At 38.3% G+C, this 70,817-nt stretch overlaps 7 protein-coding genes across 10 annotated transcripts; 2 read left to right on the top strand and 5 right to left on the bottom strand.

The window, feature by feature from the left end:
- Positions 1–13,080: 13,080 nt before the first annotated feature.
- LOC117633964 (uncharacterized mitochondrial protein AtMg00810-like) lies at positions 13,081–14,060 on the bottom strand. The gene is made up of 2 exons (XM_034367837.1): positions 13,673–14,060; positions 13,081–13,574 (listed from the first exon to the last, which is right to left on the bottom strand). Exons 1-2 carry the CDS (start codon positions 14,058–14,060, stop codon positions 13,081–13,083), a joined length of 882 nt encoding a protein of 293 aa, XP_034223728.1.
- A 15,898-nt stretch (positions 14,061–29,958) lies between these two features.
- On the top strand, positions 29,959–33,962 carry LOC117633698 (J domain-containing protein DDB_G0295729). Its single transcript, XM_034367409.1, has 3 exons — positions 29,959–30,346; positions 32,227–32,295; positions 33,204–33,962. Exons 1-3 carry the CDS (start codon positions 30,065–30,067, stop codon positions 33,816–33,818), a joined length of 966 nt encoding a protein of 321 aa, XP_034223300.1. The 5' UTR covers positions 29,959–30,064; the 3' UTR covers positions 33,819–33,962.
- A 233-nt stretch (positions 33,963–34,195) lies between these two features.
- Positions 34,196–50,812, bottom strand: LOC117633700. Its single transcript, XM_034367411.1, has 3 exons — positions 50,795–50,812; positions 34,584–34,794; positions 34,196–34,512 (listed from the first exon to the last, which is right to left on the bottom strand). The coding sequence occupies exons 2-3, from the start codon at positions 34,740–34,742 to the stop codon at positions 34,420–34,422; spliced, it is 252 nt and encodes an 83-aa protein (XP_034223302.1). The 5' UTR covers positions 34,743–34,794; positions 50,795–50,812; the 3' UTR covers positions 34,196–34,419.
- Positions 43,020–47,503, top strand: LOC117633697 (glutamate dehydrogenase 1). Its single transcript, XM_034367408.1, has 10 exons — positions 43,020–43,086; positions 45,275–45,423; positions 45,591–45,704; positions 45,846–46,067; positions 46,191–46,265; positions 46,358–46,474; positions 46,572–46,822; positions 46,929–47,004; positions 47,105–47,191; positions 47,292–47,503. The coding sequence occupies exons 2-10, from the start codon at positions 45,316–45,318 to the stop codon at positions 47,475–47,477; spliced, it is 1,236 nt and encodes a 411-aa protein (XP_034223299.1). The 5' UTR covers positions 43,020–43,086; positions 45,275–45,315; the 3' UTR covers positions 47,478–47,503.
- Positions 47,108–50,823, bottom strand: LOC117633699 (chromatin-remodeling complex subunit ies6). 4 transcript variants are annotated; one of them, XR_004586697.1, is made up of 6 exons: positions 50,509–50,823; positions 48,944–49,137; positions 48,614–48,681; positions 48,095–48,311; positions 47,765–47,914; positions 47,108–47,501 (listed from the first exon to the last, which is right to left on the bottom strand). XR_004586697.1 is itself a non-coding variant. In XM_034367410.1 (4 exons), the coding sequence occupies exons 2-4, from the start codon at positions 49,116–49,118 to the stop codon at positions 48,180–48,182; spliced, it is 375 nt and encodes a 124-aa protein (XP_034223301.1). In that variant the 5' UTR covers positions 49,119–49,137; positions 50,509–50,823; the 3' UTR covers positions 47,956–48,179. The 4 variants fall into 4 exon arrangements, 1 of the variants encoding a protein (XP_034223301.1); XR_004586696.1 differs by having other exon boundaries at positions 47,108–47,495; XR_004586695.1 differs by having other exon boundaries at positions 47,108–47,914.
- Positions 50,824–53,335: 2,512 nt separating this feature from the next.
- On the bottom strand, positions 53,336–56,100 carry LOC117634748 (receptor-like protein 46). Its single transcript, XM_034368961.1, has one exon. The coding sequence runs from the start codon at positions 55,888–55,890 to the stop codon at positions 53,509–53,511; it is 2,382 nt and encodes a 793-aa protein (XP_034224852.1). The 5' UTR covers positions 55,891–56,100; the 3' UTR covers positions 53,336–53,508.
- Positions 56,101–57,699: 1,599 nt separating this feature from the next.
- LOC117634172 (casein kinase 1-like protein HD16) lies at positions 57,700–65,448 on the bottom strand. The gene is made up of 17 exons (XM_034368129.1): positions 64,961–65,448; positions 63,769–64,230; positions 63,250–63,375; positions 63,102–63,175; positions 62,906–62,975; positions 62,767–62,822; positions 62,529–62,600; positions 62,362–62,456; positions 62,124–62,187; positions 61,907–62,036; positions 61,592–61,810; positions 61,369–61,499; positions 59,980–60,154; positions 59,797–59,887; positions 58,483–58,640; positions 58,178–58,366; positions 57,700–57,977 (listed from the first exon to the last, which is right to left on the bottom strand). The coding sequence occupies exons 2-17, from the start codon at positions 64,180–64,182 to the stop codon at positions 57,918–57,920; spliced, it is 2,124 nt and encodes a 707-aa protein (XP_034224020.1). The 5' UTR covers positions 64,183–64,230; positions 64,961–65,448; the 3' UTR covers positions 57,700–57,917.
- Between the last annotated feature and the right edge of the window lie 5,369 nt (positions 65,449–70,817).

Raw genomic sequence — 70,817 nt, 5'->3', positions numbered from 1 at the left:
TTTTGAAAAAATAGCTACGTGAAATCCGTAAAGCAAGATCGGCTTTGACGAAAATAATATTTGAAAACGCCGAAAGTGCCGACAGGCATTATCAGAGGCCACGTGAAGTTTTGGACTCTGGGAAATAAAAAGATAATATGGGGATTCGAGAAGATATTGGGATCCTGGAAATGTTGCCACATTTTCGTCTATAGATATTGCCTTTGCAAAACTTGATTGGAGCAACTGCGTTTCAACTCAACTTCCTTCATTTTCTAAAACTTTAGTTTTTGTAAGACTTTCTTCGAAACCTTCTTAAAATGGCTTCCTCTTCTTCCTGCCCAAATTATTTCAATTTAAATGATGCTCCCCCAACAACCAGTGACGCCAAAGTTTGGCGTCCATCCTTTGTATCCCAAAATCGTCATCTCACAGTTAATGATTATGTGATGATGAATGATGCTACTGCTATCATAGTAGCTAGGAATTTCATTATTCCAATGGATGAAATGTTGTTGGCAGGGAGGTCTGAGAAAGAGGCTATTGATGACTCAATGGCTTTTAGCATTCAGAGTGCTGCTTCTGTTTCTAACATGGCTGATCGTTTGCGTGCTAGAGCAAACGAGGTTGAGAGGCTAACAACTGAAAATTCGTCTCTTCAAAGAATGCTTCATGAGTCTCAACAGGAGGTTGAGAAACTTAAAGGAGAGAATAATTCCTTGTTGAAACTGGTGAGTTCGTACTCTGTTGATACACTGAGAAGGCTAGACATGCTGCAGGTCTCCAACGAAAGAATTTTGGGAGACCACGAGAGGCTCATGGCTAGGCTTAAGAGGCGCCGTCCTCTTCCTTCATAGGCTTCCAGAACATAATGTAATTTTATAGATTTTACAGGGCCTTCACCTTCATTGCAGGTGGAAAAAAATCTATCTGTTATATTCCCCTTTCCTGTTATAATAATTGCGCACTTTCTTAAACTTGCACCTGTGGTTTTTACGTCTTTTCAAGATGGTCATGAAATATGAATTGAGTAAAGACCACGGTAATATTGCAATAAAGTAGTGAAGAACATTAACTACTATATACCCACAACTTCAAGTTTTAGGATCTCTCATATATTTAGATCCATGGGCTTCCGGCCCAGATATAGCAAAATATGTGGTGAGCCTCAATTTGCAATAATACCTCAAGGGTTGTTCATTTAACTGTTGGAACTTTAGGTTCTCAACACTGTTAGATTTTGAACTTCAGGCCAAAATCACATATTCTCATGGTATGGACATTCTTACAATTTTATGTACATATTTCGGGACTTCAAACCCTTACATAATTGTCCATATTTTGAGGAACTTCTGGCATATCATTTAATTGCTCATCCATGAGTTTAAGGAACTGCAGGTTCCCTTTTGTATATAGTGACGGTTTACCCAAAATGGTTAATATTTATGTATACGTCACTATATATATATCCGGTACTATTCATCAAGTCATGAATACGTATCTATTCATGTGTACAGTACATTTGCCAGTACAGTTATCATCCATGTGTATGGCACTATGAACCAATATGGTACTGTTACATCATTAAGGAACTCAAGGTCCTTATTTACATGTCAAGGATCAAGGATCTTCAAGTCCGATCTCTTGTTTACAAGTATAGTACCGGAGAGACTGCCAGCTCTCATATCAATATCATCATCAAGGATCTTCAAGTCCTGATGTAATTGTATGATGAGGATCAAGGAACTTCTGGTCCTGATCTGCATATTGTAAAAACTCATCATACAGCACAATTAATCCATAAAATAAATTGCTGGTAAATAAATTACTGGTATGGACGATAAACCCGCACCATACTTTAAATAAATGTAAATGTGCGGTAAAATAAATTCATAAAGTATGAGGGTCAATTCTACATCATACTTTAAATAAATGTAAATTTGCGATAAAGTAAATGTGCTTGTATGGGCACTAATTCTGCTCCATACATTTAAATGACAGTAAAGGCGTGGACGATAAACCCGCACCACCCTTTTAAATAAATATTGTTGTATGGGTAATAAACCTACACCATACAGTTAATAATGTACAGTAAAGTAATTTCTTAAAGTATGAGGGTCAATTCCACATCATACTTTAAGTAAAAGTAAATTTACGATAAAGTAAAGGCAATTATTGGTGGGTTCTTATCAACACCACGATCAAATAATATAGTAGATAATATTATTATCGTTTGTGGAAGGCATCATGATTGTCTCTCAAATCAAATGCTTTCCAACGTAGTTTTGTACAGGTTTGAATCCATGCCCCTCCTTTTCCACTGCAGCCACTGTACCTGCACCAATTGGCTTATTAAATACTATAGAGAAATAATAAAGTAATAGAAAGCGTAAGTGGGTTTGCTGTTCTCAAAACAGGCGTTAGCACTTCTCCTTTCTGAAAAGGACTTTAAAGTCAATGGTTCAACACTCATTATGTTCCTTTTGTTGGGTGTTGCCGACATAGGCAAAAGCACAGCTACCGGATTTATTCCTCTAGTTCCGGATCCTCACGGCCCATAGAGCATGTAACTTCATACCAGGTGCATGGATTCCTGCCAAGCTGCCAATCTCTCATACAATCCTATTACTTGGTCAGCCACAGTCCACACAATGGCCTGCCGAGGTGGTATCCTCATGAGCCGAGGCAGCAGTCCTTTCCACAAGGCAAGAAGCCCTTCCTCTGCATATCCCTCTCTCTCTCTCTCTCTCTCTTGTTCTTGAACCGGCTGAGGGCGGTCCGGTTCTTCTTTTACTATAGAGTGAGAGATGGATGAAGGGTTTGACTGCACCACAGTTCCTTGGTGATGATCTTCGGTGGTTCCAATAACTTGAGTAAGAGCAGAAACCATGGCAGACATATCAGCTTCTGTCCAGTTTGATTCATAATTAGGAGGGAAGTCATGGTGCTGCTGAGGATCTCTCTCTTTCTCCTCCGATGCTTGTGAGTTTCTTTGATGGATCACAACCTGTTGCAGTAGCCTCAGAGCTCGCTGCAAGAATCTAGTAGCAGCTGGCCGCTGCTGTTGAAGATCATCATCAAAATTGTCAGCTGCTGCAATCTCATTGAGCTGGAAGAAGAAGAGCCTCGACTGATGGATCAAGTCAGAGTAGGTTTGATGAACAAGGCTGAAGCTGAAAAAGAGCTTGAGCACAAAAGGGCAGATCAAGCCAGTGAGCAGTGGGGTTATTAGGGTGCTGTGAGAGGTGGAGAGCACGGTAAGACCGTCGGATACGCCGATGATGATGTCACGGACGATCTCTCCAGCGGTGAAGTGTTTCTCTGTGTGCTAACTCAGGAGTGTTTGCTTCTCTGGGTCCAAGGTCCTTGCTTTTTCTATTGCTGGAAATTTGAGAAAGAAAGGTATTGAAGCAGATGGAATTCATCCGAGAATTCAGCTAGTATTTTTGAAAGCAAATTCGTGCTGATAACGTGTTATAAATCTAGAGAAATTGGAGAGAGAGAATTAGGAAACTGAAGGGAGAGAATTGATATATGGAAAGTAGAGAAACTAATCTCATTATTGAAGGTTTTGTTATCTGTATATTACAATGAGGGATGTGTTCTATTTGTAGGCAAAGCCTTCCAACATGTGGGCTCCATCTTCTATAATTTACAACACATCCCAACTTTTTCAATGAATTATTTGACCCCCACCAAAACCTTCCTAATTCATTATTGATTTTCTTGGAAATGCCTTTTGGGAATTGAAACAAGACATTGGGTAACAAGGGGCAACTATAGCCATAGACTTGATAAGAACTTCTCTACCTGCCTTGAGAGGAGACTAGCTTTCCAACCTTGTATCTTTTTTGTAATCATTTCCTCAATATAGTTTAGTGCTTGTTGTTTTGACTTTCCTCAATTTGAGGGTAGTCTCAAATAGATCAATAGATTGTCCAAAATTGGAACCCTCAAGACTTTTCTCATCTCCAAAGCATGCTGAGTAGGATAATTTGCACTCAAAAAGATGGAAGATTTATGTATATTTAACTACCTGATATGACGTTTCACAATAGGCATAAAGTAATTTCATAAAATTCATGCAATTATGTCTGGTAGCTCTTAAGAAAAATAAAACATCATCAGCAAATAACATATGCAAGATACCAGGGCCCCCTCTACAAATTTGGATACTGTGAAGCCTGCCCTGATCCACTACCCCAGTGATGTTGCGAGATAAAACCTCGTTGGCCAAGAGAAATAGATAGGGGATAAAGGGTCTCCTTGTCTCAAACCATGGGAGGGGAATAAAAAAAGTCATAGGTTTACTATTTAGGAGCAAGGAGAAACAAACATGTTGAATCCAACACATGACAAACTCAACCCAGTGATAATCGAAGCCCATTTGGACTATCGTGGTATTAGAAAAATCCCATTCAACCTTATCGTAAGCCTTATTCATGTCGAGTTTAAGCCCAAGCTCACATTGTCTACCCTCTTTTTTAGGCAAACATGATATGAATGAAAAGGTCCAAATGTTCTCTCAAGGTCTCTCGCCTTATCTTTCTCTTTTCATATTCATCTTTCTATCCTTCCACTTCACCTTGTTCCACCCCCATTACCTCTGCCCCATTATTACTTCCACTCATTATTTCCTCATTCCCTTGTTTTCTTCGTCCTACTTTTCTTTTCCTTCCTCTTTTTGGTCCTTATTTTCCGATAAAACACTTTGGAAACTCTTTTTTGAAGTATACTAACACATTCTCCCCCTTTTTTTTTTGGTTCTTCATTTTTTTTCTATGATAGGGAGATATATGTCTTCATGAATTAATTTGTTTATTTTATTAGTGCCTGTTTGGAATTGCTTATTTGGGACTATAGGTGATTATTTTGAAATTTTTTAAAGCTCACCATGTTTGGTAAGAGATTAAAAAAAAAAAATTCATTTATTGTGAATAATTGTTGTGAGAGAAAGCAATTAGAGAAAGCAACTCATTAGGTGCTTTCATTTTCTGATTATGCCAAAATCAAATTTAAGGACACGCTAGACTTTAATGAAACTTCCATAATTTCAAAAAGGACAATGCTTGGCTCTTGATATATCAAGAGCCATTCCTCCTCAACAACTAACGTGGCTTCTTTACAAAGCAACACGTGTTTGTTTTTCTTTCAACTCCTTTAACTCAAGTCTCTTTGCTAGTTTTCTTTAATTTGGGTAAGTTAAGGAGGAAGAGATGAAGGGGAGGGTGACTTGCAGGTAATATATATATATATTTTTTGAATTTTTTTGAATTTTTTTTTCATGGTTGTTGAAGAAAGGAGGAGGAGAGGTTGAACAACATTTTGTTTTTTGCTCAATTGAACCTTGTCTTTGACACTAGGCAGCAACCTACAGTTCAATGGAGTATTTTTATTTTTATTTTAATAATAAGAATACCCAATATCTATTCGTTTCTTGTCTCAAAGAAAAGAATACCCAGAAAGGACCCATTTGAATGAATTGTAAAAAACAAAAGGTTTAATTGAGCAAAAAACAAAACGTTGTTTAGCCTCTCCTCCGCCTCCCTCTCCCTCTCCTCCTCCTTTCTTCAACAAGCATGAAAAATCTTTCTTCTTTTTTTTCCAAACGATGCTTAGTGTTATTTTTTATGTGCAGGGTTAGCATACCGCTACGATTCTTGTCCTTTTAGGGAATTTGAGAAGCATTATCTGCTGGTGCATCGACTTGATGACGAACCACACTATCTACATGAGGCTTTTTGTATCAATAATCTTGATTTGCCTTTTCCTAACTATGATGTTATTTATGTTTTCCCAATGACTTGCAAACTAGGCCTCCATGCTCACACTTCTTCTCATCATCCATCTGAGCTTATCTCTTTGGGAGGTGCTTCTAGCTCAACTAATAAGTTTGCTTAGCCTAAGGAAATCATTCACATTACTGATTTTAATTTTGAGGAAGAGGTTAAACTTTTGCATGAAAAGTTCTTTCCTCAATCTAGGTCTTCTCTTGACGTGATGAAGATGAAATATGATATGGGTAATACTTATGATGGATTTGTATGGCTAACTAGTTCTTCTGCTAATTTCTAAGGATTCCATTGTTTGCATAATGATATGTACTATTTGGCTCATATTTCTTATGATAATTTATTATTTACTATTATCTACAATGGCACTATAAATGTAACCAAATATTTATTTTTCATGGACTTTCATGGAAATATTTATGCAAAAGAAGAGCCTCGGTTTAATATTCATTCCCTAAGAAAAGAACTTGGACAAATTGTGTGGAAAATCTTGAGATATCTCCCTATATATGTTTCCTCTTTTGGATTCTATAGGAATGACGATGGAATTAGTGTAGGAGCGAATATTCAGGGACCTCATTATGGAATATGGCCATATGCTTTTGTATCTAAATTTCCTTAATTTCAACTGATGAAATCTCAGGAAATCCCTACTTATGTAAACATATAGCCACAAAAAGCTATCTTTTATTCGGACATGGAGGACAGGAGACGAGTATGGACTTGAGCTTGGCCGGATTATACCCAGATTCAATATTTCCTAGACAAGAATTTCAATTCTAGTCTTCTGTAGATGCTAGTAACAATAAGCCCTTATGTGGTAGGGAAAATCAAGACCAGTGATGGAATGAATGGTAAATTCCATATCCACCTGTGCTTGTAGTGTTTCAGGGGTCTTGGGTGCTAGTGGACAGTCATGCAACTCCAAAGGTTCCTTATGTGGTTCAACGACGTCAATCAAGGCCATAATGTACCTTTCGTTGCAGTTAAAACAAAGGCCTTTCGCTCATTAATCTTAGGCCTCGGCTTGTATCAGGCGTCATGGTGCTGATGGTTGGGGTAGAGTGGGTGAGAGTAAGGGTGAAGGGATGGGGGCTTGGGTTGTGGTGGAGGAGGAAGGGCATTTAAAAGAAGGAACGATTAAAATCAGGATTGTGATGCACTCGTCATATTTGATTTTTAGTATTGAACCAAGGCTAGGCATTTTGCCTTAGAAAGGTTATGGGCTGCAAGGCTTGAACATCAAAGCGGAATTCTTTTAGCCCCCAATCAAAAACATGTTTGAGCTGGGACTCGGTCAAATCTAGGGCTTGACATGCTGGTTTGGTGAATAAGGCAAAATACTCCTCCAGAGTTCCCATTTGCTGAATGTGAGAAAAGGTGGATTTGAAAGCATTCATGTATGCTGAGCCAAAATGTTGAAACAACAAAGTGAAAATAATGGTCCAATCCTTGGGCAATCGTTGCTCAAACCAGCATATCCATAAGGAGGCGTCACTGCTAAAATGAACACCAGCGAATGTCACTTTATAGTCCTCAAGAACTTTATAGTCCTCAAGAACTTTATAATAGATAAGAAAATGCTCAGAGAGGCAAGCTAGTCATATGGGTCCTCGCTGGAAAAACATTGTACATCCAATTTAAGGGGTTTCATGTGCATTGTGTAGGCAGAGGTGGATGAGATGTGGGTTAGGATAACTGTATACTTGGGGGGTGGTGTATGGACGAATGAAGGATGGTTAAGGTGGGGATGGAATGGGGGTGTGCATTGTGCCGAAGAATACAAATGCAAGATGAAGGTGGTTGTGGGCTAATGGTGGGGACTTGGGTATTGTGTTCTTGCGATGGGGGTGGACTTCGCAAATGCCAAAGTTCCTCGACTATTGTTTGCTATAGGTGGGTTAGTTGAGATGACAGGACCCGACCGAAATTCCACTTTGGAATCCGAGCCGGACCCTGTGGTGTCCGACACCTGGCGAATGTCGGGCACGAATGACCTAATTGTCCTTCCCTACAAAGCATGAAAAAATAACAAGGTTGACTCCTACCGAAAAATCGACAGAGTCTCCCTTTTAACTAGATCAATACCCAAAAATTTACACATGCCAAACAAGCATATATACACACAACCAACTGCCAGCATACGTATATACATTCCAACAACAGTTCAATTCTAATTCTAGGGCAATGTGACTACTAAGAATTTACAAAAGGAGTCAATTCTTTTACAGAAAAGTCCTACATCAGAAAGGAAAGCACAGAAGGTGGAAAACGGCCCGGTGGTGGATCACTGTGCACGCTTACTGCCTGGGGGTGCAAAACATTAAAAAGGTGAGTGAACCCAAAAACAAAGTTTAGAACAATACATATGAACATACTAACCCCACTGTAAAAACAGTTATACAAACTAAATCATTCTCTTTATTATATTCGTACTGAAATCAATGCACTCATATATTTATACATATATATATGCCAATCATACTCATGGTCAACATTAATTTCTTAAAAGCATTGAAAACAGTTTAAAACTATCACCTAGGTGTACCTTTTATTTCCGTCAATTCCTCGCATCACCATGGGTGACACGTACTCGCAGGTCTCAGTGACACAAGGTCGTTCCGAGCCGCAACTCATAGGATTCAGGGGACCGTAGTCAGCCTGATCCGCATTACTTGCTCCACACAAGTTCGGGTACCATAGAACTCGTGGGGCAACTGTCAAGCATGCTGACTAAACCGAAGGCAACCAATAAAATCAGAAGGCAACATTTGATCTGAAGGCAACTTATTTACCAAAGGCAACATCTGTATATCTAGGTATCTAAGGTGGTTAAGGAAAATATAAAGTTTCTGAAGAAAATCTGCTGAATAACTGAATTTCTGTAAACGCTAAAACTCTGCTGCCATTTATCTGATAATTAACTAGAATTTCTTTTCCTATATCCTTTAAAGGATATTCCACTTGACAGCATGCAAAACAAAATATTTAAAAGCATATAACAGCTTATAAAACACTAATTTTTGAATAAAACTTATTCAAGATCAAATACTGTAACTGAACTACTTAAATTCATTTATAAAAACAAAGAGTCCACTCACTAGTGGTCCGTGCTCGCTGGACCTCTTGAAGGTCTCTCATGCGGGTCAACTGGTGCCCGGGTGCCTAATTCAATTACCATAATATTCTATTAATACAATACTCAATATAGTATTAATTTAAAAATCCTGACCCCCGGCTCCTAGAAGTGCGTGCATCAAATTAAAGATGTTCCTATGCCCATAAAAGCTTTCCTTCCACTTGGAATAGTTTAGAAGTATCTTGGGACTCAAAAAGCGCTAAAGTCCCAAAAAGTTAACCCGGGACCCCGCAGGTCCACGACCTCAAAATTATGATATGGAAGCCTCTAGAAGTTCCAATATACCCAGGACACATGTCCTGAGGGTTTGATCTCAATCGGACAGTCGAATTGATCACGATCGTACAATCGCATGATTTCTAAAACCCTAGTCCTAGGGTTCGCGATTTCGGAGTATCCGGGACTCCGATTCACGATCCGTTGAATCCTAAACGATCCTGGAATTGTCTAGAGTAACATATCTGAAAAAGATTACGATCCAATGGCTCAACAGTATTCAACCAGAAAATCGCACAATATGCAAAATCTGTTTGAGGCTCAAACGGTATCCAAATTGAGATCCGCGAATTCCTACGCGCTCGTGACAATACCAGGATTATTCTACCACTAAAAATGATCTCCACTATAGTGCCCACGAGCAGCCACAAGCGCCCGCAGTGCGTGGGTGGCTTGATAAATTTCTGGCGGTCGGAAAATCTCTAAACCGCTGGCCCAAACTCCTATCCTAGGTAAAACACCCTATTTGGAACCACTTTTGTTCTTGGCCTTACCCCAAAAACTGGCCGGAAGTGGCCAAAATTTCAAACTCAAAACCAACGAAACTTTAGATCGTGGTTTGATCTACCTAGGCTAGAAATAATTCCAATCCTACCTAACCAGCAGCTAAGTCGTGAAAAATAGGTAAGGATCCATACCTTAATCGTCCGATTTGGTGGCCGGATGATGGAGATCGAATGGTAGGGAGTTCTGTCAAAACCGACGACTTTCCTTCGAGTTTTCCGGCGGTTTACGGCGGCTGGATGTGGAGAGTGGTCGGGGGTTGAAGACGGAACCGAGCTGGTCCTTTTGGCACCGACGATAGGGGCTGGGGTTGTCGGTGACGGAAGCTATGAAGGTTTGAAGGTGACGTTGGAGCAAAATTTCGAAGGGGAGGAGGGTTCTGCGCAGCAGGAGAGAGAAAGGAGGGTTTTAAAATCCTGATTTCCCAAATTACCATTTTACCCTTCTACATATTTTGACTGTATTTTCTTCGTTAAAGCTCCGATTCAAGCCCTCTTTGCGTCTACGGACTCGTTTCGTCGTGCTCTACGCAACGGTATGTGTGGAATTATCAAATTCCTTCTCGGTCAAAAAGTCAACTTTTCTTTAATAAATTATTCAAATGGCAAAATTGTCTTTTCATCTTAATAAATTAATAATTAAATATTAATTAAGGTTTGGGTTATTACATGAGAGGTAAGGGTAGATTCAAGGGTGTGTGGGTTAGGGTCTCGACGAATTTTTGGAGGGTGTTAATGGAGGATTGTTTGACTAATTGGTTGGCTAAGAGAGTAGTGATGGTGTCTAAACTGTCTTGGAGCTAATCATCTAATTGGTCATGTCAAATGCCATGTGAAATGGTGACGGCCCTAGGTTCGAGTGCAGTGGCCTTCCCGAAGTCTATGATGGGACTCTAATAATACATAATGACAGGTACATAAGAATTTGCCAAAACATAAGAAATAACATATAGCTGAAATATGATGTTTATTCCTTTATGCCCACCACTGTGGACTGTAGTTCCTTTCTAATACAATAAGAATGAAAATTGTAGATAAGGACAAATTGTGTGCCACGTCCTGGTTTACATAACGGCTAATTAGAATGTATCCACCAAGGTGAGTGGTTCTAGAGCAACATAAATTTAAGTATGGGTTCGAATGAAGGTGTGTGGGTTCGTTGTATCGGATTTTCCTAGAGAGACATAATAAGAGAAACTTTCATCTTAACTTTGAACCTAATTTTCATTTGCATATCAAATAGTAGAGCATTATAAATTTTATATAAATTTTAAGAAATAGATAGGAGTTATTAGTGAGATATTATTGGGTTCTCAACTAAAAGGATTTGATGAAAGTTCGTATTGTCATTTGATTTGGTATTGCTATCATAAAAATGAAGAACTTTCTGTGGTAAGAAACAAAATTCCCTTGACAAAACTACGATTACTTAAGCACAACTCATTAAATCCAAACTTAAAAATTGAGAAACCTAGTACTTGTAAGGATCAAGACTTGCATGAAACCAAACTGGAAAAACCCCTTAGTTTTCTTTGCCCACCCGATTCCTTCTTTCTTTTTTGTTGTGAAATTCTTCTTGTACCTTTTGGTTAAGATTATGGAGAGAAAATCCTGAGGAGAAAATTAGAGAAGAAAGAAGAGAACTATCAAGTTACTGCTTGGGTGGAAGGGTGCGTCTTTTTTGTTGTTTAAAAATTGAACCAGACTGTGATTGTTTGGTTTGGTTTGGTTTTGAGATATTGCATAATCCAAGAATTTCACCTCTAATTATGAAATTCAAATGCCCCTGACTATCCCTGTTAATCATTACTCTGATTCCAACGGGCAACAAAATAGGACCGAAATCCTATTACGTTATCCCATGCTAATGTATCCAGAGCATAGGCTTACTTTGAGCACTCTAATTTCTTCAAAGTAACAACACCGGAGGCACGACCCGGCCAAATAAGGCTAGGATCGTAGAGACGATAGAAGGGACCGGCCAACCGATGCACACCAGAGGTGGACCGGTCGACCCAACCCAAGGTTTACCTACAAGCTTTTTAACTGCAACAACTTAAATATACTCTATTGGAACTGAAATTACCGTGGCTGCTAGCACCCCGACTTGCCCTCCAATGGATCCTCGTTAAGGCATTGAGATTGTACTCATTCCAATTACTAGACTTTATGAGTCCGGTATTGTTATTTATTGTCACTACCTCCCCATGTCAGGATTGGGTAATTTGCACGCATGCTACCTTCCTTGGAAATGGTAGTTGTATCTCAGGTTTCTTCTCTTGAATCAAACCCTAATTCTCTATCACCCGTCACCACCATGGTAGGCCACTATCCTACCATCGAAAGAGTATAGGGTAGATATTTGAATGATGTGTTGCCAGCATGATGGATATGCGATCCGTTGAGTTATCATGAATCATCAGAGCAACCAGCAGAGCTCGCGTCAGCCTTTTATCTAATAAATGCATCCCTTCCAAAAGTCGAGGTTTATTACACGTATCAGCTCTAAAATTACTATGGTTATCTGAGTAGTAGGTATCATCAAACAAACTATAACTGATTTAATGAGCCATTCGCTAAATCGAATCGAACTGTCTACTTTTATATTTATATTTATTTTATTTTATTTTGCATGTGTAATCCTCTCATTGGAAAATAACTATATATAAATGTTTATGATGTAAAATCAACGGTATATGCGGGAATATTGAGCTGCACGTAAAGTAAATAAGACACAATATCATGCCTACGTCCTCGGAGAGCAGCAATAGTAACTTTTCACTATATAAAATAATAGGGCAACATCTTTAGTGTTCACAATATATGTGGCTCACTGATATTTCTCTCCACTCACTCACCCTATTTCTTCATTCTCTTCTTTCTTCTCTTCCTTTCTTTCCTTTCTACTTGGGCTCTCATTTCTTCTCAGATGGTGTGTGTAAAATGCAAGAGAAGGATGAAGCCTTTTTATAGGCAAAGTTGATAGCTTCCCGTGAATTGTGGTTGACTCTCAAGGGAATATGGCAGACAAACTTCATCATTATTTTTCTTCAATCAATTAGGTAGTGGGCTCTACAGAGCCGGTCCTGGGTTTTCTAAGGCCTAGGGCTAATTTTCTCAAGTGTGCCTCTTTATACAAATTAAACAAATAAATAAATAAATTATCAACTAATTGACAATTTAGAGTCTTTCTGAAAAAATGTCTCTCTATACATCGAGAATTGCCCATTATATGGACAGAATACAAGTTAATTAGGAAAGAACACCTGAAAAACAGCTCACCTTCCACATATACATGTATCTAATTATAGCTAGCCTACCACATATACATGTATCTAATTAATGAAAGAATCTGCTGGCATTTAAATCTGATTTCCTTTGACATCCCCCCTCAAATTGATGCTGGTAAATCGACAAGCATCAATTTGCTAACGAGGAAATGATGGCGCTGACGTGGCATGGATTTGGTGAAGATATCGACAATCTGCAGAGTAGTGGAGACATGTGGAAGGGTGATAACCTGATGATCATAGGCTTCTCGGATGGAGTGACAGTCAACCTCGATGTGCTTGGTGCGTTCGTGACAGACGGGGTTGGCTGCAATTTGGATGGCACTTGTGTTGTCAGCATACAGTGGAGTAGGATGAAGTGGACTGAACCCAAGCTCTGTGAGAAGACCACGCAGCCAAATGATCTCGGAGCACACAGCAGACATGGCGCGATACTCTGCCTTAGTGGATGATTTGGAGACGTGGTCTTGCTTCTTGCATTTCCAAGAGATAAGGGCATCACCAAGAAACATACACCAGCCAGTAGTAGATCTCCTGGTGTCTGGGCAACCAACCCAATCAGCGTCACTATAGGCCTGAAGCTGAAGAGAAGAACCTGTAGGGAAGAACAAGCCACGACTAGGTGTGCCAAGAATATAGCGAATGATGCGGCGAACGGCAGAGAGATGGTGATGCCTCGGGGCATGCATGAACTTGCTGACAGTGTGAACAGCATAAGAGATGTCTGGTCGGGTGATGTTAGATAGATAAGACTACCAACCAGCTTCCGATAGGTAGTAGGATCCGCAAGAAGCTCCCCGTCGTCACGTCGATATTTCACATTAAGTTCCATGGGGGTGTCAACGGAAGTAGTGTTGGTGAGGCCGGCCAACTGAACCAGATCTTGACTGTACTTGTTCTGAAGCAAGAAGGGACCATGAGGTTGATGATGGACCTCTAAACCCAAGAAATAAGTGAGCTGACCAAGATCTTTCATGTGGAAAGTAGAATGCAACAAAGTCTGAACTGCAGAGATTGCCTCCAAGTCGGAGCCAATGATGACAATATCATCCACATAAACAAGAAGAACAACGATACCCATGGATGTCCGTTGTAGAAAAAGAGAGGAGTCATACTGACTCTGAGTGAAAGAAAAACCAAGCAAAGTGGAGCGAAACTTTTCAAACCATAATCGCGGGGCCTGCTTCAAACCATACAAAGAACGTTTCAGTTTGCAAACATCATAGGTAAGGAAGTATGACAGGACCCAAATCAAATTCCGCTTTGGAATTCGAGTCGAACCCTGTGAGTGTTCGACACTTGGCAAATGTCCAGTACAAAAGACCTATTTGCCCTTTTTCTTAAAATTTTGACCTTGACTTCTACCGAAATTTCAGCAGAGTCTCCCCTGTAATTTGCTCAATCCCAAAATTTCCACCTGTCAGAATGAGCAAAATATCTACATAACCAACTGCCAGCACTTCAATAAATATGCCAAAAGTTCCATTCTCGCTCTAGGGCAATATATCAAAGCAATTTTGATCGTCTACGGATTACTTAATTGTTTTACATACCAACACTTTTGAGCCAGAAGGCTCGGAAGTCACGATGGCCCGGTGGTGGATGTCTTGTGCACGCTACAGCCTGGGGGCGCAAAACAGTTGAAAGTGTGAGTGGACCAAAAATAAAGGTTCATAAGATATCTAAGAATATACTAACCCCCATTGTAAGAATAGTGAAATAAATCTAAATACGTATTCTGCATTTAAAGCACACTAAACTCAAGGCATCGTATGTAAATCATATTCGAATTCAATAATTCTTGCATAAAAGCAATGAAATCAAATACAGTTGAGTAAAACTGAATATTTAAACTATCTTTGAAACATATTAAAATCAACGCAGTTACATATTTATAGATATATATGAAATCGCTTTCAAGAGCAATAAAACTTGCATGAAAGCATTGAAATCCAAATTCGCATAAAAACACTGAAATCAAACCTGCATAAAAGCAATGTACTCAAAACTTGAATTAAAGCATTGCAATCAATCAAAACTACCACTTGGATGTACCCCTGTAATTCCGTCAATTCCCCTGGCAGGTCTCGGCGACAAAAGTCTATCAGAGACGCAAACTGGCAGGATACAGGAGACTATAGTCAGCCTGATCCGCTGGCAGGTCTCGATGACACAAAGTCGACTCGAGCCGCTCTGGCAGGATTCAGGGGACCGTAGTCAGCCTGACCCGCAATCCTGGCAGGTCTCGGGGACACAAAGTCAGTCGAGCCGCAAATCCTAGCAGGTCTCGGGACACCAAGTCTGCCGAGCCGCAAATCCTGGCACTCACGGTCCGAGCGTCCCCGAAACTCGTGAGGCAATGTCAAGTGCACTAACAAAACTGAAAAAAAAAATAGACTGGATGACTGAGGGTAATCACCATAGCTGGGTACATGGTGGTTTTAAAATATAATATTTTAGAGAAAGTCTACTAAATAACTGCGTTTCAGTAGATCTGAAATTAAACTGTTATTTCCTCTGGTAAAATTCTCAAACTCTGCTTTTTATCACTTTTAGCATGCTCAACTAAGCAGCATAGGAATAAATCATGCTCGGAAAACATTCCATAAAACTTAATCAAGTTCAAATAATGAAATTTATTCATAGAAACGCATTTATAAAAACTCATTTATATAGAATCATATAAAATCATTTATATAAAATTATTTATGGAAGAAAGTCCACTCACTCCTGGTCCGCGCTAGCTAGACCTCCTGAAGGTCTCTCCTGCGGGCCTGCCTGGTCCCGGGTGCCTGGGTCGACGGAAATGGGTGGCCGGAGGAGGGAGATCGGCGGCGTTGAAGTTTCGGCGAGTTCCCGTCGATTTTCTGCATTTTTCGGCCAGCACAAGCCGTGCCGTCGATGGGGAATGGTCGGGAAAGGAAGGGGACTCGACGACGGTTCCATCGCCACCGGTCCCGTGACCGGTGGTGCCCTGTGGCGGCGCCAGCAAGCTCTGGAAGGCGGCGGCCCGTCTGCGCGCGCGAAGAGAGAGAGAGAGAGAGGGCTGATCGGTTTTTATAGATCCAACTTTGCAATATTTACGGTTATGCCATTGAGACTCTTTTGACCATAACTCTTTCGTTACAACTCCAATTCGGGCCCACTATGTGTCTATGAACTCGTTTCGCGTGCTCTACGCAATGGCGCAAGCGGAATTGTCAAATTCCTTCTCGATCAAAAAGTCACCTTTTTCTTAATAAAATATTACGAGGGCAAAATTGTCTTTTCACAAAATAAAATATTCCTTAATTATGAATTTTTGGTTTGGGATATTACAATCTACCCCCTTACAAAAATTTCATCCTCGAAATTTACGCGCTTGTCACTCGAAGAGGGGAAGGGCCTGCTCCCACATCTACTACTCGGGTCACCACATGGCCATTTTCACTGAAAGTTAAACATTTCCTATTTCAATATCTGAACTGATTGTTTCCCATAGGTGAAGCCAGCCTCCAATTCTGCTTATTATTGTCTAACATATGAGATGGCTCAGATTTTTCTCTTCGGAGCATGGGAATACGAAAAACATCAAGTCATGGTGATAAATCTGCAGGCAAAGTAAGCTTGTAAGTTCCTCGGCCCACACGCTCTATAGTCTCCCTGGGTTCGAAATAGCGAGGGCTTAGTTCTCTCGCTTCCTCAAATTTCACTACACCTTCCTAAGGTGATAAATTTTGATAATTCCCAACTGAAGATCCTTCTAGTATCTGCATAACTCTTTGTCAATCCTGGGTCACTTGAGTTTTTACTGATTAAACCAATATGTTTCTTTATTTTCCACAAAACTTCCAAATACCAATAATCTTTGCTTACCATTCCGTCATCATACTGAGGTGGTTTATACTATGCTTTGCATGCGGCAACAATTGGAAACATCTCAAGTATAGGCACCAGTGGCAAATTTGAGGTTTGTAATCCGAGGAAGATTAGTTCGTCTGACAACTGTCATTTGAGACACACACTGTCCAAGGGGTAACTTCTCACCCCAATCATTCTCTTAGGCTGATTATCTGTCTGGGGTGAATTGCAGTATTAAACTGCAATCAGGTCCCAAAAACTTCTTTTAACTGAGTCCCAACGGGACGTAACTTGGGGTTCTCGATTTAAAACAATAGAGACTGGTACTCCATAAAGTCTCACGATCTTATCTGTGAAAATCTTAGCCGGTTTGTTCAAACTATACTTGGCTCTCACCGGAAAAAATTAATAGACTTGCTGAATCGATTCCTAATTTCCTACACTCCATTCTGCTTACTCTGTGCCCGGGGAAGTTGAACACAAAATCTATTGTAAGTTACTCCCGTTTCCCTTCAGAAATCGGAAATGGTTGCAAGAACCTTGATGATTTCTGTTGCTCGGCTAACACTTGCTGACAAGGTAAGCACTTCCTGGCATACTCTGCTATTTCTTTCATCATAAGAAGCCACTAGCAGAATCTCCATTGAAACTTTATTCTTAGAATCATCTAATCAACCTCCACTCGCCGTGTGATATTTCAAGGATCCTGAACTTGAGCTGCGGGTATTCGTGCTCTTAGCACTGCTCTTTCCTGAAAAGTGACTAGCAGTGCTTCCTTATTATCCATATCTAGCTCAACTTTGCGCTTCCTTAATCCTACCATCACTGATAAATATCTCCGAAGTAGTCCAAATCTTTTGTTAGCTCTAACCATTCTCTTTGCCTCAATTTTCCTGCCTCCTGTATGAATAAATATTGTAATCCTTTGCGAGCTGTAAAGATCTGGCATATTTCCTCATAAAAATACTGCCACCAACTTTTCTAAGCCAAAATTAATGTGGCCCGTTCCAAATCATGAATAGAATACTTCGATTCATGCTTCTCAGCTGTTGAGACGCATAAGCGCTGACTCTACCATGTTGTATTAGCACAAACCCCAATTCTTGTTGCAAAACAACACTGTAGCACACGAAGTTCCCACCAACCTCTTGAAGTACTGAAATCGAAGTAGTGGTCGGCCTGTTCTTGAGTTTAACATAACCCTCTTCACACTTATCTGACCACGCCAATTTAACTTCTTTCTTTGCCAAAGAGATGAGCGGTGTCGCCCTGGTGGATAACCCTTCCACGGAGCGACAGTAATACTCGGCTTACTTAGAAAACTCTGTACCTCAGTAGCACTGTTCGGCCGTAGCCAAAGTTTACTAATACTTCAACCCTTTGAGGATCAACAAAAATGCCATCTGCAGAATTCATGTGTCCTAAACGTCTCACTCTGTCTACCCAACCTGGACACCTGCTGAGCTTGGCATATAGTTGCTTTATTCTTAGAATCCACAACCCAATGTGTAAATATATCATATGTGCCTTCTGTCTCTTGGAATACCCCAAAATGTCGTCCGAGCACACAGTCACGAAGCGATCTCCGTAACGTCGAAACACTGTTCAAGGGCGGTCTAAACTGCGGCTAGTACATTCCTCATCCTCACAGTATCACCAGGAGCTCATAGTGCCCATACCTCATTCGACATGCTGCTTTAGGCATATACTCTTTCTTATATAACACTGGAGCATCCCAATGAGAGAAACTAGACTAGATGAATCTCTTATCTATCAACTCCTGCAATTGAGTCTTTAACTTCTTCAACTTTGCTGGTGTCATTCTGTACAATGCCCAAGGAATGAGCTCCGTTCCTGAAGTGAACTCAAAAATGAACTCGATCTCCTGGTAAGAAGGTAATCCAAGAAGATCCTCGGGAAAAACATCTGAAGATTCCCCTATTATCTCTGGTATCATTTACACGTGCTCAGTGTCCTAAGTGCTCCTTCCTGGGCCACTTACTGAGACACGGTCTCTGGCCAACCAATCTAATCCTTAAAATGACACCCAATCAATCATGCCAAAAGAATTCAATCTGTAACTACAGCAGGTAATACATGCGCTTCCTGCTAGGACATGTTATACAGTCTACCTGTGGCCCTGGTACTTCCACCACATCCCCTCGGCTGACTGCTGTCTCAATTGGCTACACTGATTTGGGCCCACCGCTGAACAAAACCTCCATAAACTGTGGCATCCCTTTTTAAAAGATCTTGATTGTCCATAGTAATATCCTCCAGTAGTATCCCACTGGCAGGGCCCGGAATGGTACCTACCACACCTGGCACATTAGGGCGACTCTCCTGCTAAATCCCGACAACAACTGTCGTCCAATACCTCTGGCTACACTAACCCAAGAGTGGTTTCCAATACTACTACCTTGGCTGGTACCTTCACTGGGACTAAATCCGGGTTGGTAGCCTCCATACTTGCGGCCATTCGATGGTCTGGAACTGTAACTACCACTAACTGATCACAATACCTCGGATGAAGGCCTTTAATCCCATCGTAACAAGGTGATACCTCTTACTTTCAGTCTTTACTAGTGGAAAACCATACTTAGACGGTTGAAACTTTTTCTCGTACTCTGATACAATATCATCCTTTGTCCAACTGCAAAAAGTCTTGCATCTCACATTCTGTAAACTTATGGATAGTACTAACTATTAAATGCGGCTCTAAAATACTTGTCACGTACTAGTCAAAGGATCCCGATATCTCCTCTTAACCGAGTCCCACCAATGTCTGGCGTTTCTGTTCAAAGCTTCATCCTTTCTATCCAATCCTTGTTTAGTGCTGGGTACCACTACTCATCAAAATTTGTAGCCCCCAACCCTCTTTACTTGATCCACCCATCTCACAGATGGATCTCTGGGCTACTCAATCTTGGCTAAAGCCTGAGCTAACAGTTCCAAAGTCTACTAGACGTTAGGATCTCCCTGCACACTAAGTACAGCGGGTACGGCTCCTGACGAGCCTCTAACAAACAACTACTCTACCGGTTCAGATACTGATGCAAGTCATGCCCGATCTGGGGATCCCATTCCCTTACGTCGGGACAACTGTCTAGTTTTCCTACGGACACCACCACCATTAGGGCCCAATTTGAAAAGAAACTGAGAATGCACAAAGTGCAAAGTCTACAGGAAGTGAAACCTTGCTCTGATACCAAATTGACAGGACCCGAATCAAATTCCGCTTTGGAATTCGAGTTGAACCCTGTGCGTGTCCGACACTTGGCAAATGTCGGGTACAAAAGACCTATTTGCCCTTTTTCTTAAAATTTTGACCTTGACTTCTACCGAAATTTCAGCAGAGTCTCCCTTGTAATTTGCTCAATCCCAAAATTTCCACCTGTCAGAATGAGCAAAATATCTACATAACCAACTGCCAGCACTTCAATAAATATGCCAAAAGTTCCATTCTCGCTCTAGGGCAATATATCAGAGCAATTTTGATAGTTTACGGATCACTTAATTGTTTTACATACCAACACTTTTGAACCAGAAGGCGCGGAAGTCACGATGGCCCGGTGGTGGATGTCTTGTGCACGCTACAGCCTGGGGGCGCAAAACAGTTGAAAGTGTGAGTGGACCAAAAATAAAGGTTCATAAAATATCTAAGAATATACTAACCCCCATTGTAAGAATAGTGAAATAAATCTAAATACGTATTCTGCATTTAAAGCATACTAAACTCAAGGCATTATATGTAAATCATATTCGAACTCGATAATTCTCGCATAAAAGCAATGAAATCAAATACAGTTGAGTAAAACTGAATATCTAAACTATCTTTGAAACATATTAAAATCAACGCAGTTACATATTTATAGAAATATATGCAATCGCTTTCAAGAGCAATAAAACTTGCATGAAAGCATTGAAATCCAAATTCGCATAAAAGCACTGAAATCAAACCTGCATAAAAGCAATGTACTCAAAACTTGAATTAAAGCACTGCAATCAATCAAAACTACCACTCGGATGTACCCCTGTAATTCCGTCAATTCCCCTGGCAGGTCTCGGCGACACACAGTCTATCCGAGCCGCAAACTGGCAGGATACAGGGGACTATAGTCAGCCTGATCCGCTGGCAGGTCTCGATGACATAGAGTCGACTCGAGCCGCTCTGGCAGGATTCAGGGGACCGTAGTCAGCCTGATCCGCAATCCTGGCAGGTCTCGGGGACACAAAGTCAGCCGAGCCGCAAATCCTGGCAGGTCTCGAGACACCAAGTTAGCCGAGCCTCAAATCCTGGCACTCACGGTCCGAGAGTCCCCGAAACTCGTGAGGCAATGTCAAGTGCACTGACAGAACTGTAAATCGACTGGATGTCCGTAGACATCGGTCCAACTGAGGGTAATCACCAAAATCGGGTACATGGTGGTTTAAAATATCATATCATAGAAGAGTCTGCTAACTAGCTACTTTTCAGTAAATCTGAAATTAAACTGCTATTTCCTCTGGTAAATTTCTCAAACTCTGCTTTTTATCACTTTTAGTATGCTCAACTAAGCAGCATAGGAATAAAAATACTTTACGGCATAAATCATGCTCGGAAAACATTCCATAAAACTTAATCAAGTTCAAATAATGAAATTTATTCATAGAAACGCATTTATAAAAACTCATTTATATAGAATCATATAAAATCATTTATATAAACTCATTTATATAAAATCATTTATATAACTCATTTATATAAAATCATTTATGGAAGAAAGTCCACTCACTCCTTGTCCGAGCTAGCTAGACCTCCTGAAGGTCTCTCTTGCGGGCCTGCCTGGTCCCGGGTGCCTGGGTCGATGGAAATGGTGGCCGGAGGAGGGAGATCGGCGGCGTTGAAGTTTCGACGAGTTCCCGTCGATTTTCTGCATTTTTCGGCTAGCACAAGCCGTGCCGTCGACGGGTAATGGTCGGGAAAGGAAGGGGACTCGACGGCGGTTCCATCGCCACCGGTCCCGTGGCGGGTGGTGCCCTGTGGCGGCGCCAGCAAGCTCTGGAAGGCGGCGGCCCGTCTGCGCGGCCGAAGAGAGAGAGAGAGGGCTGATCGGTTTTTATAGATCCAACTTTGCAATATTTACGGTTATGCCACTGAGACTCTTTCGTTACAACTCCGATTCGGGCCCACTACATGTCTATGAACTCGTTTCGCCGTGCTCTACGCAATGGAGCAAGCGGAATTGTCAAATTCCTTCTCGATCAAAAAGTGACCTTTTTCTTAATAAAATATTACGAGGGCAAAATTGTCTTTTCACAAAATAAAATATTCCTTAATTATGAATTTTTGGTTTGGGATATTACAAAGTAGGCATACCAGAGGGAAGTTTCAAGTAAACTTCTTCCTTGAGATCACCGTGGAGAAATGCGTTCTTGACATCCATTTGATGTAAGGGCCAGGATTGGGATGCAACAAGGGCGAGTATGGTGCGGACAGTGGTCATTTTGGCAACTGGTGTGAAGGTCTCATCATAGTCGAGGCCATATTCTTGTTTGTTGCCAAGTGCCACTAACCGAGCCTTATAACGGTCTATGGACCCATCAGAACGAAGCTTGACAGAAAACACGAACTTACTGCCAAGGGGTTTCACGGAGGAGGGACATGGAACAATGTCCCAAGTTTGGTTTTCCTCAAGTGCGAGAAGCTCAGTTTCAACCGCTGTCCGCCAACACTCATGCTTCATGGCCTGTGTATAAGACGAAGGAAGAGAAATAGAAGACAAGGTGGCAGGGAAGAGGGAAAGAGGAGAGGAACCAAACCTATCTGGTGGTCTACGAACCCGAGTACTCTGTCTGAGGGGGGGAGGTGCAGTTGCTGGAACAGGAGGTGTAGTTGCTGGAACAGGAGCAGCAGTCGGGGAAGGAGCTGGAGGGGGCTGGGGAGGTGCTGGAGGTTGATGGGAAGTTTTGGAGGAGCGTCGTTGATACACGAAGAGAGGCTGAGAAGGGACTGGAGCTGGAGAAGAGATATTTAAAACAGGAGCTGCAGAAGAGTTAGTAAACATAGGCAAAACAGAAAATGAAGGAGAAACGGGGTCGTGATGCGTGGGAAAAAAATACTGATTTTCTAGAAAGATTACATTTCTAGAAACTCGAATGCGTCGCAAATGTGGATCGTAGCAAAGAAAACCTTTATGGTGGACTGAATATCCTAGGAAAGCACACTGGATCGATTGAGCCATGAGTTTTGTGCGTTCATGTGCAGGAAGATGAACATAACAGACACAACCAAATGTACGAAGGTTGGAATAAGATGGAGGGCGACCAAATAACTTGGTGAAAGGAGAGTTGTGGTGCAATGTGGGAGAAGGCAACCTGTTGATGAGATGGACAGCAGTGGAGAGAGCTTCACACCAAAAACGAGAGGGCGTAGATGACTCTAACAGGAGAGTGCGAACAACATCAAGAAGGTGACGGTTCTTCCTTTCAGCCACCCCATTTTGTTGAGGTGTTGAAGGGCAAGACCGTTGAGAGATGATGCCATGAGTCTGTAGGAAGTCCTGAAACAAATGAGACATATACTCACCCCCATTGTCAGAACGAAGGATTTTGATATGGGCCGAAAATTGGGTCTGAATATATGCATGAAAAATCTTAAAAACAGAAAAGACTTCATCTTTAGAATGTAGAAAATATATCCATGTGAAACGGCTATAGTCGTCAATAAAAGTGACGAAGTATTTGTAATTAGCATGAGAAGTGACTGGTGCCATACCCCACACATCACTATGTATCAAATCAAAAGGTTGGACCACATGGGGTGTGTGAATAGGAATTGACAGAGTCTTACTTTTGCCAAGTCTGCAAGAATTGCAATCAAATTGAACAGCACTAAGAGATGGTGATTCTTTATTCCCAAGAAAACCAGATTTTAGTAAATCATGAAGTACAGTAGAGTTTGGATGTCCGAGACGTTTATGCCACGCTCGGTAATCAACATGAGCAGAATTACAAGAGACAAAGGGTGAAAAAGAAAACAAAGGAAATTGAAGAGGAAAAAGACGTCCCACTTTAGGCCCCTTCGCGATCATCCTCCCTGACTGTTGATCCTGCACAACACAACCAGATTTAGAGAATTCCACTTTGCAATCATTATCAACCAACTGACCGACAGACACAAGATTGGTGGTAAGACCAGGAGATACAAAGACATCAGTGAGAGAGGAAGAAACATCACCAGTGGCCGTGATAGGTAAATGATTGCCATCAGCAGTATGAATTTTGAGATTTCCAAAATATTTGTTTACATTGGTAAGAGAATCAGCATTGTTTGTCATATGATGGGAAGCCCCGGAATCAAAGTACCAAGGAGATGATGTAGAGAAGGGTTTACCTGAGAGTCCTAAAGCTGAAAATGCAGAAATGATCATTTGTTGAATCATGTCAGGGGTCACAGGTTGAACAGGAGCACTTTGTGTCAGCGGTACTGCAGTCACAGAACTACTAGCACTAGAAGAGCCAACGGAGACAGTATATGCGGTCTCTGATTTCTTGGGGGGTCGAGTAGGACATTCCTTGATGATATGGCCATCCTTTTTGCAGTAGTTGCAGAATTTTCGGGGACAATTTGCAGCATAATGACCAAATCCCTTGCAACAAAAACACTGAACAGTGCTCATATCCCTGCCTCGTGGCTTACCTTGTGCTGCATAGGCCACAGGAACAGATGCAGACCGCCGTTGTTCCATGGTGGTTTGAGTGAGAAGGCGCTGTTCCTCGCGAAGGAGATCATTGAGGCATGTATCCAAGGAGGGGACAGATTCTCGGTTCATAAGATTGGATCTGGTGCCTTCAAATTCAGGTCTCAGTTTCATTAGAAATTGATCCCTCTGGGTAGTTTCATGGACAGATTGAACAGAACTAAGACCTTCGGATGGTAAGTCAGCATAAACTATATCAGTGTATTCACCCCAAAGATTAGTGAATCTAGAGTAAAAATCAGAGATAGAAAGGCTATCCTGTTGGAGAACGGCCAATTCATGTTCAAGCTGGAACCGACGAGCAGTGTTTCGTTGACTATAGATCTTCTTCAGGTAAGTCCACATCTGAGCTGCAGTCTGAGATGATCGAAGGTTCAAGATGATATTAGGGTCGACAGATCCTAAAATCCATGTCATAACTTGAGCGTCCTTGACTTCCCACTTGGCCTGCTGGTCTTTGTCTTTGTTTTTGTCAGGAGCTGGGTTACTTCCATCAACATGGCCCCACGCCTCCTTACCTTTGACGAAAATCCCGAAGTGAAACGCCCAAGCAGAGTAGTTCTTGCCATTGAAACGAATCAAAGAAACCTCAGACTTATCCGAAGACATGATGTCAAGAGAACTTGATCAAGAATAACCGAGACTAAGAGACTTGAGAGCAAGAGATAACTGAGACTAAGAGACTTGGGAGCGAGAGAGATAATTCAGAGCTATAGCTCTGATACCATGACAATTTAGAGTCTTTTCTGAAAAAGGTGTATCTCTATACATCGAGAATTGCCCATTATATGGACAGAATACAAGTTAATTAGGAAAGAACACAGGCTGATATTCAGCCCCTGAAAAACAGCTCACCTTCCACATATACATGTATCTAATTATAGCTAACCTACCACATATACATGTATCTAATTAATGAAAGAATCTGTTGGCATTTAAATCTGATTTCCTTTGACACTAATTAATTTTATTAAAATTATAAGAATTTATAAAAGATAAGGAAGAACACTTTGGGCCCTCATTAGAATCTTGTTTGGGGAAAACCCAATGGGACAAAACCCCAAACGAAGGAAAAAGAGTACCCCGGATTGTAAATATTGCATTAAAAACGAAAACTACGTATTTGAGTCTACATGCTTCCTCCCGAATCTCCATAAGCATTTCTTGATTTGATCAATCTTCTTTTCATCCTCCACAATTATTCAAAGATCCTCTTAAACTTTGAGCAATTTCTTCTACTTTTTTCTTTCTTTGTATCTTGAGATTTCCAGAAAGTCGTTTCTTAGGAAACATTTTTTAATTTTTATAATAAACATAACACAATAAAAAACAATAAGAAGAACAATAAAACCTGAATTTTGAGCATATTTTCTTCCACTTGAAACTTCCAATTATAAAGAACAAGAATCCAGCCAAGTTTTCTATTGAATCAAATAATAAATAAGAAAAAGTTAACAAAGATATGCATTACAATTTACAAAATTTATACATCTAGATTCTATATGTATCTTTAAAAAAAAAAATAACCTTCAAATAAAGGCACTGGTTTAGTTGGTGGATGATTTATTTTCCAACTCTGTTGGAGAAGAGGAGAACCACCGAGCGTTGCATTATGAACTGAGAAGGTCGAAGGGGTTTTCCTTCTTTTTGTGGCTAAGGGTATGTTTTGATTCCCATATTTGTTGATTTGTTTTATATTATATTTTATAATTAATAAGGGACTTCCTTACTCAGTATGTTTCTTCTTGAAGATTGAGTATATAAAGACTGATTGGATTGATTGGCTTCCCTTTCTTGACAGGTATAGGCGGCAACTTCTTTTGTTTTAATTTTTAATTTTTTTTATACACATAATGCATAAGCTTTAAAAAAAAAATTTGGGTCCCCCTCAGCTGTGGGCCCCAGGCTGTAGCCCTGGTAGCCCTGCCCCAAGGCCGGCTCTGGGGCTGTACCATTTTGGGCTCTATTCTTGACTTTACAACAGTTTAATTTGAAGTTTGATGGAACTTTAAAGTTATTGATATTTGAATTGTAACTATATTAGTTATTAAATTTAAAGTTTCATAGCATATTGAATTTTAGGATGGTTGTTTTTTTGGTCAAAGAATTTTAGGATGATTTGATAAGCTAGAAAATGAAAAATCTATGTAGTATATTATGATTTTTTTTTAAATTTTATTTTATGGTTGTAATTTGGATAACAAATTTTAAAAAATGCAAAAGAAAAAAAAATTTGTGCAAAACTAAATTTATTTTAAATTTTTGTTAAAATGAAACTGAATCAAACCGTTTTATTGTTATTGATTCGTCCACAATTTTAAGTGAAATTGATCTAATCAGGACAGTGCCATCTCTATTAGGTGGGTGTGAATATGAGGGCTCAAATTAAAATTATCTTAACCTTTAAATTATGGGTGTGCAAGATCCAACTCAATATGTGCAAACCGACAGATTGGTAATTTGGCGGATTGAATTGGATTCCTAATTTCCAAAACCGACATGATTGGATCATATGACGAATTTGCTTGTGAGGTTCCAATCTAATCTAGTTAGTTTCATGCTTATTTTGCTCATTAGGTGATTTTCATTAAGAAAGTTATAAACATTTTAAATAATTTGATAGAGTTGTGTTTAATATATTATAAATTCAAAATAATTTTATCTAACATTTCATTTATAATTTACATTTACGTCAATTAAAATGTTTGACTATTAAACTTGACCATAAATATTTCATATTTCATTATTATCTTTTTTTAGGCTTATTTATGTATATGCCCCATGTGCTTTCAAAGTTGTCTCAGATTATCACGTGTTCTTTGAAACGTCTCAATATACCACCTACACTTTTAATAACTGTCTCACGTTACCTATTTCGTCAGTATAAAGAGACGTTCCGTTACGTGATGTGGCCCCACTTCTTTTCAATTGCTTAACAATGGAGAGTAAGAGTTATTCAGTTTGAGAAAATGGGGTATTGGGGAGAGAAGGGGAAATTGGGAGAAGAAGGCTAGGGTTCTGAAAATCTGTGGTGGGGTTTGGATTTGGGAGAATCTATAGTGTCAAACACCCCCTAGCATTTTTCTCCCAATTTCCCCTTCTCTCCCAAATATCCCATTTTCTCAAACTGAATAACCCTTCCTCTCCATTGTTAAGCGATTGAAAAGAAGTGGGGGCCACTTCACATAATGGAACGTCTCTTAATACTGAGGGAATAGGTAACGTGAGACAATTATTAAAAGTGTAGGTGGTAGATTGAGACATTTCAAAGAACATGTGATAATCTGAAACAAGTTTGAAAGCACAAGTGGTATATACATCAATAAACCCTTTTTTTTTTTTTTTTATTCAATTGGGATTTTAAAAGACTATTTTGGGATAAATAAGTCTTGTGGTATTCAATTAAGATTTTTAAATAATCTAAAAAGTTTTGTGGTATTCCATTAAGACTATTAGGAGTTTTTAAAGAGGGTTACCAAATCTAGTAGTATTAAATCAAGACTTTAAACAACTAACAAAAATTCTTATGGTATTCAAAAACTTGCTAATTTTGTAGGATTTTTTAAAATGTGGAATATGTGAGATTTTTTAGTGAGAGGTATAAATACCAAAACCCTATCTCAAATCCCACCTTAACCCATCAGATTTTCACGTGGGACTTTTTTTATTCATTCCTTCATCACCTTGACCTCCACCCAAGCAGTTGTGCACTGGCCCTAACGACCAAACCACCAATACCTAGAGCTACTTGTTGTTGGGTGTAAGCAATGACCTTCCTTCCATCCCCATCTCCCTCTCTGTTGCATAATAAAATCTTGTGAATTCTCCATCACCTTCAACCCCCCAATTCACCAATAAAAATCTCAACTTCGTTCTCTGATTTTTCTGTGGTGGGGCAGTGGGGCGGTGGACTGACGAGATAGAAGACATGGAGGGGCACATAGAGAGTTTTTCTGTTTTTTTTCCTCTGATTCTATAATTCACCAATAAAAATCTCAACTTTGTTCGATGACATGTTTGATTCTAGCTCTGTTGATTCTCCATCACGCACAGAAATAAGAAGTGGGTTTGTTACCAATGTGTATATTGGAAGATCTTTGGTAAGTTTTATGGTAGATGCAGTGAGTTACAGACTGCCTATAGGGCGTTTGATGAAATGCCTGTGAGAAATGTGGTGTCGTGGAGAGCTAATTGGATTTTATATACAAAACAAAATCGACCAAAAGTTTGTAAGATGTTATCCAAATCCCTTGATTCTCAATATAAAGAACATTTCACAAACATCGAGTCCTGAAGGTGGTACTAGTTTTTAATATGTTACCATTTGACCAATTATTCAATATAAAGAATGCGGCCTGGGCACCTATAACTTCTAATCTCTTCACCTTTTGATTCTCACATAGCCAAAAATCCTCAAGGTAGCCTAGTATAGACATTATAGAACACAGCTAACCCTAAACCCTGAAAGAACTACAACTAGGTAATGTATCTTGGAAGGAAAAGATAATGTATCTTGGGGATGTCAAAGATGCGCTTTACATATTCAAAAATTTGGATAGCAAAGATAATATCTTGGAACTCCATGATTGCAAGGTATATATGCCCAGCACAGCCTTACCTCACAGCCTTTCATCCTGTAAGGTTCATGGAAGTGTGTGAATTGGCATTGAGGCTGCAGATAGCGTGGCAAACCTGTGCAATTGGAGCTAGAGTGTGGTTCTACCCATGTTGAATTGGCAAACCTATATGCTAAGCGTGGGATGCTGGGACGGGGCAGCAAGAGTTTGGAAGTTGATGAAATAATATTATTTCTTACTTATTTTTGTATTGAGAAAGACATACAAACAATGAAATAATAGCTTTTAATTTTTACGGGTCTATTTCTTCTAAAAAAATCTTTTTTCCTTAGAAAAAATTCATGTGGTCCTTTCAAATCTTATAAATCCTATTATAGAAATCTTTAAAATCCTTAAGTAAAAAATCTTTATTATATAAATCCATAAATTGTTATAAAACTATAAGGAGAAAATGTAGAGAGAAGTGATATGCTAAAGATAAAGTTTCACCATATTTATTCTTCCCTTAATATTTGGTAGAACCACCTATTTATAGGCTTACAAGATAGGAGATTGAATACCATCATTTACAATATACCTATAGGTTATAAGTACTAATTACAAATACTTAGTGTTATATAAAATCCAACCGTGGAATATTAAGAGGTATGGTGGTCATCCACCAACTCATGCATTTACAACATAAATAAAATTCTATAAGTCATAAGTCATTATATTATGATTAAATCTACTAGACTTTTTATTATCCCTAAATAGTCTTTTAAAATCTCAATTGAATACACTCCCCTAAATATCGCATCTCTTTTTTGTTTTTCTTTAACTCCACTCATAAGGTGCTATTAGACAAAATTCAGTTAGAAAATGGACTGAATCGCAAAATCGAAGACGACAGTAGGTAGTAGCCGTATATACATGAACGAAGGATAATGGTGGCGCAGCTCCTGGTGGGTCCCATCCCCGGTGCCGGTGGCTTCTATTCTAATTTCAGCCATTCGTTTTCCCTACCATGTCATTTTCAGCGTAGAAGAAGAGGGAGAACCCGTACTCGCCGGTGGACACCACAATCAACGTCATCATCGTGGTCGTCGTCGTCATCATCATCATGGGCCATGATTAACGGCCAGCAGACCCACTACGGCGTGCTGGGCCTCTCACGCCATGCCACCTCCTCCGAAATCAAGAGGGCTTATCGCCTTCTCGCTCGTAAGGTACTCTCTCACTCCTTCACTTGCCCCTAATTTCGTGGTTAGCCTCTGTTTTTCTTTAATTAGTTTTGGTTGGTTCCTAAGAAACCCTAGAGGTCACCCTGTAAAGTTCTGCAGTTTTGCAACATTAAAGATTCATTGTACTTTAGGAATAAAAATTTATTATTATTTTATTTGTCATTGGAACTTGATAGCATTTCCAATGAATCTGTGGTACAGAATTATACATTTGTAGGGATAAATAATTTATAGAATCATTTCTTATAAAACATAAAATAAAAGGAATTTGTGGAAGCATAATTGAATGCTAATTGATGCTTGGATTTGTTACTGATAAAATTAACTTTACTCTTGGTGGAGATGATGATGTGTATGAAGGGTTGGAGTCCTCAAGGGTTCATTAGAGCCTCTTTTCAAGGGTTATAAGGGATATGAGGTCCCTTGGCCAAATAATTAACTGGTGTTTTGAACTTGTTAGAGTATATCAAACATAGTTCTACTCTGTAGAGCTCGAGAATTTCATAACATGCTGAGAGTAATGTGTTCTCAGAGGATCCCCCTTGTGATTTAGCAATAACATTTAAATACATCAGCTTGGGAGGGTGCAGAGATGCATTCGCACACATTGGATAAAATTTCATATTTATGTTCTATTTTCTTGTAGTGGGGGAAACGTAGTGTTCAGTTTGTATTGTACTTCATATGTTCTCTTTTTTGTTAAATTTCCCATTAAGTCTTGCATAGATGTATATCATTATGGTGATGAATAGATTTTAAGAGGCATTGATGCAGTTGGGCTAGTTCTTTTAGCCTTTTCTTCCAAACCCTTTATCAGGTTGATCCCTGGGGAATGAACTCCCTTTGACATTAGGTGGTGTTTGGTTTCTGGAATGAAATGTAATTCATATTTGGTATAATGGAATCTAGGTAAGAGTGGAGTTTGGAGAGAGTTTGAGAGTAGATAAGATAACTGAAAATTGGTAAAGAGTGCAATTGGTATTATTTCACATTTCGGGGGATTGACAGTTGATGGGAATGTCCATTTCTTTCCAAAGTTTAATCCAATAAACCAAACACTATCTTATAGATAGCATTATAAATGAAAGAAGAGGTCTTGTGTCCCATGTTACACCTATGAGGAAGAAGGGGAGAAAAGAAGTGCAGCCATCTTCACCACATTGATTTTCAGTGTATTGAGTCTATTGACTACCTATGGAACTTATATTCACTTGTGTTGGACAATTTTGGGGTACTTTCAACTTCATTACTTGAAAAATGTGTGAGAGAAATATAATATATCTTTCCTATTGTGAAATATATTTGTAGTTATTTCATTATGGTTATTCCATGAGGGAAACTAAAGGATACACACAGGTGTATGCATACACAATCAGTCACACAGATACACACCCACAACCTATCAAAGATATTCGTTCCCTTCTCCAACTTATATAGTAGAACCATGACGGACGTTGTCTCGTCAAACACTGACATGTATGACGTGTGCTTTTTCTGATTTGGTTGCTTAAAGCTGTTGCTAAGACGTGTTCAAATTCACCAATTTCATTTGGATTCATGGTTTCTGTTTTTGTTTGTGTATGCTGTATTGCTTATTAATGATTGCAAGGTATGATATAATGGAATGCACGTGTGTGTTGACATGTAATTTTCTTAGTGACTGGTAAATGCCTGAGGCACTGACATCCTTGGTTTGTTGTGATATGTTGACACTTGGATTTGTGGATATAACCATAATATTTTCTTCCCTACTGCATTCATGCGGTTAGGAGGTCTAACTGAAATTGATTTTCGAGCAATTTATGGACTTTATAAGGCAGAGGCTAATAGTTAAGAACTTATGCATTCTTGCATATCTATTGCAGTATCACCCTGATGTTAGCAAAGATTCTCAAGCTGAAGAGGTGTTCAAGAGTATCCGTCAGGCATATGAGGTGAGTAGTAACTAATGGTTAATTTATTTTTATTTTTTCATATCGGTAACCTTTTTGCTTTTGTAATCTGATATTATAAATTATCCCCCTTTGTTACTGGACCTCGGTGAAATGTCTAATATGCCCAGATCATTTTTAAGGAACTTTAATAATAATTTGAAGAACCAAGGATGGTATGTCATTGTACACTACCCTAAGTTGTTTTCTAATTTTAATCAGTTTCTTTCTTTTATTATTCATCTTCTTTCTCAGCTAATCCATTCTCCTCCTCTACACCCGAACCCTCTCTCTTCCCACCCCCCACTTCCATCACGTTACAGATGCAATTGCCTTCTATTTACCAATAGATGCTTTTATATGAATGTAAAACTGGAAATCTCTTGTAACTGGAGAAAAGAAAAAAAAAGGAAACCTCTTTTGATCCGTTGAGAAGACCATTCTGTCTCTTTAGCATCTATATTTAATTGATGTCGAAGTAAATCACTTCCTCTTTTTACTCCTGACTTTCCTGCTTCCTGAACAGTTCTTTCTTCCTTTTCGTAATTTACTAATAACTGCATTTGTAAAAATTGGAAATCTAATTTCTATTATGACCATTCTGTCTCTTATCTCATATGTTTTCCAATTTACCTTGAGGTATATGGTCTAAATAGCTAAAAGAAAATGTAATTTCCAATACCTGACTGTTTCTTTATGAATTCCCTGGAACCACAAATGAATTAGGAGAACAAGCAGATCAACCTTGGTTATCGACGTAGGTGTCTTGTGTCCATGACTGGAGCTGTTATCATGATAGAATGTCTAAGCAGAGCATTTTCTTTTCCGTAAACGTCTCTTTTTCCTTTTTTCCTTTTTTGTTCATGTTTAGTAGACGCAATGACTGGACCCTTCATGTCACTTATGAACAGATTCTATCTAATGAAGCAACCAGGACTCAGTATGACCAAGAACTTAAATTTCAAAAGGACACTGGCAGGAAATACAGTGGAAAATGGAGCTACAGCCCTGAATTTGAAAATGGAGTAAGGATCTATAAGTGGGCTGAAGTGAGGCAGAAAATGCAACAGGAGAGACATTGGGAACGCTATCATGTCAATGAAGAAAGTTCGTCATATGGTAAAACTGATGAAGCAACTGAAGAAGGAGAGGCAGTGCAAGAGAGAGGTTCCTTCAGTGAAGTGCTTAGATCTGCCTTTGTATCCCTGTTCTTGTTGCAGACATTTGGATCCCGTTTATCTCTCACTTTTAGTAGCCTGATGGCCTTATTTGACAGGAAGTTGGATGCTGGATATAAGATTGGTTATGTAATTGCATGGGTTTTAGGTGGGAGAGGTGGTATCTTGCTCACTTTGTGCCTGTCGTTTGCAAGTTGGGTTTGTGGAAAAACCAGCAGCAATATAGTTGCTCTGGTGGTGATAGCCATGTGGGTTGGCTCGAACCTTGCAAGATTTGCACCACTTCCACAAGGTGCTCTGCTTACTCTCCTGTATATGTCTATTAAGCTACAAGTTGATTTGAACTAAACCCGCGGCTGTAACGCGAATGTGTTCTATCTGCTTTTTTCTTTTAATGGTTAAAGAAGGTGTTGTACATATGTTGTATTACTGACTACAATCCATTACAATTGTGTAAACTGGTTCATTGCAAAAGGATGAAGGTGTTGTACATATGTTGTATTATTGACTACAATCCATTACAATTGTGTAAACTGTTTCATTGCAAAAAGATGAAGATGAGAAATTCATGTTCTTTTAGACCAGGAGTATCCTATGGGCAGATCTTTGTGGACTGATAAATCTCCATTCTGTACCAACATTTTTGTTTTGTCAAAGTAGATTTAAAAGAAAGGAGTTGGTGTGCTTGGTTGCACCAATCAGTTGCCAATCAATTTCCTCAAAAGTAGGTGCAAATTTGATCATTCTTTTCTCGTAAATGAAAATTGACACTACATTTGCAGAATGGTAACTCATATATTTTTCTCTGTAACCAAGCACAATCATCAACTCCTTCGTGCTTCCCCGCGAAAAAGAAATAAAAGAAAATAAATCAAGAAGATTTGCATGTTTTTGCAGTAATATACCCTTGATTAAAAGAAATAAAAAAATAAAAAACAGTTACAATTGGCTAACAAGTTTTGACTTGCTCTTGTTTCATCTTCCTCCACAAGTATCTCCCGCTGGCCATGTCAACAAGTACCCAGAAGACATTCTGAGTCATCTGAAATTCAATTCACCAACATTAACAAAATGACACAGATAAGAAGAAAAAGAAGAAGGAAATAAGCATACCATTCTCAAATTGAACTCTTCTTTTTGGGTTGGTATATTTTCATTGGTAGAATCCTGTGAGTTGATGTCAGTTCCGGGAGAAGAACGAACCGTCCTCCATGCACAATATCCTGCAAGAATCGCTGAAAAGAACACCAAGATGAACCTCAGAGGACACATTTGGTTTTGCTTTCTGGAAATCAGCACCAGAGAGAGAGAGAGAGAGAGAGAGGGATTGGATGAAGCTCTTACACCAAAAAGAAAAGAAAAAAAAAAAAAAAAAACAAGACCTATTAGTTGTGTTTTCTAAGGAAGATAGGGAATAAATAAAGACAGCCAAAAGAACGAAAGCCTTTACTTTTTTAAGGTTGAAATTAATTTATATGAGAATGAGAAAGCGCGTAGTTGGTAATAGAAGTTTTCTTCTGCATGTTGCTTTCTGACTTGGTACATTTCATAATTCGTTGTATATAATTGGTCAATGTTAGGTGGCTGGCTTATCAACTGCTCATATTCTTAGTCAATGTTTTCCAAGACATACAGATAGCAGAGGGGCGCTCCACTATCTCAAAAATAAATTAAATGCAAAATAAAATATAACAAAATAATAATAACTCTCAAACTATTCCTCCTATATTCAATTATTTATGATTTCAAAACACATGCAAAAGTTCTTATAAACTCTATAAATACTCTTCTTACTAATTTGGCATTTTAAACAACTTTTTTTTTTAATGTGGACCTCCATATTGAAACAAAATAATAATTTTTAAATATAATTAAAATATTAATATAAAATAACATCAAAACTAAAACTACTCACCGAAAACCAGAACACCCCAACAACCGCGACTAGCCCCGTTCTCCGGCATAAATGCCCAGCCACCCATCATCTAGTCGCCCTTGCCTTAGCACCACAAGCCGCCCAACCATAGCCACCTCCTTTGTATTCTCTCTCTCTCTCTGAGCAGCAATTTTTGAATCCTCCAACAAGTAATCTTGTAAATTGTAATCAATGTCTAGAAGTAGAACACCGTATTTGCTTGCCAACAATGAGAGGAGCGATACATGCAAAAATACACTTTGACATTCAAGTCAGTAAGTATTCAAGAAGATTGTAGTAGAATTTTAGAATAATATTGTACATTTTTCCCCTTGTGTTGGTGGATTAATTGGCCTTATGGATGCATTTGAGTCTTGGACTCCAAGCCTAATTAATATTCGTGGTTTTTGAGTGATCATGTAGGCTTTACATACCATGTTGTATGAAATATGCTAGTCTTTGATTATGGGCATATGACATGCTTGCCTTGCTAGGTTTTGGCTATTAAGTCTCATTAATCTCATGATTTTATTCATGCATGACCATGGACAACAAATAGGAGAACATGTCCCTTGATTGTAGCTCAACTTCCCCAAATTTAGGGTGCCAGTGGATTAATATATTGTGGAGTAATTTTTGCTCCCACACATGTCTCATTTTCTCTCTCCGAACACATTTTGTTATTGGGTGTGTGAGAGAGAAAATATTTGTTGTACAAGTTCATTTCATGTGATATTTGTAGAGGTGTAAAGTAAGACAATAAACTTTAACTAATAAATATGAAGTAATATAATTCATGGAATTTAGAACTTGTCTATACCATATCTGACCGAGCCCATTCAGCAAGGACAACACCAAGAAATGTGGCAGCCCTCTGTCGAAGAACCTCACCGGGCGTCACTTGCCGAAGATGTCCCACATCGAACCTGATTGCCACGTCGGCTTGTTACTACAATTCGACATGACATTTGCCTTCAACAAGGCAATTAGGACGACTACCCTCAATCACGCAAGTTGTCATCTCGGTCTTCCTTATGCGCACTTATCGCGCCACTCAAACCTAGGGACATGCATCAACATACCAAGCGATGCCAACTATCCGACATCGAAGAAATCACAGAAGTGCCTCACACTTTTCCTTTATAAATAGGGCACACGCCTAATGCACCAGGTATAATAGTAATTTGGCACATGTACTGTTATTTTGTCAAATTATCTCCGATAATCACACTTGTGCTAACTTAAGCATCTAAGTGCCTTTGGCCTGTGCCAAGGTCTTTACCTTTTCTTTGTTTTTTTACAAATCTAGACCCATCCTGTTAAAGGACGCCTCCAACTGAAGGCATGCATACTTCTAAGTTGGTTTTATTTATGGACATCAATAGTTTGGCGCCGTATGTGGGAATCATCACTTAACTTTCCATTCTTCAACTAGTCAAGTTGCATTCTTCACCCGTCATTAAGTTTCGCATCCCTGAGAGCCCTCATCTCAACATACCGAGAGAAACAAGGCCTGCTCCACCACCCCACACACCCAATTTCGAGGCATCTTAGAAGCAAATGGCAACTGAATGGACTTGGCTAAGATTCAAGAACATAACAACCATCCCCACCATTGGAATGTTGATTTAGAGGCTAATTACTATTGATGTTGGAAAATGGACTCAACCTATAAGTGGGCATGACTTCGGTCATGTGGGTCCTACGTCAGGAATAGAGTGAATCTACAAAAGAGGGAGAGAACAGGTGTGAAGACCTTGAGCACGCTGTGGTACTGGTCGAAGGTTCTTTGATGCTTAAGTTAGCTTGAGGATGGGGTGTGTAAGTAATTGGACAGAGTAAGAGTACAAGTGTCGAATTACTCTTACTTGGTGCATTGGGGCAAGAGCCATATTTATAGAAGTAAAATGGGGAGCACGCTTGGTTAGTATTTTGATGTGGGAATGTGGGCATTGCCCGAGGGGCTACCATGTGTGCCTAAATGAAAGTAGCATGACATGTGCCTCCTTTGAGCCCGATCAGCAAGTTAGACTACCGAAGGCTAATCCCATGTGAATGATCGGTGTGAGGCCTAGTGGTTGGGCTAGGCCATGTAGGCCTTTACTCGTGGCTCATTCTTCCTACATATCCTAGTTGACAAGGTCCGGTCATATATGGTATAGACAATTACCAAGTCCAGAGGCGGAGCTATAGCCAGGCCTGCCATGGCCATGGCCCCCCCACTTAATTAATTATTAATCTCTTGTAATATATTATAAAATATATGATATAACAATACAATTACTGCAATTAGATTAGTGATGACCCTCTCAGTTGAAGATGAAAAACCTAGTATAAGTGATTTTGAAATTTTGGACCCTCCATACTAAGAATCCTAGCTCCGCCACTGACCAAGTCCTCACCCATAAGTTCAACTAGGCTCAACGACAGTTGTAGAAGCAACAAGAACACTTCATCCTGCTCCAATAGGGCCTTGAGAAGTCCATTCAACTTCCATAGACTCAGTCCTTTCAAAGCGCACATACACCCAATCGTTGCGTTAAAGGGAAAAGACTTGCAACTGCCGAACTCACTACATCAAGGCACACAATACAAACTAATTTAATAGCCTCTATAATTAACTTAAGAAAATTTCCATTTGGGGTAAAAGAATAAATAAATAAGAGTTAGTATACATGAGAAAGCCTTCCATAATGAAAAGAGATCAAAAATGAGAATTACTGATGCTTCGCACAAAAAAAAAAAAAAAAAAAAGAAGAAAAAAAAAAAAAAAGAAAAAAAAGGCAAATGATGAAAAATGAAGAACAAAGAGTTGCTTAAAACAATCCTCCAGCCAACGAGGTCTAACCCAATTAAAAAGAGCATGTTGTAATTTAGACTATTGCTTGTATTAAAAAAAGAAGGGTTATCTACTGCAGACATCCCTGAACTTGGCCCCCAGTTGCAATTGGGTTCGTAATTTTTTTTTTGTTGAGGTAATTACATCCGTTAACTCAATAAATAGTTCCAATTGCGTCCTGCCATCCAACTCTGTCAATTTGTCCGTTAAAATGAGGGATAAAAGCATCCTTTTGAGAATAGATTGAATAGAACCACAATCCAAAAACAAAATCAGATGGAAAAAAAAAATCCCAAATATGATTAGAGAAACGAAACCCCTAAAACCCATTTGAAAATCCTAATCTAATCACAAACACCAACAAAATGTAGTTCACAAATTCATCAGTTCAACAAACAACAAACAAAAGGAGAATTTTTCAAAAGCTTTGGAGACATGAACATCTAAAAAGAACTAGAGCAAAATTGGAGAAATAGAATCACAAGGGAGCTGGCCATCGTGAGCTCGGTGGTGAAGCTGGAGTCGCAGCACCTAGCGTAGATAGTGAAGCAGGTGCAAAAGCTAACGGTGTTGGATTTGGCCACGTCTACCAACATTGCGAAGTATATGGTGGTTGCGGTGGTTTTAATTATGGCGCCAAAGGCGCCACTGCTGTTACGGCGGCAGCGTAGGAGGAGAGCTTGAGGGTGGGTTCTGCGTTCTGCGGGTTGGGAGATGGGGGGTGGGTTGCAGGTTGGGTTGGGATATGGGTTTTGAGGGAGTGGGCTAATGAGGATGGGGAATGGGTTGCTGGAGAGAGGGAGAGCTGAGAGAGAAAGGGAGCAGGGGCGGATGCAACAAGGGACAAGAGGGGTCAATTGACCCCTTGGCATGCCGGCGTTTGCTGTGGAGGTCGCAGGAGAACAGTTGCAGACCTCTTGGCCAGCAGCTTGTTGACCCCTTGGATGCACTGAACGTGCTCGATAAAAGTCCTCAAAGACAGAGAGAGAGGTTGGTTGATGGGTTACCGCAATGGTAACAGATGTGTGAGTTTTAATTTTGGATAGAGAGAGAAAGAAAAGGAAAGACAAGGTAGAGCAGATCAAAAGGAATTTGTGTTGCAAACCAGAGGAGCAAAATAGTCACTGGAAGAAAGCCACTGACAGAGAGTTCGACATAAACAAAAGTGCCTAAAATTATTAAAAAATAAATGATTTATGAAACTTTAATGCAAAGTTTTTAATAAAGAACTCATCGTGTACAATTGAAATTTGGATGGAAACTATTTTTCTGTTTTTCTAGTGTTATTTTCTTCTAAAAAAAATTTCGAAGTTTTTACGCAGTGACCCCTTGGCTCGAGAATCCTGGATCCGCCACTGAAAGGGAGAGCTTAAAGATAAACTCACGTACCTTCAGGAATGATTCACCTCCTCCATTCCAGCCATACGACTATTTGGAATAGTGGTATAGATGCTTTGCTTGAGCACTTAAAGGAGAACTGTGTTTGCTTCTTGTCTAGCTAAGCTAAATTCAAAAGTCAATGCCATAAGTAATTTTTTTTTTTTTTTCCTTTGGTTTTTCAATTTTTCTTTTCAATTTTACAAACTATAAATAGAGCCAAGTAAATCCTATGTGGTTTCTACCAATCACAAACTGTTTGATATGGATTTGTATTGTAAACTTGTGAAGATGGAGGTGGGGTTGTTAGGGTTGATGATGGATGAAGAAGGTAGAATTGGGGTCAATGATGGATGAAGAATTCGAAAGGACGTTTTTACCCTCTCAATTTGACAAATAAATTGACAGAGTTGGACGGTAGGACCCAATTGAAACTATTTATCGAGTTAACGGATGTCATTGCCTCAAAAAAAAAAGTTCACAGACCCAATTACAACTGAAGGCTAAGTTTAAAGACGTCTACAGTAGATAACCCAAAAAATTCATCCACATCTTTTTTTCTTGTTTGTTCTCCCTCATCCGTCCCTTCTTCCTTTCTCCAATCATGCGTGTATTGGGCCTAATACACGGAAATATATTTGGAAATCGACCAGCCCAAAACATTGGATATTTTGTGTTGTTTCTATGGGCTCATCATGGTTTGAATATCTTCGGTTCTTTAAGTTTTAAATGCAATGATTAAAAGTATGTCTCCTCCGCAAGTATAAATACAAAGGAAGGATAGCTAAAGCTTTAGGTGGTAGTGAAAAAGAATCTGGCAAGTGCTACTCCGAATGGATGGAATCTATTATATCTTGTGCCCATAGTGGAGGTGGTAGTTTGTCCCACACTCTGAGAATGAGAAGGATTTCCAATTCCATCACAGATTCTCCAAAGATTCCATTATCATCACCAACATTTTGGCCTCATTCTACGTACCATTCATTAATATATACATATATATATATATATTCTTCAATTATATTCTTTTCAGGTTATTTTTGTAATTCCCTGTCCACTTTTTTCAGTTTCGTTTGCAATTATAAAGGGAAAATAGATAATAAAAAGAAAAGAAACACCCTCTTTGGACAGCAAAAGTTGCTTTTTTATTCCATCAACTTGGGGGATATAAGTAGGTTCTCTGACCCTATACATGAAGAATCGAATTCCCTGTTTTTGACTCCAATTGAAATCAAATCTCTTTTCAACCCAAAATTAAAGCTATTTGCACAAGTGATATTAGAAAAAGGAGGGAATCAAATACAAGACAAGACTACTAAATTGAATATTAATGCATAGTTAAATAAGGTATTTGCAAATGAATGACGTTTTATTTTACGCATGAGGTAAGTAAACATGTTTATACAGCCTAGCCCTAGAGAGAGTTCGTACAAGCAACAAGCTTCTTTTGGATATGTAGATAGGGGCATATATAGTAGCCTAGTAGGGCTTAGTGGCCGTGGTAGTGCATGCTTCCTTTTTGCCTTGTTTTTATCTCTTTTTTTTTTTTTAATCACTTTGTACTATACTAGTTTGGTGTAGTGGAGTCCAACCTTTTGACCCTCAGCCTCCATTCCATTGGCTTCACATGTCATTCTTTTTATGGGAAAAACTAGAGCATTTCATCCCCTGATTCTAATGCTTTATACCTAGTAACACCCACTTTATAGATATGGATTTCGTTAAGTTGGTTAGAGTGGATGTACTTTTTATTTTGCATTATGTAATTTAGATTAGATTAAGTATATATTTATCTTATGTTAAAGTTTTTTGAAAATTAGTCAATGAAGTTAATTATATGACTATACTTTTATTTATAAAACGACTATAGGAACGGTAAGTAAAAAAAAAAAAAAAAAATCATTAGATTTTAAGTTAACAATTTTATAACTAACCTATCTGTTAAAAAATTCATAATTCCGCCCATAATGAGGGTGGGCTCTGCATAGACACCTTCCTTGTTGAGTATGATATGAATAAATCAAAAGGATAGCTAGGAGATGGGCCATGCATTGGCTATCAAAAGTGATCAATTGCGGCAAACATTTTTTAATTTTATAGATACAATGTGTAGTCAAGCTATGCGTATGAAACATCAATTTCTTCCCCATAAGTAACATAAAATTTTCATTTAAGGTTTCAAGGTGTCCAAATTTTGATGTTTATGATATATTTGCATCATATCTTACTAAGGTCCATTACGATTGAGATGTCTATCAATTATTAAAGGGCTCTTTTTTGTTGTTTTTGGTCTCATAATTCAATCATCGTGAATTAATCAGGAAAAATTAATTGGTTAATAGATAACTAGAAAGGAGATTCTTTTGATCATTAAATTGTCGTGATTTGAATTAAGAATTGTGTTCATCATGCTTTGCTTTATTGATTGAACTTACCATGTTTTGTATCTTTTCAGCTCATCTCTCTCTCTCTCTCTCTCTCTCTCTCTCTCTCTCTCTCTCTCATATGTTGTTTAGTTAATTAGTGTGCTTAGAATTATTGTAGAAGTTTTCAAATATAATGGCTGGCTGTGCAATGTGGGTTTTGAGTCGGATGCACTTACCTCTAGATGCATTCGCCCTTTGTACCTAGCTAGTTCCTTCTATCTCTCTCTCTCTCTCTCTCTCTCTCTCTCTCTCTCTCTCTCTTATGCTTCAAGGGATTTTTCAGACAACTTTATTTGAGAGACACCTTTGTACATCCTGTCACGCACTGTATTTTGATAATCCAAACCATATAATTTATAGATATTCTCTCAAAAATCACTTGAATTCGAAAACAATTCAAAAGAAATTTGTAGGAGGACTGTATATATACATACCTTATAATATCGTTTGATAATTAAGATTAAATATTGTGTGGAAATTAATTAATGAGTGCGGGGTGGGAAGGCGGTATAGTGAGTGACAAGTGTGGAGGTGTGGTGTAGGACTCTGGGAGGTACAAAATCCCACAGGTAGGGGAGAGAGAGAGAGAGAGAGAGAGAGAGAGAGAGAGAGAGAGAGCATCGTATATATTCCACCCAATTCTCTTATATTCTTATGACACAATTAATCATCACCATTTTTTGCACTTTCCACAGACTGCAGATAGAAAGATAGACTGTGTCTTCTTCTTTATATATATATATACACACACAGAGAGAAAACTCTGAAGTAGAATATGGGATTCTTCTGTTTTCGTAGGTAGAGAATTGGATTCTACTTTTTGTCCTAATTTCAATTCCCTTATTATTGGTTTTTGCTCCATATATACACACACACACACATATTCGTTCACATATGATCTCCACCAAGTTCAACTCTCTCTCTCTCTCTCTCTCTCTCTCTCTCTCTCTCTCTCTCTCTCGTTGAGTTGAAGCACACATACCTACCTAACAATATTGAATTGAATTCAGCTGCCGCTGAATTTTGGGCTCATCCTTCTTCTCTCTATATCTCTCCACTGTGAGTAGACTAAATTTATTCATATTCTACATCCCTTATTGTCTCTCTCAATTCTACACTATCATCTCTCACAATTGTTTCCAAATTTTGCTTTCATATTTGGGTTTTCTCTTATATATATATATATATATATATATATGTTATGTGTGTACATGCAAATATCCAAGAAGTGGAGGATCGATCCCTCATCATCATCAATTTCGAGCTTTCCTTAATTAACAAGTAACACTAATTACATGCACGTAAGCATCCATCTTCCGATCTTGCTTCATGTGTCATGGACATGGAATGAGAGTATACTCACTTCATTTTTATTTTCTACCTCCTTTCAAGTTTCTAAAAATAGTTTTGAACATCCGTTCAATAACGCTATAAGTTTGAGGGTAATGAAGAGTCATCTCTCCTCAAATGCATGCAATTACCTGTGATCCATACAATTAAGTATTTCAATTGAATATTATGTATGCGGTCAAAATTTACACTTCACTTTTTTTGTTATCACTTGATCACATGTGCCGGCTTTCAAATGGATTTAGTTTTACATTAGTTCTGCTATATTGACAATTTATAGTGATCGTATTTTCTTCATGCATACGATATGAGGGACAAGTAAACTATGAAAAGTTTTTTAGTGTGACAATTTATTTTTCTCAAAAATCTTCGCTTTTTTTATTTATTTTATTTTTATTTTATGTGGCTGGATTTGTAAAATTTCACTGAACTGCAGCAAGAGGTTCGTTTCATATTATACTTTGTTTTTCATGCATTGGTATGAACTAGCTACCTAAAGCAGGAAAGGTTAGAGAGAGAATAATGAAGATGGGGTCCTCTATTCAATTTAATTATTTTATTTCTGGTATTTAATTCAAAAGTTTAAGTAAATTTAGGTTTTGGTCTGGAAAAAGCTAAAACTTTTTCAAAAAAGACGGAAAAACTCATCAACTTTCAAACTAAAGACACGCAAATGTAAAGGATTACTTAAGAAATCCAAAAATAAATAAGGGCATTTTTGTCCATTTTAATTTCTTGTAAAAACATCTCTCTCCTCGTCTTTTCCAAAATGTCCCAAAAATTTATACATGAACCGCTCCAAAGGGCAGTGGTACTAAAATACGTATATATACCTGGCTAGCTAGCCAACTGTGGCTTTGCTCTTTCCACAAAACTCTCACAAGTTTTTTTTGGATCATGGAATCATATGCTTTTTTAATTGTGACCTAATTTGTTCACCTCATTTTATTGATATGAGATGAGACATATCGATCTATCGTAACTGAAAAAATGTTTCGTTATCTCTGTCACTAGATGATCTAACAAATTATTTTTGATTCGTTATAATTAGGGTTATTTTTGGCTGAAAACAGTTTCTTACATACGTCTAATTCAAACAGACCCTTTGCCTTCTGCTTTATTGGACAGAAGATGCTTATAACTTTGATAGATCAAAATAATACCCAATATCACTTCATCATTTTCCAGGTTTCCCTCTCCTTTTTGTTTTGTTGGCTTATTGGTTTTTGGAAATTGGGATTATGTTTCTAAATCTAATCAGGGTTTTTTCAAATTATTCCTCAAGTCAAGCACATTTTGTTGTCTTTTCTTTTGTGGAAATGTTAATGTTATGAATTACAAATCAGAATCCAGTAGATCAACATCATCAATATTGGTTTATTTAGTCACTACTCACTAGTTGCAAATTTTCTAGTGGTATCACTCTCACAAGTCATTCAGTCAACTTTAACTATAATCTCACTTCAGGGGGCTCCACCTTCTTTAAATTTATATATGATGTCTTTCTTCTTCTTCTTCTTCTTTTCTTTTTTTAATAATTTGATTTCATTTTGGATACAAGCGGGGAGATTCGAAGTTGAATGCAGAGTGGGGAGCACATCCGCTCTAGTCAACTTGGCTAAACTAGCTAGTTAAGTTGGCATTAATGTTGTAAATGATGCTCTGGTTGAATAGCACCATTGTTAAATGCAGATGTTTATGATAAGAAAAGCCATCTTGAATTGATGCACCAAAGCACATTAAATTATTTGTAAGCTACAAGAGTTTTATAGAAAATCTCATTTCCTCTATTTTCTGTCTTTGATCAGCTTGTGCATTTTATTTGTTCGATGTTAACTTGGACGAATTCTTGTAGAGTTCAAACAAATTGATGTATTTTTTTTCTCTATCTAAGCAGGCACTGAATAACTGTTAGGTATTTAGCTTCTCAGATTCAAGATGAACGCATTGGTGGCAACCAACAGAAACTTCAAGTTGGCAGCTCGGCTTTTGGGGTTGGACTCCAAGCTTGAGAGAAGTTTACTAATACCATTTAGGGAAATCAAGGTAATTATAAATATATTATCCCTTTAAATGTATAATCTAATCAGACTCGTGTCCCTCTCCTCTTGTGATTGATAAAGCTTAGTTGTTACTTAGTTTAGGAGTGTGCATCGGTTCGAAACCAATATAATTTGGTCATTTGATTTTTGGTTTTTGAACTATTTTGACAGGTTGAGTGCACCATACCAAAAGATGATGGGAGTTTGGCTTCATTTGTTGGGTTCAGGGTTCAACATGACAATGCCAGAGGCCCCATGAAGGGAGGAATTAGATATCACCCAGAGGTACTTTGTAATCTCTTGTATGACATACCAAAATTTTTTTTTTTCCGGATATATTAGTAACACTATTTTTTTTCGATTTTGTGTAAGAATATTTATGAATATGTGTATAATATGTGTCGTATGGATGGAAAATGAATGTAGGTCGACCCAGATGAGGTGAATGCTCTAGCACAGCTAATGACGTGGAAGACGGCGGTGGCTAACATCCCATACGGTGGTGCCAAAGGTGGGATAGGTTGTGATCCAGGGGAGTTGAGTGTTTCAGAACTAGAACGGCTCACCAGAGTTTTCACCCAAAAGATACATGATCTTATAGGCATCCACACTGATGTTCCAGCACCAGATATGGGGACTGGTCCACAGGTTCACCATCCCACATTTTCCTTTCCGTACTTTACAAGACTAAATTTTATCAACTTGAATTTCAGACTGACTTTTATCCATTTTCCCTTCTTCTTCTTTTTGTGGTTTTCGGTGTCTGAACAGACCATGGCATGGATCCTAGATGAGTACTCAAAATTTCATGGCTACTCACCTGCCGTAGTGACTGGAAAACCTATTGTGAGTATATGTGTTGGTGAACAAGTGCCTACCACATTCTTCTCTTTGCTAAAATCATCATGTTGGCTAATATTGTCTCTTGTGTAAATTAGGATCTTGGTGGATCTCTGGGAAGAGATGCAGCAACGGGAAGAGGAGTGCTTTTCGCAACAGAGGCTTTACTCAATGAGCATGGAAAGAGCATCTGCGGACAACGGTTCGTTATCCAGGTGCACTTCTCAACAACACTAGGTTCCTAATCAATTAATCACATCTCTAAACTGAAATAAATTGAAGAATTGAATGGTATATTTGCATCAATCTCAGGGTTTTGGGAATGTGGGCTCCTGGGCTGCCCAACTCATCCATGAGAGTGGTGGCAAAATAGTTGCAGTGAGTGATATTAGTGGAGCCATAAAGAACAGCAAAGGACTAGACATTCCAAGCCTACTCAACCATGCGAAGGAGAAGAGGGGTGTCAAGGGGTTCAATGGTGGGGACCCAATAGATCCCACCTCAATATTGGTTGAAGACTGTGACATCCTCATTCCAGCAGCCCTGGGAGGTGTCATCAACAGGTACTACTTAAAACTTTAGAAATATTGGAAACATCAAGATTTTTTGCCAGCATGCATGATGAAACTTTGAGCAAGGATATAACCTAAATGTTGTTCTTGAATGAAGGGAAAATGCAAATGACATAAAAGCCAAGTTTATAATTGAAGCAGCTAATAACCCCACTGACCCCGAGGCCGATAAGGTTAGTGCTTAATTGCCTGATAATTAAAGTTACAGAGGCAGGGAACAGTTAAGCAAGTAATATTTAGTTATAATAATGATTATACTCTCTTCAATTGCAGATCTTATCAAAGAAAGGTGTTGTAATTCTTCCCGATATATATGCAAACTCTGGAGGAGTTACTGTTAGTTACTTTGAGTGGGTACAGGTATCATACATATCTTCACATCACTTCTTATTCAACTCTGAACAACATTCTAACTTTAGCAAATATAGTTTTACTAAATTTAGTGGGTTTTGCGGTGCAGAACATCCAAGGTTTCTTGTGGGATGAAGAAAAGGTGAACAATGAGCTGAGGACTTACATGACCAAGGGCTTCAAAGATGTGAAGGAGATGTGCAAAACCCACAACTGTGACCTCCGGATGGGAGCCTTCACGCTTGGGGTTAACCGCGTTGCAAGGGCAACTGTCCTCCGAGGGTGGGAAGCCTAACCCTGAGCTGATCGGGACCTGCCACTTTGAATAAATATGACGAATCTCATGAGGCTCCTCCTATTCATGTTTACTGATGCGGTATTGCTATTGTTGCATGGGAATAACTTGAACAATAGTTTCCTTAATATTTTTGGGTTGCATCAATATGCTTCCGAGTTTTATGAATTCCGTAAATTTCATTAGTTTCATTTTATTTGGTTACATAAGTTGTAAGGACAAGGTCATAATCCCTACGGACCTAAATGTTGTTGTCCTTCATTAGGGTAGACACAGCATTGGCTTACATTGATCAATGATGTATTTGTGTGATTCTGTCATTTCAAAACAAGCTGTTGCTTTCTGTTCCTCCTTTAGCATCAAATTGGTGAATAGTAAGAGTCCTAATAACAAACAGCCCAAATTGATTACTCTAAAATCTCCCTTTTCAACTGATCCTGAAATTAGATATCATGAAGATGAGAGAGAGGGAGAGAGATCAAAGAATAAACTCATATTACACATCAAAAATAAACTTGGGAACTGGAAAATGCCAAACTATGATATACACTAGTGTATCTCAGATATTGTTTAAATTATTAATACTTCAACGCAAATTTCCTTTTAAGCATACATACCACAGTTACAATATTTCCAGTTTCAAGGATAATTGAAGCCGAGAAAAAGTGAATCCTGCCTTGGGAAGCTGAAAAGTACCAAATGTTACTTCAAAACCACAGCAGCATTTCTGAGAGCCAGATATCTTTGGACATATTCATTGGGGAGAGATCTTATGAGCTTGAAGATATCAGCATTGGCATAGCGGAGGCCAGTCCTTGGGTCATAGTAAGGTGCCTGCATGGTGCACAGAAGCAGATCATTCATCATTCTCCACTGATTGATAACGAAATTGGTAATTTGAATAGAAAAGCTTTGGAGACTTTAATATTCAATATATTTGTTAACATCAATAGGAATGTGTGTCATAGAAATTCTCCTTAGAACCTTTGATCAGATCAATAACTATACAGCGAGGAACATAACAGGCAACATATGAATGTCTGGCTGGAGCTCAGCTCAGCCAAGTTTCATCTATTACTAAAAGGCCGTGCACAAGTACAGATGGTATCCATATCTTCGCAAAAATTTCACAATACCTCGTATCCTGTTATATCACAAATTCTCTTGCATGGATGCATAGAGGGCGGCGACTCTATATTAACATCTGCATGCATGGGACATTTGAAGAAAAAGAAAAATGAGAACACTTCCCATTAGTATGCTTAAAATACTAAGCTAAAATAAATATGGTTTCTATACAAACTAGAAAATTTCTTATGCGCTATTATGGCCATACTAACGGTCACAGTTAATTCAAAATAGCAAAGAGGGATACCTTCTTGAGCACTAGATTTTCAGTTTGAATAACAACTAATGTAAGGGGGTAAAAGTGAAAGCTTGAAGTTAACTATATAAGTATTACTTACAATTGGGTTCATTGGGTGGGTAATTCTGGTAATTCTCGGCCTGAATGATCTGCTTGAGGTGTTTCCAGTGTCTCCCTCTTGATTGGCCTTTTGGGTACTTCTCGTACATTTGAATCCGCTTGAAGCTCAAGTGGGTTGGCAACACCAGCTCTGCATGAACCACCTCGGGCTCCATATTTGTACTTGTAAAATCTCTATGCCAAAATTGATAAAGAGCAAAATTATTTCCTGACCCCAAAGTTACAGAACCACATCCCCTCCAATCAACAATGGGGCTGAGTTGGATCGATCAACTCCCTGACTTAACTCGTCAAAGTTAACCAAGCCAACACTCAAAATTAAAGATCTGGAATGTTGTCTTCTTCTTGTTTGTTAACAAATAGTAAATATATTTTTGGATGATATACGGTATAAGACCATATTTTGTTTGCTAAAATAGTCAATTGAAGCCTTTCAGGTTTGAAGAGCAAAGGCAGATAAACAGAATTCATTAACTCTATTTTTTTAATCAATATTAGGGATTTTGAAGAAAGTCCCCCCTAATTCAGCTTGTGTAAGATCCACTACGTTTTTTATGCATTCATTGATTCTTTCCTTTTACACTGATGCTATAGCCTTGAGATATAAGAAACAGAACATTGAGAAATAGTAGCATACATCTTGGAAAGAGTATACAAAACCCACACTCAAAATAAATAAATAAATAGACAATTAGTGTAGGAATAACAGTAGTATTAAAACCATGCCAATAAAGAGAGCTTTTTCGGTAAAAAGACCCACGAAACAGAAAAACTAAACCTGCATCTCATGCATACACAGAACTATAAGAAATATGAGAAAGTAAAATGATCGTAAGGGATAAAATGACAAGATCATCTGGTAAGACAAAGAAATCCAAGGTTAAGGGTTACTGGCTAAGATTAACAAAAGGAAACCTCTATGTTTGCAACTATTGGTTTCGGATTTGAAGCAACAAAGAACCGGAGTATAAAGTCTACTTCAATTTAACAGCTAAACAAAACACACAAAAAGGAAAATTTGAATATGATTTAATTTACTTGGAATCCTTGCAGGTTGAAGCCTTAAACAAGAATTGCAAGCAGAAAATCCTGTCGACGCTAGGCATGGCATACAAAGCTCGACCATACATACCATAAAAAATAATCTCAACCAATCATGTCATAACAAAACAGCAGTGTGCTCTTATCCTATATCAACTTTTGGTTTGATTAAAAACATGCATGTACAAATATCAATACAATTAGAATAAGCACTATCCATTCACTAAAATAGAATTAGAAATGCAATTAGAAAGTAAATAGAATTATAAACTCAACTAATACAGACTTGATAATAAAACTCTGCTACAATGAAAATATACTCTTTACCGAGGTTCTCATACCTATAATATCTAATTAAAACTGCCCCAACCCAATTCATGAAATCTCAAATACTTTGGTACCAACGAACTTAGGAATCCATGAAAGCATCAAGATACAACGGTAGAATAAAAAAGGAAGAAATATACTTTTTTCAATTAAAAATCTAGGACCCGTTTTGTATACCTGCGGTGCGATGCTGCAATGACTTTGCTTTGGTTCAGAATCAGAACCCACTTTTGAACCAGCGCGAGGTGGCCTGAAACGTCGACGGCGACGGTGGCAGCTGCTGCCGAAACTTCCCGTCGTTCCAACCGCCAATCCTTAAGTTTTCGAGCTGCGAAAATAACTAGGCTAGAAAGAGGACGTTGAGAGGAAGATTTTGGGACCGGTCCCGCCTGAAACGGTGGCCGGAGTTGGGAGAAATCGCCGGCCAAAGTGGCTGGCCGTTTTGCGTGAAGAGAGAGAAACGAGAGAGAGAGAGAGAGAGAGAGAGAATCGCGAGAGGAGAGGGTAATGCAAGGATAGAATCTGATCTGGTATTTAAATTTTAACTTCATAATAATTACGGTTGTGTCACTGCACTTTTATAAATCATGACTTCTTCGTTTTAAATTCGAATTGAGCTGGCCGCCTGTCTATGGACTTGTATCGATGAGCTCTAGGTAATGGTGCTCCTCATTTCCCCAAAATCATTCCGGAATGAAAAGTGACTAAAGTACCCATACTCCAAAGTGCAAAAATGAAATTTCATAGTTAAAAAAAAAATTAAAAAAATACTTAAATTGGATCAGGGTGTTACACCATCCTCCCTCTCTCCTTTTCTTTTGTTAATTTCAATCTAAGAATCTAGGGTTTCTGATTTTGTAATTTTAATTTCAATTTTTTTTAGATCTTAAAAATATATTGGAGTTCAATACCAAACAAGTTTTTAGATCTTAAAATCAGTATTTAAAAACTCATGTTTTTAAAAAAAATTAATGAATTTTGAATTCCTTTTTTTGAGTAGGATACCAAACAAGCCCTAATGTTTTCAATGATATTTTTGGCAGTTTATATTTCTTATATCTTGTAAGGGCTTTTTTTGTTCCAACAGCTATAGATGGGTCTGGGTTGCTGTAAAGAGCAAATGGGTGTAGTTGCCCCTGTGTCTAGGTTCAAGAATCAAGCCTCAAGGGTGCTTCGAAAGGTTCGTGGAGCCTTAGGAAGTACTTTGGTTTCTTTCACCAACAAAACAAACAGCTGCTTACAAATCAATATTTTGGCTTGACTTGAGAAACTTATGGCATGGGAGCTGAGTAATCATGAGTTTAGCATTAGAGAGAGAAAGCTTGGATTTCTCATGAGAAATAGAGGTTCAAAGAAAGGGGAGAGGGAATTTTGGGATGATTTGTTGAAGGAAGAGAGGAAAATATGAGGTGAAATGATGGGTGGCTTGAGCAAATTTCCAGCCGCTTGATGAAAAAAGAAGGAGATGGGGGAACAATGGTTGAAATTGAAGGTTCCAGCAGAGAGTGAGAATGCTTGCTCGCTCTGGCTATTATATTTTGCTAGGTAGAAAAAATCCCCCTTTTATAGGCATTTCCTAAAAAATCGTAGGGGACCCTAAAGTAGAGGTGGCAAAAATCCCCGTAGGGGCGGGTCTCCGTCGGGTCCCCGACCCTAATGGGGGGAGATTTCGGGTCTAAATGGGTATCGGGTACGGGGATCCCCGAACTTGAAAAATCCCCGACGGGTATGGAGAGGGGATGGTATTGGGGTCCCCATCCCCGAACCCGGCCCGAAAATATATATGTTTATATTTAAATAAATAAATAAATAATTATAATATTTATATTTAACCCTAAGTTAACTTCCCTCTCTTAATTCTTCCTAATTTTCTATGGAATTTCATATTGATGTGATTTTAAATAGTTGAGTTGAACTTTATAGTTAATTTGGATGTGTTGAATGATAAGTTAATATGAAACTTAATGTTAAAATGTATGATAAATATTTTTTTATGCAAAAAAATCGGGAATTCGGGGCGGGTATGGGGGATAGTCCCCCGACGGGGACCGGGACGGGGATTCCCCAAAACCTAATAAACGGGGATGGATTCGGGAATGGGGGCAGGGATGGAGAGCGGGGATGGGGATGGTATTGTCATACCCGGCCCCTACCCGACCCGTTGCCATCCCTACCCTAAAGGGTGTCCCTCAATAGAAGGGGACTGTATATATATATACAATTGGATATCGAAACAGTTTCCGATTTGTCTAATTTTTTTAAGGATGATCTATGAATATAGACTTAAAAAATAGATGGTTTCGATCGTTGAAAAAAAAATTCGTAGGGGACCCTAAAGGGTGTCCCTCAAATAAAATTATTTGAGAGATCCCTCAATAGAAGGGGACTGTATATATATATATATATATATATATATCCTTATATTTGGTATAATAGTGAATCTCCCTTAATTTAAATGTTTGGAATGAAAAGAAGGCAAATGAGGCAAAAAACCCCAAAAAAAAATAAATAAATAAATAAATAAAGGTGAATGGGCAGGCCTGCTTGGTCCAAAGGTTTCAAATCCTATCCCAAACTCTATCCAAACTTAGAATGTACCTGGCTAGTGGGTCAAACTGGACTTTGACTCATAGCTGCCCACTTCAGTTCGGCCAAATGATACTCCCTAACTCTGCGCAACTACCACCCTCTCTATATATCTATATATATAAAGCAAAAGGCAAAGAATGGTAAAATATTCAAAATAGCAGAAAATGCCCTTGATTAATTCAAACATTAAGAATTAAAATTATTAATTAAATGAGGATAATATGGTAAATTCACATTTTTTTTTTCATATAAAAATTTAAAAAAAAAAATCAAATAATAGGTCATATTTTTATGGAACATAACTAACCATGTTATCTTTTCTTAATTCTAAAAATAAAATATAAAATATAAAATAAAACCAATTGGCACATGGGGCTAGTGTTTTCTAAAGGCAGGGAAGGGGAGAGAGAGAGGGTCCGATTAACATCATTCCTTAATATTCTTAATTACTACACTTCAAAATATATATGCTGAATATAAGATCAGCAGAAATACAAACATTATTTGTAGTAGATGTTCTTGTTTCCTTCTTCAAAAGGTTGTTGTGACTATTCTTGTGTGCTATGGTTCTCAAGAGCACACACATTGTTACCTCTGCCAAACACATTGAGAGCCCCTTCTTGTTCTGGTTGCAACAGTACTAAAATAACCAACAACGTACATTGAGGCCACAGCAGAAAAAAATCCAAAAGGGAATCCAATCCCTGCTGTTGCCCATGAAAACCACCATGTATCGTTCTTCTCATCACTCTCCTCTGTTTTGGCAGATGGCGGGTGCTCTTCGGGGCAACGCAACTGAATTTGAACCCCGCACAATCCGCTGTTGTTAGCATATATGTTTGGATCAATCAGTCTATCCATTTGGGGACTCTCAGGAATATGACCAACAAGTTTGTTGTTGCTCAAGTCTAGAGTGTTCAGTTCTTGAAGCTTTGCAAATGTCTGTGGTATTTGGCCTGACAGATTATTGTGAGACAAATCCAAGGTCTCTAAACTCTCCAAATGACCAAATGCCAATGGGATGCTCCCAGAAAGTTCATTGGAAGAAATGTTAAGTAGCTTCAAGCCTTTCAGCCTACCCAAAGAGGATGGAATGTTGCCTGAAAATTGATTATTTGACAGGTCTAGAAGGGAGTAGATGTCAAGATTGTGGCTAGATAGGCCTTGCTTTGACTTCTTCCAATTTACTATCAGGTCGTATTCAACTGAGAAGGAGAAGATACCAGGCAAATTTGTTGGGATGTCCGGAGTCTCAATCATTGCAATAAGATTTCCAACACTTGGAGGAATATTTCCACTAAGCAAGTTGTTAGACAGATCCAGGATCCGGAGACTGCTGAGATTTGACAGATCACCGGAGATCAATCCTCTTATGGAATTGTTTCGTAGACTGAGTACTTGAAGAGAAGATATTTGAGTGAGAAATGTTGGCAAGTCTCCAGTGATGTTGTTATCATGCAGGTCAAGGTGCTCAAGCTGGCTCAGATTGGACAAGTTTTTAGGCAACTCACCAGAGAACTCATTTTGGCCTAGTGAGAGGATTATAGTGTTCAGTCCAAAAGTGGCAGGAACCTTACCTGATAATTTGTTTGACGAAATATCAACGAACGCTAGAAGTGCATCAGGTTTAAAGATTGGAAGCTCACCCGAGAAGTTGTTCCTTGACAAGTCGAGCAAAAGTAGTCGGTATATGTTTGCGATGGATTTTGGCACTGGCCCTGAAAAATTGTTTTCAGACAGCATGAGTATCATGACTGCACAGTTCTCACCCATATCTTCGGGCAATTTTCCCGAAAAGTTGTTTCTTGACAATTCAAGGACTTGTAAACTTCGAGTTTGAAACAAAGGTGGCGGCAAGGAACCTGTGAGTTGGTTGTCTGATAAAAATAGGATCCCAACCTGTAGTTTTGCTAGCCACAGTGGAAATGCTCCTTCGAGCCGGTTTTCACGCAAGTCCAAGAGATCAAGCCTTGTTTGATTGGAAAGCCAAATCGGAATAGGACCTCCAACATCACAGGATCTCAAGGATAATTGAGATAACATGCATTTTGGAGCTATGGTGACATTACTGTTATTCCACCTTAGTTTATTTCCTCCAAGATGCAAATTCTTCAACTCCTTGAGTTCAAATAGCCATGCTGGGATGTCACCATTGAGAATATTCTTGTCCAGCGCAAGTGTTTCCAGCTTGCTCATCTTTTGTATTGATTGTGGAATTCCACCACTCAAATTGTTGTTGCTCAATGCAAGTGTTGAAATGTTCACCAAGTTGCCAATCTCTGCTGGAATCTCCATGGAGAGAAAATTATCCTGCAACTCCAATACTTGCAACTCCCTCAACTGAGACGCCACAGACAATGGTATCCTTCCTGATAGCGTGTTCTGTCGAAGTGACAGCTTACGCAATTCAGTAAGGTTTCCGACCTCTGCAGGGATCTCTCCTTGGATGAAATTACCACTTAAATCAAGGTACTCTAGGTACCTTAACTGAAACAGCTGAGGAGGGATATAACCATTGAATCGATTCTCCCTCATGTCAAGATATACTAGCTTGGTCAAATTGGCAAAACCAGCTCCTGGGATCTCCCCTTGCATCGAATTGGAAGCGATGTTGAGCAGCATGAGCGTTGTTATTCGGAAGAGTGGCGCCAGGACATCTGAAGGCACACTTCCATTGAGGACCAGATAGGAAATGTCAAGGCCAGTGATACGTTTTGAAGCTGATGCTGCATGGGAATGGCAAGTGACCAGGTTCCATTGACAACAATCTGAACTGGAATTCCATGACTCTAGTAACTCGGTTACCATTGCTTCATCGGTAGAGTTTAAGTTTTCAGTTAATGAAGTTTTGAATTCTAGTAGAGCTTCTTTGTGTTCTTGGGGACAAGAAAAACAAGGCATAGGCATGAGGTTTAAGGTGAAGAAGAAGATCAAGTACGCAGCAAAAGGTAGGCTCATCAGGCTGGCCATATTGCTTTGCTACTTAATTAAACAACTCGAGATACTTACAGATGGATCATGAATGTGTTGATGGTGGAAACTCACAAACTATATATTTTTCTATAAGCTCTTGAGACTCGTGGTCAAACAAATCTGTGTGCAATGTATAATTCCAAATCCAGACGGCAGGCCTTGGAAATTGTCCTTATTTTTGTACTGGGCAGTTGTCCTTTATCTTGACTTTTGAGGCTAAATCAATTACCTAATGCAAATTTGTCTGGTCCTAGGTTCTAATTAAGCTAGGCAATGAAGATCGTACCCAAGTTTTGTAGTCAATGACAAGCATATCAGGGTATGTCTTGCCACATTTCTCAACATTAAAATGTTTTAAACACATTCCTCCACCCTTCTTCATTTCTCATTTCTACCGTATGTTCTACTTTTAGAGAAAATAAAAATAAAATGATTACCGAGCGGGCCGTTTGTAGATAATTCAGCATTTTTGCTTTTATCACAAGTAACATTATCACCACCAGCTTAGAGACTCCATTGTGATGTGAAGGCATTATCTTTTTCTTGTTGATGGAATGGAACCACATTTCAAACATTCAACACTGCACTGGTGCTATTATCATATACCATTTCATGCTTGTTACTGTCTCACCCACCAATTTATGTTTACAAGTCATCAAATGGCTTCTTTCTTTTTAAATGGGTTTCACTGTAAGGTCATTATTTTGTATTTTTAATGGGTTCAAGATTCAAGCAAATTAAAATTTGTTCAGGTCAAGTAAATTAGAGATGTTGCAATTTTAACTCTATGGGATATGTCCAGCTGCTCCTTTCTGTGTGATAAGCAATCCTATTGAGCTTAGGAAGTCCTAATCCTGTGTTTGATATAAATCTCGGGTTTGCTTGGCGATGAAGTTGAATCTTAATTGAATTTGTTAATCCATGGAAAGAATTCACTTAGGATTACACCAGTGTAATCTTAATTGAATCTGTCTTTGCAAGTGTTACATAATATGATATAATGATTGCAAAAAATACAACATTTTTTTTAAATGTTTATATGGCTTCACGGGTTAGTGTTTTTAGTTGTTTTGAGCACATCTTTAATCATTATTCAAGCACTAAGTCTCTTTTTCTTTTTTTTTTTGGTCGGAATTCAAGCACCAAGTCAAGTCAATATTTGCTTTATATCGGAGTGGGCAGACAAAACAAACATCATGAAAATTCTAGTTGAAAAGTCAAATTTCCCTAACCGACGCTGTACACACACGACGCGGGCCCTATATTCTTATTCTTTGGACTCAGCACCACTTTTCTTTGACTCAACTTTTCACTTTTGCACGTTTGATTGACTGATTCTTGGGTTACATTTCCATCCATCCTATTTGGTGTTTTACATTTTCATAATCAGATTACTATTTTCTTTTACTTTTCTGAGAAGACTACCAAATTATCAAACAGTTTCTGAAAAATCCTACCAGTTTCCAAAGCCAATTGGTGTCCAATATTTTTTACGTTTTCAAGAAAAGAAAAAAAAAAACAATTCCAGTAAATTTCCAATAGTATAAAAAGACCAGCTGAGATCTATTTTTCCCAACAAGGTTTACCGTAGGTGCTTTGACCCCAATTCAAGAATTAAAACTTAAAACCTATTTACCTATTTAAGTGTTTTTGTTGCTACTTACCACAACATTCGAATAGAAAACACCTTCTATGGCGAGGTTTAATTCCGAGAACGATTTGCAGTTAATAAGCGATCAACTGAGCGGCCATAGCTAGGTGAAGTATGTGATGTGTTTTTGACAAACTGCTGCTTAGCATCGTAGGTTGGCTGAGGGCACATGATTTCCCAAAATCAATTGTATCATTCATCTATGTTACTTTTTACATTCATAAACTAGGAAGACAATTCATGAGATGCTTGGATTTTTTTTTCCCTCTTAACTTGCAGTGAAGAGATTATCCAGCTACTCAAAGATCAACTGTAAAACCCTCTCAAAAATTTGAATAGCATTTTTCAGGTATAAACCACATATACACACAAATTAGCAAACAGTCCGTCCATAGCAAATTGATGCAATATAGAGATTTTTGGACCATTTTTCCTGCAAAAAACAAACATCAAAGATGATTCATTATCGTGTGATTGATGAAAATGAACAAAAACAAGGCATGAATACCTCATCTATGGTGCTATGCAACTGAACTTTCAGAACCCAGATATTTGAACTCCGCGTTATAAAGAATTAAAGAAAATAAGCACAAGATCATGATGCTCATCGCACACCAATGTTTTCTATCTTACCTTTACATGGCTGCTTGGGAAGGCAGAGGTACGCAGAGTTTCTTGAGTTTCATCCATCAATTTTCGTTTAGGAATGCTCAAAATGAAGGCTGCTTGATCAGTAGTGGCAGCCATGGATGTTATTCTGTAACCACTTTCCCATCGCCTGTGTATACCTTCACTCGGGTATAAGAAATCGAGCTCCACGACCTTGTATTTTCAAATCAAATGTAAGATGGGAAAATGAGCTATCTTGGAAACAAGAAAGGTGAACAAAATTTACAAATTCAAAAATAAGACAGACTTGAATGTGAGTAATAATATACCTGATCAGAATATCCAGCATTCCTGGACATAACGACACCCCAGCGAATGCCAGCGGTTGTCATGGATGTCACATGGAAACCTTCTTTCCACTTCTTATTTATCCACTTGAATGGAAAAGATTCACTCACTTTATATGACTGCTGAGTGTAAGGAGTACCTATATGCAATACGATAGAGTGTAAATCACGGCTCAGGACACTGGTCTAGTAAAGAGAAATATGTAGCAAAAAGTAGAGTCTCATAAAATTAAAGTTTCATTTACCAGCAAAAAATGAAGATGAGCAAAGTGCACGCACAAAGGCACTTATAACATGCAAAAACACACATTCCAATAAGGACTATTAAAATTTAATTTTTAAAGTTCTTCAGCATTTATTTTTCAAAAAATTTATTCTTTCTGTGACCTTTAGTTAAAAAACACCGAGCTTCATGATACAACTCTGTTTATGGTACTTTAACATGACTTTTTCTGGTAATTTATCATGACTTTTGCACAGCCCTGACCACTTGACTAAAACCCCGTTGGTATGTTCTTGAGCTTCTTCAAGAATGGGGAAATGGTTTTGTAAGGAATGTCATTACATTGCCCCATGAAAAGAACTATTTGGGGTGAGATATAATGAAAGAAAGTCAATCAAAGCTAATGTTTGGTGGAAGGAAAAGTATTTGGAATCACAATATCAACAGGAGATTTTATCAGCAAGGATGTTCCAAAGAGAAAAATGAACCGCAGAGGAGTTAAGCATGGTGCAGAGGCCATCCAAGCAAGAAGAATTATGGGAAGCATTGAAGATAAAGAACATAAACAGTGGTAGGAGGAAGAAAAACGCAAGTGGAGGATAACTGGGAGTGTGCAGTGGTGCGAAAAGAAAGCTGTTCATGTCTCTTGGGAGAAACTTCAAAGAGCAGAATTCAAAAAGGCATCCTAGAACGAGACTGTTGCTAGAATAAAAAGAAAAATGAATTAGGTAACTTGCAAAAGGGCATCCTAGATTGAATGTTGCTGGAGTAAAAAGAAAAATGAATTAAGTAACTTGCAAAAGGGCATCCTAGATTGAGAATGCTGCATGAACAAAAACTGAATATGAGAAGAAAACTAGATTTAATCACAACCCTGATATAGCACCAGTTGAAGACAACTCAGAGAAACAAGTGACTGGATTTGGAAAAAGAAGAAGATAATCATATTTCACCGTTGACTAGTACCACAGGATATATGAAAGCAAAAGAGGTGAAGATGCACACAACACAAATTTATACAAAACTAATAGCATTTTTTATTTATTTATTTAATGCTACAAATAAATGCAAACCTTTGGACATAACAACCAAGGAACTCCCATTAGTGGCACCAGCTATTGAACTAATATAGAAATTCTTTTCCCACTGTTCCATGATCCAATCCTGTCCCAAATGAATTAATCAAGATGATCATTATTTCAAGAAGTATATTACTTACGGAAGGATGATAGAATACACTTGTTTCATATGCTAACCTTATGTAGGAAGACAGTTGACAGCTCATAAACCTGGGAAGAGAAACCTGTCCCTGCATCCATGATTAGGGCCCACAGATTTGCGGCAGACGCTACAGAGCTGATAAATAATCCATCTTCATTACCCTTGTCAACATGCTGGCTCAGCCTTGTGTCCGCCACATTGTAGTGATATCTACATGTCCAGCAAGAGGCTTACTTAATACCATGCAAGAAAAGTCCAGTGGGGACACCTAAGTGGTGAAGCCACAGCCCTACAGAGGCCATCCTAGGTTTGAGCCTAGACCATGCCCCTTGGTTTCCTCAGGAAGAGAAAGGAGAAGAAAAACCACCATGCAAGAAAACCATTACCATGCACATAAACATTGGTTTGTGGGAAAATATACCATAAATAAGAACTTAGGTTCATCATCACCTCAAATTGGTAGACACTATTCATTCGGTATTTCTTACAGAAACACACATCAGGAGCATCATTATCAAATGTTTCAAGCAAGTCAGAATCAAAACCATTTAATATCATTTATGAGAAGTCCATAATATATCACTATGCATTTTATCTCAAACTACACTTCACACCTAATTACCTGATATTTTTTCCATTTTGTTTGTCCCTGTGTTGTCATTGTTGTAACTTAAAATACAGGGACCAGATACGAATTGTGAAAGAAGTTGAGGGGGAAAAGTGTAGTTTATCCTCTGACTACAGACACGGTGTAACTTGAATTGGTGAGAAGACATAAGAAACCTATTTTAAAGAACCACTAGAATGAGATACAAAAGATACCAAATAAATAAATATCAGAAAATCTCAATATTAAGTAAAAGATGAAAGGGTCACGAGCTTAAAACTAATAAAAAGTTTGAAATCTCGTCATTTATCTTCACTTTAGAAATGATTAGTAGTTTAATCATGATTCCACCTTAGGAACAAATAAAGTTTTTTTATTTAACGAGCAACAAGCTTTCCTATTTTGGTATACAGCATTACATCTCTTTATATCAAATTTCAGAAAAAGGTTATTTAAGTGATATTTAAGATATGTCTAATGACAGAACACCAGCACATGGGCCAAAAAAGGGAATGCCATTGCCATCCTTCATAAGTTAGCTAATTTGCTTAAGCACAAATAGCGGTCAAGACAAAGAATTATGTCAAAATTACATACTTGCTTTTGATACTAACAAAGAAGAATTAAAACTGTATAACAACCTTTCAATGAAAATCAAACATTTAAAATACTTCAACTGCTGACACCTTTTATTAATGTTTCTGTATGGAAATAAAATATGTTTGTATGAAAATGAGAAAAAATAGTAAATGTAGGAAAAATTTCACTGCACAATCACATATTATGGGAAATCAAATTAAAGAAATGTATATTTCACCTTTGCTTCATTGGACGACGTGCATTATACACTGAAATCCACTGGGTAGCAGGACTACCTAAACGAACTTTCTTCTTTGGTTGCTCATCTTCTTCCAAATTTATAGACATTCTTGCCCGCTTTTGCCCAACCTATTTATGCAGAACGTTGAACAAATAGAAAGTCAAAGAAAGAAAAAGAAAAGAGTAAAGGAAAAAAGCTGAAAATGTATAATCAAAATCACCTTAAGAGCTCCATCAATTCTTATCGGCCTTAATGGCATGCATGGCTCTATCAAGCTTTCAAATAAAGATATCAACTTTGCATAATTTGGTTCCTCATCAAATTTCATATTTGTAACAGCTTCAAGAAACTGTTTGAATGGGGGAGGGCAGAAACAGCACATCAACTCTGGGGAGGTGGCCATCTTTTTCTTACAAACAAGAAAACTCTTGTTATCCCCCTGTAATTTCAAGCAAAACAGTGAATGAAGGTTGTCAAGATTATATGAAAACAGAATACAAAGTTACAAACACATTTAACAACGATACCAACTCACCTGATACCCTTGCCAGGGTAACCTTCCTCTAATGAGAAATATTAATGTGTATGCCAATGACTCAAGATCATCCCTTCGACTTCCAGTCCGACCTAAATGTGCATGTACACTTGCATACCTTATTGTTCCCCTGTCAAAAGTAGTAATGTCAATATATAAAGGACGGCCAAATAAAGTCTCAGAAGCACAAATAGAACAATGTCCTAACATTACAAACCTGAATATGTCAGGCCTCTGATCGTATTCAACATGTTGACCAGATGCTTCCTTCCATTTAGATGCTGAAACAAAATATAAACATTATACAAGCATTATATACTAAATATGGGAATAGGATTGCTTCATATCGCTTAAATTTCCTTACTAAAAACAGAAATACCATATCTGACCATGAAACACAAATAGTTCATACTTTAAAGGAAAACATGCAATGAAGAAACATGAGGGCAACATACCCAAGCCAAGATCAATCAGATATAGCTTCTTCTCATCAGGTGTTCCAGATTGACCAAGTAAAAAATTTTCTGGTTTTACATCTCCATGCACAAACCTAGTTTGAGATGAAAATTTCATGAGTTATTTATACAAAAGAGAATAAGTCAAAGCTTCCAATAAAACTTACCCTTTTAAGTGAAGCTTTTCAAGAATTGATATTGCCTCAACTGCAATGCATGCTGCCGTATTGGGTGACATCCTGTTGCAGACATAATAATGTGAATTAAAGGACCGAAATAAACTCTGTTGCACACAGGGGATGTTGACGTGTAGATTCTTGTACAATTGGTTTTTCAGGGGTCATTTATGTGTGCTTGTGTGAATTTGAGTGTGTTTGTGCGTGAGAGAGAGATAGAGTATCTTACGATTGGCCAACAGAATTCCAAAGGTCCCAAAGACTGGGTCCAAGAATGTCCATGACCTGAAATATAAACAACATCCATCAGACAATGTAAAAAGTTTTGAATCCAATCAGATGGTAAGGAACTCCAAAACAAAACTTACCATAATGTAAAAGTCTCCTTGTCGACCCTTGTAATGAACCCAAGGAATTCCATAACATCCATTCAGATGACTTAACAACGTAAAAAGAAGGAAATCAGATAAGACATTTGAAACATTTCAAGATTAATGTAAATAAAATTTAAAGGCAACCATATGTAATCTTTTTCCAACATATTCAGGAATAAACAAAACTCACCTGTACACTTGCCACTCATAAGGAGAGCCGTAACTGCAACCTTTACTATTTCGGTGTTCGAACTTCAAAGCAACCTGTAAAAAGGATCTTAAAAGATCATATATTTGTGATTCAGAAAATAAAATTTCCGAAAAATGATATTAAATACCTCAATTGCATCAGGCCCTGTCCTATCAGTGCCACCACTAACCCTTCTACCAACATAAACTTGGCCAAAACCACCCTTGCCCAACTTCCTTTCTACCTTGTACACAGGAGAGTTACCCACTTGTACCTACACCAAGCAACAGAAACACTTAAATTTCCGCATGGACAACAAGACATTTATTAATAGTAACTATCACAATAAAATTGTTGGTGCATCGGCCAACTGAGGGCCAAACTCAATATGTATACAAGAATCTTCAAGTTCGTTTCACAGAAAAATAACAATCATCACCTAATTATATTCGAATTCGTCCATTCCACATCTACTGAACTAGTAGAGTGAGGAACATAGAACTTCTTTTTAATGCTAATAATCAGCTAAATATCTACCAGCAGAGTATACAGTCATAACAGCTGTTTCTCAAAATAGAAATCCCATATCAATGCAATTAATATCCCACATCTTACACTATAAAGGAAAAAGGAATCCAATCAAAAGCAATAAGTACAAGGTATATACCCTATCGGGAACAGGTGTCCCTCCTGCTTCCTCTTCACCTCCCACTATTTTATCTGCACTCGCACCACCCTCCATCGCTATATCTTTATCTGCTACAACTTCTACACGATTATAAATGGGTTCGGCGGCTCCTAAAGCAGCAGCTTCAGGACGAACCTCGCAAGGTTCAGGATCTAAATCTATCAACCTAACACCACGACCTCTACCAGCTGCAGTAGCCCTTGTGGGTATTGCTGGTGAAGGACCTTTTGCTACAGCATTACCACCTCTTCCCCTTCCACCACCAGCTCTCCTACGAGGTTTATTCTGAGCGGGCAGTACACAATTTTCGGCTTGGCCAATCGGTGGTTGTGAGGGAGGCTGGAGATCATCAAGCCTTTTTGATCTGCGCACTCCGCTTCGTAACTCTGGCATCCTCAGCCCATGCAAATCACATTCCACCCAATAATCCCTTCAGATACTCTGCAACATAAATATCAGGAAAGAAATCACTAAAATTATTAATTAAAACATAATTTACTGTTACAAGCATAAAACTGAAACAATACCATAAACGTAAATCCCTTTGAGCAAGCAAAATAGAAATTTTAAACCCCCTTACGGACACAAGTCGGACTAGATAAATCATACAAATTTATAGTATCATACTATTAATAATTTAGAACTACTACAAAACTGAAACCACAGTGACAGATAGAGAAAATCAAAACAACACAGTAAGATAAATTCTGTGAGGCTTGCCTCAATTGCTACCTATAGAGAAAAAGTAAGGATACCATTATGGGGCTACATAATATAGCTTAAGAGATCTATTTTTCAAAAACCAAGCAACAAAGTAAATAGTAAATGTGCTCAATAATATAAAATGAATCTATTCCATTTCTGTCTATCTTTTGTTCATTTCTCTTAATCAGTCATTAGCTTCGGCCAAAAGCACGCACCTTCACCAACCTAAGCATTGAAGCAACGATGATTACGACCAAAAACAAATACACGTCCACATTGAACGAAAGAATCAAACGGCTTGATCAACGATACAAATAAATAATCCGAATCAGATCGATTTCTAAGCAATCACCAATCCGATTATCTAAAAAATTTGAAAACTTTGAATACAAAGCGATCATCGAACAAGCGCAAAACAGCTGGAAAAAAAAGATGAAGAAAAATAGCAAAATATGAATTTACTCACCGATCGGTTGCTGAAAACCGAGAAAGCACAAGGATCGGAGGCTGAGACTGAATCAAAGACGCATGAAGAAGGGGATCGGTTCCCGTCAGATCGTCTTGTTCTTCAGTGAAAACAAAGCGACAGAGGCACACACATTTCTCTTATCAGACGCTCAAAAGGATTTTTCTTTTTCTTATTTGTTGTCTTTTTTGGTATTGAGAGACTTGGATGCTCAAAGGCTATAAATATAGGTAAGCCCTGAGCCTGTCTAGATGTTTTTTTTTTAATAAATAAAATAAAATAAATTTTCATTTCATTTTATTTTGTCTCAAAAAATAAAAGAAAATAACATTTGGTGATGATGGTGGTGTGGTGTGTTCTGGTTTTGTGTGTTGTGTGTGTCTTCTCTTTCTCTATCTAGAAACTCACTCTCTCTCTCTCTCTTCTGTTCTCTTTGTTATGTTTGTGTTGTGTGTATGTATTGATTGCTGATACCCTAAATATGTATATAAATGGGCTTCCCTCTCATCTCTCTCTCTCTCTAGAAATATGTCTAGAAATATGTGTAAAATGAAGGTGTGGTGTGGTGTGAAGCGGTGTCCAAATAGGGCTTCTTGTGTGGTTTTATATGGGAAAGAAATGGGACATGCAAATGTGGCCTTGTAATAACCAAAAGGATATCTATCTCCTTTTCTTTTCCAAATAAATATTAATTAATTAATTATTATTATTATTATATGAGTTTTCAACAGTCTGTCAGACTCAATTTCACCTTTTCAAATTACAACATAAAAACAATGTGCTTGTGAGTTTACACAAAATCCTTGCTTTGCATGACCTACTTATTTTTTTTCCATTCAAAATTTATTGGTGTTTTTCTTTTTCTTTTTCTTTTTTACCAACTACAGATATAATATATTCTCTTCCTTTCCAAAATTCATAATAAATTAGTTGGTTTGAATGGTAACACAATGGCATAAAGTATAAGCTAAATGATAATGAATATAATACTAATAAAATTCTACAAACTAGGCATTTCATATTCCATAGCCCAAGGTTAAAAAGTGATTATCAAGCCATCAACATCCACAGCATAAAAATTTCATAGTCAAATGTCTAGATTATTATATATTAACATGTGTTTCCTTCTCAAAACACAACAATTTTACAAATTCTATGAAAATCCACACACACACACACAAAAATAATGATTATAATAATAGTTTTTTAGTTTTTTAGTTTTTTTTTTATGTGGTTAGGGTTATACAAATTTTTGTTTCTTTTTCTTGCCATATGGCAGTAATAGTAAGTAAATAACATACTGATCCCTACATAAATACTTCCATTTGAACTAATGTGTGGTATGATTACAAGGCAGTACAAAGAATTCAAACCCCACCTTACTCATAAATAATATTATTTTATTTTTGTTAATAGACAAAACTATCAATTATGATAAACGATCCCATGTTAAAAATCACCTCTCATATTCTCTTTTAATATTCATTTAATAGATAACGTGTGATTAACTTTTTTCTCTTAGGAGCTTTTTTCTTGTCATATTAATCAAATGTGTATGCTCACCATCACCCTTAAAAAGTGACACCTATCCCATAATTAATCTTAGTTAACTTTTACTCAAGAATAAAATTAAAAAATTAAAAAAGGGCCCATATCTCATTTCTCTCTCCATCTTAAGGGAGACGTAGGCCATCTACCAAAACGCCATAAGGGAGACTTATGCCACATTCGAAGCATCCTAAGGGAGACGCAAAAGAGCACCATTCAAATAAGCAGTGGGTAAACATTCAAGCATCATAAATGAGATGCACAACCAAGGCACCAACAGGTCACTTAAGAAGTTCACAAAAGAAAAACGATCAAACAAGACCAATTATTGCAAACATAAAAGCATATTGCAAAGCTTGAAAAGATAAAAGAGTCCTCATCTACTGGTCAGCAACCTCCTCAGCTTTTGCCATATCAACTGCACCCTCCGTGGATTCGACTAGCTCAGCTACATGCTCATCAGATGTAGCCATCTGTTTAGCAGTTCCAACTGCCTACTCAACAAGATCTGCTGCCACCTCATCAGCTACGCCCTTCTTGACATCATCCTCCTCAGCTGCAGTCTCATCTACCTGCTCTTCGGCTACCTCCATATCCATAGTATTGATCTGCAAACCTTGCGCAAGGGCATGTTAGGACAGAACATCTTAACACCCTTATCTTCAATGGAATGACAAAGAGCCACCCACTATTGCAATCCCAGTAGCCCAGCTTATATGCTTCGATGACAGCCTTAAAATTGGATCGTTCATCAGCTTTGTGGTAGGTGTCAAACATGGCCAGAAGTTTTTCATAACTATGGGATGTGTCAGCTTTCTTGCACTCAAGACGGAAGTAGGCCTCTTTGTGACTATACAGAGTAGCAGTAGAAGAGTTGAGCTCACTTTCTTGTTTACCAAGGGAACTCTTTAGCACAGACATGCTCTTTTTCATTTCAGTCATTTTTGTTTTGAAGCAAAGTAACACACGTTTTGAAGCAAATAAATCTGCTAGGCCAAGAGCCTTCTAGTCAGATCAACATTCTTCTTCTCCAACTCATTGAGCTGAGCAGAAGAAGAGGCAATAATAAACGAGTTATGGATGGCCTCAACAGCAAAAACTACTCTTTTTTTAAGCAAAGTAACAGCCTCTTCCTTTTGCTTCTCCAAAGACAGACTTGAAAGCGTGCCAAGATCACTAGCCTGATTTATATTGTCAACCAGCTTGACGCAAGCAGACGGGCTTGACAGAAAATTCATCTTGAGAAGATCAGACACACACGCATCCCATGTGGAGTTGGACTTGTCAATCTTTGGACCAGCTGTTCGTGTTTCCGAAGAACCCTTCGCCCGAGTATATGACTCCTTGACCTTCTTAGCCACTGCCATCCTCACCTCCAAATGAGTCAACGACGCAGAATCAGCTCCATGTTTCACTGCTCGGGGCTTGGTAGATGAATCATAATGGCTAGATAGAGGAGCAGTTCTCCCAGTTTGATTAACATCCTTTGACTGATGCAAAAGACTCAAACTTCAAGAAGGAATGTTAGCAGCTTTTTCTTTCTTTGTAAGAGAACCAGTTCACCAACGGATTTCTTTGCCAACAGACTGTAAGTTTTGGGCTAGGTAGTTGGACACTTGAGCAAAATATCCGGACCATTCTGCATACCGCCAGTCTTCTTCCTATCCGAACCGACAAGATGCTTGACCTTGGTAGACAACGAATGAGTAACTCCTACTTGAGCCTTCTCAGCATACGAGACCTTTTTCGAAGAAGACTTGATCACAGCATAAGGAAGTTTCAGCTTGATCCTTAGCGGAGATACATCTCTTGCCCGTTACCTTTTAGCTTCATCTTTGGAGAACTTGGCCTCTGCCTTTCTCTTTGAAGGGGTTACATCGAAGGCTCCTCCCATTCAGTAGGCAGATCATCCAAATCTGGGCCATACTGCTTCTATCTCACAACATTCTTAGCAGGGGAAGACCACGAACTTTCTTCTGATACTCACTCAATAGCCAGCGCCATTCATGAAACCTCGCAGGGATGTTCAGGGCTAGGCAGACCTTAGCCATGTCCAGTTTGAGATCTGGTTTTCTTATTGATATCATTCTCTGTAAGTAGAAGGCAGAAGTCAAGTCAGTTAGTCACACATCAAAGAATTCAAACAAAATCGAAGCAGATCAATAAAAGTATGACATACCATCGCAATAAGCATAGTCTAAAATATCGATAATGTCTAAAATATCGATAATATCTGCAAAATATCGAGGATATTATCATTTTTTCGGATCACGGATATTTCGGAATGTATCCATATGTATATGGTATAAATATCGATAATATCGACGATAATATCATAATATATCGATGTCGATAATTTCGCTCACACTTTAGCAATATTTTGTCAAAATATCACTATAAGATCGAAAATATCAATATAATGGGAAAAAAAAAACACAAAGCACAAAGGCAAAGGAGATTCAAACCCTTGCCATTTCACTCCTCCAACGCATTAACCATCATATTACTTACGTTTTTGTGATAATATGCTAAAATATGTATATTTATATTGTTTTGTTTAGAACTATTTTTGTAAAAATTAGATTTTCACATGAGAGTGTGAGTCTTTGACCTTTCCTTTTAAGATGGAATCAAACACCTCGTTGAAATTTTCATGTTTTTAGACTACCGATATTTCTGATACCATCGATATTTTAGACCTTGGCAGTAAGTGAGAGGAACAAGTAGACCATCGGTGGCCTAGCCTTCCCATCGTCCGCTAATCTCCAACACATATGCGTGCCATACGTGATCTCCTTGGTTGAGACTGTCAAACAGCTTGGCTTTGCATACACGGACCTGGGCATACGTCCCGTAGTGCCTCACTTCGAAGTAATAAAAGAACTCCCTCAACGTTAGGTCTAACTTGAAGAAACAGCTCATATTCTCAAAACATATGATTGCCCGGTAGAAATTCATAGTACATTGGCTTGGGGCACACTCCATGGTACAAAACACCTTCCTGAAGAACTTCGACAATAGGAACGTAAAGCCCAAGGAGAAGTACAAGGGACAGAATGTGATAATTCTGGCATCTAGATCATTCGAATCCACACAAGGTTCATCGTCAGTAGAAGACGCTGCTAGCTTGACATGCACGTCATTAGGTATCGTAGAAGCATAAGTGGCACACCACTTCTAGAAATGAGCTTCAAACGTAACGTGATGCAGATTAGCCACGAATCTCTTCTTATGCACTTTGGAACCACCCCACAAATACAAAGGTTCTTGTGAACTTGGTGACCAGCTAACCTCCTTGGAAGACATGACCGTTGACTGGCTACAAAAGAGAAGAAATTCACAAGTCAAATTACGGCTCAAAAATCACAATTCAATAAGGAAGACCCTAACTTGCGATGCGAGACAAAAAATAGTGAGAAGGCCACATGACCTGAGTCCAGTCGCAACCTGATCACTGGCCAATAAGAAGACGATACGTAGAAAATGAATATTCCTTAGGGAAAACTAATTACTCTAATTAAATTATATTAAGTTAGGGGAATTATCTTTGATTTAAGATCAGAATATCTCCCTAAATCAAGGAATCAAGCTCCACCAAATATCTTGGAGTAATTTCTATCATCTTTTTGGGGAAGTATCCTAACCAAATAAGAATTATTCTCCCAAAACCCTAGCACACAAGGAGACTATAAATACATAGCTACTCAAGACATTTGAGGTCATTCTAAAACCCTACACAAATTTCTCACTCTCTCTCTCTCTCTCTACCTGCCCCTCTCACTCTCTCTCCTCACATGTCTAGGGGCCAACACACATGGCTAAGGCCACCCGACTCTTCCTGTGAGAGAAAACTCCATCCATTTTTAGTCATTGTTGTATCTTTATCAAGATCCAATTGAACTAACTTAGGTATCAGAGGGCCTTTGGCCAACAACCCCGAGTGTGGTCTATTTACTCCTATTTATTTCACAGGGATCAAGAAAAAGAGCGAAGGAAGATCGAAGATTGAGGAATCAACCCACGAATATTCCCCATGCGAAATTTTGCTCAAACAGTAGTTAACAAATCAAGTCCAATGTCTAATTCTGTCAGTTTCATTAATTACAAATATTTAATATTAAGTTAAAGACAATTAACTTATCCTTCCAACATGCTACCCCACCTGAAAGTTAAAGGGCTAAAGTGTAATTATTGAAAGTTCAAGGATAGATTTGTAATTTTGATAAAATCGAGGCCTCTAATGAAATTGGAGTAGAGTTTAAGGGGAAAGTAAGTGACCCTAACTATTAAAAAGTATTACAAAGTTTAC

The sequence above is a fragment of the Prunus dulcis genome, chromosome 7 (assembly GCF_902201215.1).
Source record: "Prunus dulcis chromosome 7, ALMONDv2, whole genome shotgun sequence".
Taxonomy (NCBI): Eukaryota; Viridiplantae; Streptophyta; class Magnoliopsida; order Rosales; family Rosaceae; genus Prunus; species Prunus dulcis.
The sequence above is the reverse complement of the archived record's forward strand: the minus strand, read 5'-3'. Positions and strand labels throughout refer to the sequence as shown.

Bases quoted from the DNA above. Each gene is read 5' to 3' on its own strand.
- LOC117633964 (XM_034367837.1), bottom strand. From the start codon at position 14,060: ATGGGTATCGTTGTTCTTCTTGTTTATGTGGATGATATTGTCATCATT. The intron at 13,575-13,672 runs GTTCATGCATGC...TCTTCCCTACAG, and splicing joins GCTGTTCACACTGTCAGCAA to GTTCTTCTCTTCAGCTTCAG.
- LOC117633698 (XM_034367409.1), top strand. From the start codon at position 30,065: ATGGTGGCGCAGCTCCTGGTGGGTCCCATCCCCGGTGCCGGTGGCTTC. The intron at 30,347-32,226 runs GTACTCTCTCAC...TATCTATTGCAG, and splicing joins ATCGCCTTCTCGCTCGTAAG to TATCACCCTGATGTTAGCAA. The intron at 32,296-33,203 runs GTGAGTAGTAAC...ACTTATGAACAG, and splicing joins GTATCCGTCAGGCATATGAG to ATTCTATCTAATGAAGCAAC.
- LOC117633700 (XM_034367411.1), bottom strand. From the start codon at position 34,742: ATGTGTCCTCTGAGGTTCATCTTGGTGTTCTTTTCAGCGATTCTTGCA. The intron at 34,513-34,583 runs GTATGCTTATTT...ATTGAATTTCAG, and splicing joins AAGAGTTCAATTTGAGAATG to ATGACTCAGAATGTCTTCTG.
- LOC117633697 (XM_034367408.1), top strand. From the start codon at position 45,316: ATGAACGCATTGGTGGCAACCAACAGAAACTTCAAGTTGGCAGCTCGG. The intron at 46,068-46,190 runs GTTCACCATCCC...GTGTCTGAACAG, and splicing joins ATATGGGGACTGGTCCACAG to ACCATGGCATGGATCCTAGA. The intron at 46,266-46,357 runs GTGAGTATATGT...TGTGTAAATTAG, and splicing joins TAGTGACTGGAAAACCTATT to GATCTTGGTGGATCTCTGGG.
- LOC117633699 (XM_034367410.1), bottom strand. From the start codon at position 49,118: ATGGAGCCCGAGGTGGTTCATGCAGAGCTGGTGTTGCCAACCCACTTG. The intron at 48,682-48,943 runs GTAAGTAATACT...CCATGCATGCAG, and splicing joins CCCACCCAATGAACCCAATT to ATGTTAATATAGAGTCGCCG. The intron at 48,312-48,613 runs GTATTGTGAAAT...TGCACCATGCAG, and splicing joins GTGATATAACAGGATACGAG to GCACCTTACTATGACCCAAG.
- LOC117634748 (XM_034368961.1), bottom strand. From the start codon at position 55,890: ATGGCCAGCCTGATGAGCCTACCTTTTGCTGCGTACTTGATCTTCTTC.
- LOC117634172 (XM_034368129.1), bottom strand. From the start codon at position 64,182: ATGCCAGAGTTACGAAGCGGAGTGCGCAGATCAAAAAGGCTTGATGAT. The intron at 60,155-61,368 runs GTGAAATATACA...CTGGACATGTAG, and splicing joins CGTCGTCCAATGAAGCAAAG to ATATCACTACAATGTGGCGG. The intron at 59,888-59,979 runs GTTAGCATATGA...CATTTGGGACAG, and splicing joins CAACTGTCTTCCTACATAAG to GATTGGATCATGGAACAGTG.